The 72,089-nt window shown below is 37.7% G+C and overlaps 1 long non-coding RNA gene across 3 annotated transcripts; it reads left to right on the top strand.

Moving 5' to 3' along the window:
* Positions 1-61,549: 61,549 nt before the first annotated feature.
* LOC128099313 (uncharacterized) lies at positions 61,550-70,254 on the top strand. 3 transcript variants are annotated; one of them, XR_008214493.1, is made up of 5 exons: positions 61,550-61,561; positions 64,980-65,054; positions 65,880-66,084; positions 66,389-66,657; positions 66,752-70,254. It is a non-coding gene; the product is annotated as an uncharacterized LOC128099313 (long non-coding RNA). The 3 variants fall into 3 exon arrangements; XR_008214492.1 differs by lacking the exon at positions 66,389-66,657; XR_008214491.1 differs by lacking the exon at positions 66,752-70,254 and having other exon boundaries at positions 66,389-66,742.
* The last annotated feature ends 1,835 nt before the right edge of the window (positions 70,255-72,089 follow it).

Here is a 72,089-nt window from a genome sequence, read left to right as displayed (position 1 = left end):
TTACAAGGACTAAAAAATGCCATATCCTACTATGCACATCTATGCTTATTGCTAATCTATACATAATAGCTAAGAAATTAAACCTATTGTTTGATGTTGGTTGATAGGTGCCACAGTCGAGAGAGAAGCTCAACAAGATTCTAAGCCTTCATTTTTGAAGGAGTAGAGGGGTAAACCTTCTTGGAAAAGACTGACATCCTGCTAGCTCACTCCAGTTACTTTATTCAAGCATATACAAGGTTAATTGGGGCTGGGAAAGGGTATACCTACCAAAGTCATCTTGCTCTTGCTGCCCATAAGAGCAGACAACCTGCAAAAATCTCAGTCCCTTTTGATTATGGCAAGAAATAATTAAAAGTAAGAAACCATGTTCAAGGACATCTATGCTGCTTCCTGTAGTGATTCTCTTAAAGCCAGACATAAAAGCTTTACTTACATATCACTACAGGAAACGGCATAGATGATCATGAACATGATTGGTTAATGAAAATATGGTGAATACACATTAGGGAATTTTATTCACCTCTAAAGAAAAAATGAACTATTGGAAATTCTAAGAAAATGGAAAGATCTGGAAAATATAATATGAAATGATGTGACTCAAAATCAGACAAAATTGCATTTGTTCTCATATGTAGATGTTATCCTGTAATATATACATACAGGCATATGCACACACAGGCACACTAGCAAACACACTATATCTTTTTTTCTTTAAATATATCTTTAAAAATCAATAATCATAATATGCTGGACCCTTGAGAAAAGAGTGTTATTTATTTTCTTTTTTAACAAATGTTTTTCTGGTTTAATTAAAATATTTTTATTGTCTTTGAGAATTTCATACTTTGTATTTTGACCCTATTCACCCTTCTCTACTAACACTTCCCAGATCCACCCCCATCTCACACCCACCCTCAATGCCTGAAATAAAATTATTCATTTTTTCTTAGCTATGTTTTCAATTCTTGACTAAGCTTAGCTGTCTTTTTATATATAATATTTAATTCAGGGTATCGTACTAGGAGACATTTATTCTTCGGCTTGCAATTCTACCATGTTTGCACACTTTAAAGAATTGGATTTATTTATTTTTCCTTATTTCCACTACTAAAACTATCCCTGGAGATTGTAACATTTTTGCTCTCTCCACTGGCTATTTAGACATCTGTGTCCATTTTCCTTATAGACTGATTTATCAAATGAACTGCTGCAAATAAAGAGCCTGATGAATTGCTTCACATGATATGTTTGCATGCAGATCATGTTATATTTGGTTCTGAGTTGTTCCATGGAGAGCAGATGACTGTCAATCAAACCAGGAGAGGTACTACCATGTCTATAATTCTGGTGCTGAATTACAGTAAAGAGAGTTCACCTGCAGAGGAGCTTTTCAGGTTTCTTTACCCCAAATATCTTTATAGACCCATAGTAGGACTTTATTGTCAGACTTTCTTTGGGGAATGCCAGCTTGCTAATAATGACACAGATACATATTATTAATTATTAAAATTTGACCTTATTTTCAGATTGTTCCCAGCTACCTATTATAACCTGAAATAACCCATTTCTATTCATCTGCATTCGGCCACATGGCTTTTTATCTTTCCTCCACTCTTTATGGTCCAACTCTTTCTGTGTCATGCTGGCATCTCCTGTATGACTAGATTCTAATACCTGAGTTCCTCTCTCTTCCCAGAAGTCCCACCTAATGTGCCCTGCCTAGGTATTGGCTGTGAAGCTATTATTAAACCAATCACAATACATCTTCACACAGTGTACTAAGATCCCACAACATAAACTTAAGTTTGACTCTGAGAAATGCTCTCAATTAGATGGAGGCACCAGAAGGGGTATCAGTGGCACTTTAACTTCCCACTTTTGTGTCCCAGCTTGTCTGTATTAATGTGAGAGTTAAGCTTTTTTTTCATTGACAGTAGTAAGTTACAACATCTTAGCTGTAGGCTAAGGATAGTGAATGTGAAATCTGTCAGCCCCTGGTCCTATGCCACTGCCTAGAGGGTACTCAGAAATGGTCTGGGAATCAAAATTGTTTGGGAGCCTTGGAACCTGGTTAGTTTTTTTTTTCTGGTACCAATATCAGCTTGTGCCAGGGCATTCACTGACTGGCTCTGCAGTTGATGATCATGATTTCCCCTGGAGTCACAAAAAGACTACTTGAGCCTAGTTCAGCATGAGTGGGAAGAAACTAAGAGAGAGACATTGTAAAATATTATACATGTGTGCAATTGTCATTAGAGCGACAGAGTGACAGAGACAGAGAGACGAGAGAAAAAGAAAGATAGAGACAGAGATAGATAGAAGGTATATAAAAGATACATAAGTAGGTAGATGATGATGATGATGATGAAGATTAGATAGATAGATAGATAGATAGATAGATAGATAGATAGATAGATAGATAGATTTCTTGATTCAGGGTAACAGAGAGAACATCTACAGCGGTTGCTGGAGATCTCCAGTGTCCAGTGAGGCCTATTTCAGTCCCCACATCTGCCACAGAAGTCTTTGTTGGTGGTGAATCTTCCCTCACAGACACTGTAGGAAGCTACTCAAAGTTCTCACTCTCACTTATTCATAGAAGGCACCATATTGTACTTTCATTCCTCAAAGTGTCATTTCCACATGTGATTCCTTGCACAGCTTAAGACAAAAGAATGTGGATCATCCACAGACTGAGAAAAAGTGAAGTAATCTGCTCAGGCCATAGGCACTCTGATGTCCCACCCTAAAACTGCCTTTCACAGGAATGCAGGTTACACACCATACTGAGAAAACCCATATCCAAGTAGGTAGACAAACTACCAAATGTTGAAGTTTAGACCACTGGGACACTTGCAGGATTTCATGATGTTTATTACAATTGAAGAATGACACTGGCTGCAGCATTATACATACTGTGAACAAAGTACAACTTACAGTAGCCAGGCCATGGCCGAGGCATGTTTCCAGGAAAAAGTCTCTCACTACAAAAAACATCAATGAAAAGTGTAGAACCAACAATTATGTCAGATGAAGAAATATCAATATAAGAAGCATTTAAAGGGCAATAAAATTAAATCTAAATGAATAAACCGACTTGGTTACATGTCCATAGAAAATAAAATACACATAATTCTTTTAAAAGATATTCACAATAATGTTCTCAAGGCTACTTAGAAAAATAAAAGAAAATATGGATAGAAATCTAAGTATTTAAAAGTTCAATTGGAATTTAATAAATACATATACATCACTAAAAGGAAGCAATAAAATGAAATGAAAAACATTGTTATTAGTATCTTCAATAATAAACTAGAATAATGAGATGACATTCTACTGAAGAAGGGGTAATATCATGGCTATTACAGCTAGAAGGACAAGAAATTGGTGACATTTGAGGTTTAGTCAAACCACTCACCCAGTCAGTTGAGTCTAGGCAGAGCTTTCAGCTACAAAAAATTACACAAGTTCCCCAGGCCATACCTCTCACACAGATGCACAGTGCTCGCCTTTTCAGTTAATAAGCACACTAGCAGCTGGGCTGCCTCAAGCAAGGAGATTTTTGTTAGGGTGTGTATCACTGTGGGAGGAATATATAAACCTTGCATGCAGTAATAAACTCCCAAATCCTCAGCTTCCACTCTGCTGATTTTGAGTGTGAATTCTGTCCCTGACCCACTGCCACTGAACCTGTCAGGAACTCCAGTGTCAAGATTGGACACTTGATAAATTAGGCACTGTGGAGACTGGCCTGGTTTCTGTAGGAACCAATTCAAATAGTTTTTTTCCATCACTGTATAAGATGCTCTGACTTGACCAGCAAGAGATGGAGGCTGATTGTCCAATAGTAACAGACAAAGAGAGTGGAGTCTGGGTCATCACAATGTCACCATTGGTTCCTGAAATTAGAATGGTACAAAGTTATGTGCAGTTTTCCTGAGAAATCTTTGTGAATTATTTCATGTAATTCATTTCAAAAAATATCCTTGTATTTTGTGATTTAAAAATATTTAAAATGCTTTTTCACAAATCAAGTGAGTTGAAGGTTGTTAAGGTCATAGTCTATACAACCCTATCCAATCAACATCAGAATCTTCATTCTGATGAAGCACATTTCCTGTCTCATCTAGAATTTCTCATTATCATGTAACTAATACTCATATGCCCATCCTGGAGAACATGTCTTCCCTCATCATACATGTACAGCACACATGAAGAGCCAGAGCTCACCCTCCATCCCCATTCTCTTGCATCTCATTCTATCCTTACCTAGAATCCAGAACATTAGCAGAAACAGGGACTGGACAGGGCACATCATTTTGAAGAACGAACTAAGGAGAGTGATCAGTGAAGGCAGGAGAACAGTTGAGCTTTTATCTCAGGACAGCAAAGCAAGGACCTCTCCAGAGAGCAATATGCAAATACCCTGGTCAGCATAGCAGTGTATATAGAAGACAGTTCTGTGGATTTCATTTGAAAAATAACCCCTAAAGTCTTCTATATCAGGAGTGAAAGTAATAAGACAAATTGTGGTGACTGATGTGAGACTGGTAGAATGCTGAAAGACTTATAATGTAGTTCAAAGCAGTTGTAAATATGCATTAACAATGCAGTCCTGATGTCTAATTTGAAATTTGATTAAATTTTATCTGTAAACACCCAAATAAACTGTAGAGAACTGGTGTAATGTAATTAAGATGCACAACTAATTATCTTCAGGGATGAAATGAGCTCCCAGAACTTTGTGCTCACACTCTCTAGTGCACTTGAAGATTACAAGATCGAAGCAAATCATTCAACACTCTCTACAAATTATTTACTGTACTCCTATTCCGTAGTAGAAAATAGACTTTTACTTATAATAAAGAGGACTCATTTAAACGTTCAATGTGTTTCAAAAAAGAAATGTATACTATAAGCATTCCATAGATACAATACATTCTTAAAGAAATGCTTAATATAAGCATTGACATACATAACATACTGAAACATACACATTATTTTTATAACATGGAAGAGTTATCTTTCATAAATTTCTTTTAAGATTACATATCAGACAAACTGAACTTCTTGCTGTCAATGTAAATTATGTATTTTTCACTTCCTAAATCTCATTTCAATGAAATAATATCACACTTGACCTTCAGTGACTTAACATAATTTTACTGTTTTTTAAATGTTCACTCATATTCTGTGAATAATGTTTCTCTATTGCTTGATCTTCTATTAATGATATTTATTCTTCAATATGAACATTTATTTTTAACTTGAGAAGTTACTGATAAAGGTGCTTTGCAAGTTTTTGCATCAGATTATACATGAACATATGTCTCCATTTATCTTGAGCCACTATGAAGGAGTATATTTGCCAACCTTTATGTCAGAGATGAAAATGTGTTCATTAACTGTATATTGCTTTGTGTAGCAATTTCAATGTTATGTAATCCTTCTCCAAATCACTGTGATATATATTACCTTATAATCACAAGAGACATTTTATCAATTCATTCTTATTTTACTTTTTTTTGTTTCCTTGTATAAGAGACTGAATATGCCAAAGTAGAAATGTAGATGCATTGCTCATACTTTGTTCAAAGCTTCCCTTGCATTTTCACTGTTGATTTTTACTATTTCTCTAAGTCATTGACTGCTTAACCAGAACATCATTTTGTTGCTAGTGCATTCCAGCTTTTTGACAAAACATGGATGCTGTTATTAAATAAAATACAAGATATAAACTGTAGTTGCCCATAGAAAGGTTTTGGTTCCATATGGCAATTATCTCAATCATATTTTCTATGCTAGCAACTATTTTTATGATTATCTTCTTTCTGATATTTGTGGGCCCAAGTGACATTGAAACCATAAATGCTGCATCAATTAGCTATATGGAAAGACAATCAGCAAATCAGTTTTTTAAATAAATGACAGAAAATGTCCATATCCATAAAAAATATTTCATATAAGGACAAGTTATTCGGTCCTCATCTAAAGTAACTTAAAATTATCACAGAGTTGGATGTAAACGAAAACTAGGGCAATCTTTAAATATAATGTGGGGAACTTCTAGTGAGCTTGGGGTTTTGAGATGCCTTGCTACAATCCTAAAGTGATGATCTATGAAAGAAGGTGTGTATGTAACACAGACCTTAATAACATGGAAAATATTGGTGTGTGAAAAATGGTGTCAAGAGACTAGGATATTTTAAAAATCTCTATTTCTTAAAGGACTACTGTCTTTAATTATCAAGGAACTCTTCAGTTCATCAAAGAAGACAATCTTTTTATTTATTTTCACAGAATATATTTATTTTTTAAATCAAAATATAAATACATCATTTCATAAAATGGAACCATAATCTCATCATGCAATTCATCAGAAAGAATGTACACACAATAGTTCAGTATGAGAAAAATATGATATAGTATATATTACTGGGGCATTTAAATAAAGCAAGTTATAAACTTCTACTTATCTGGGAGAATGCTAAAAATACAATAAAATGACAATACAAAATGATAGAATGCAGGTAGCTATGTTAGAGGAGCAGCACATGGCAAATGAAGTTCAGGTGTCAGCCCACCAGGAAGCAGATTCCTGATGAATCTCAGATAGGCAAGTCCCCAACCACAGACTCCAAAATGTCTTTTTCCTCTGCTGTGCCTTTACATGTTTGCTGCTGTCATCTTTCCCTGGTGTCTGGCATGGTGTGAATAGATGTGGGGAGATCCCCACTGCCTGTAATGTAGTGTGCTTATCTCATGGATACATCCTGTTCTACTGGGCATTTTTACCTGTAGATTATTATGATGAATGATTTCTTCTTAAGTTGTACTGCCTAATTGATAATAATAATTTTAGTTTAGAGTTCTGATGATAAAAATAAAACAAGGAAGTGTCACATAGCTAGAACACATGAGTTTCTACTGAGGAGCCATGTAGACTATGGCTTAGGGTAATGATTAAGGAAAACAATTGAGTCCCAGTAGCCCAACTAGTTTAACTTATTCTAATCTTAATGTTGAGAGATGTGTTCATAGGTTTTGGAGTATGTCATAGCTAAAACAAAGCTTTGAAAATAATTTCAAGTTAGACTAAGATGTTTTTATTCAGTCACTTTGAGGTAAAAAACTCAAGATGACAATCCAAAGTTTTAGAAATGCACATAGTTGAGTGAGGAACTCTTTACAGTCAGGGAACAAGAAGAATGAAGCCCAGTTATCCTTAGGTGATGTGTCTTTCTTGCTAGGATTGAGTGATGACCAAAGGTGATAATTAATTCCTTATACCCATTTCTGCCCTCCTGATGTAAAAACCTATAGATGAGTAATTATGCACTCAAAAGATTCAAAGTAGAGCTGACTGATTGATCATTTATTAAAATATAGGCTTGCCATTTCTTTAAGATTTCTAATAAGATTGCCTGAAAGATTTTGTTGGGGTATATAAGCTGATGAAAAAAATTAGGACAGAGAATAGGAAGAATAAAGATAGAGTTAGGAGGAAAACATCAAGAATAAAGATAGAAGTAAAAAGAAAACATCAAGAATAAAGATGGAGTGACAAGGAAGACATTAAGAAGGAGGGAAGGAGCTCACAGGAAAAATTAGGAGAGAATACATAAGAAGAATAAAGAAAAAGTCTAAAGGAAATCATCAAAAGAATGTATGAGTGTCTTTCCTCTCACCACCTCAGATAAAAATGTCATACATAGTACACCAACTTCATGGAATCCCTTTGAGCCCTGCACTGCTAGGGGCTGGTCCTCCATGGCAGCAAAAATGGAATGATCATGGGACAGGCTGAATTTCTATTTGCTGTTAATGGAAATGCAAATGGTGGTACCACTGAAAGACAATCACCTGATTTATTACAATGCATGACATGTTTTTACTCTGTTATTCTGAAACTGTTTTACTCACCTAAAGCAGTGGTTCTCACCATGTAGGTAGTGATCCCCTTTGGGAGTCAAAAGACCCCTTCTTAGGCACCACATAAGAACATTGGAAATATGAGATATTTTCATTATTATTCATAAAAGTAGCACAATTACAGTTATGGAGTATCTACAAAAATAACTTTGTGGTTGGGTGTCACCACAGCATGAAGAACTGTATTAAAGGGTCACAGCATTAGTAAGATTAGGAACCACTGAAAAAGATTTAAAACCTTATATCCATACAAAAATTTACATGGAGAGTTTATTGCAGCTTTATTTGTAACTGTCAAAGCCTGAAATTCTAGCATGATACCTTTGTATAGGTGAACAGATAATAAAGCTGCGGTATATTGATCCAAAGAAAATCACTGAGGGCAAAGAAAAAATGTGATACTGACAAGTGAAAATTCATGGAGGAAACATAATAGTATAACCCTGGAGAAGCTAGTCTTATTATTTCATTATCTTATTACTCAAATTAGATGATATTCAGGAAAAAACAAAACTATGGGTGAGAAAACTCACTAGCATTTTCCAGTTATTAAAAGGAAGGAGTGATGCATGAAGTTCATGGTATTTCAGGGAAATAGAAAAACTCAGTAAGTTCCCCAATGGAGGATACATCTCAGTGTATATTTTTCAGAGGCGAAGGCATTAGTTATATGATACCACAGCAATGGCCTGAGGAATCATGTTCTCTTGGTGATAAAACAATCACCTAGACAAGTGAGGGTTTACATTTCATAACAAATGCACCACTGGGGTGGGAGATATTCATAATGGGAGAGGTTACCCAAGTTTAAGGATATGAGGGACCCATAAAGCTTCATTAATTCACAATCAAACTTCTCTGCTTCCAAAAGGAATCTAAATGCTTTGGATCTTGACCGTCATCCATAACCAAATACTTGTAAAATTAAACTTTAATTTGCTACTAATTTAATCTCATAACAACAGAACTTATGTTTACAGGATGATGGACACTTTAGTTCCCACACATATCTTGTTTGTTTCCTCTTCTAGCCTTTTCCCATAAATGAATAACTGTAGTTTTGAAGTTTTTTTTCCCTGATCTGTATTGGTGGGTTCATGTAATTTTTAAAAACAAAAATGATTTTACTAATAAAAGGTTGTTCACTTAGCATAAAAATATGGGAGTCTTAGCATTGACCTTTGTGGGCCTAGAGCAGATTTCTTGATAAGGGTTAGGACACTGCTCCAATTGCACTCCGTAAATTCAAAAGAGCAGTGTACCAGCTAATCTCTTCAGCCAAGCTTAACTGCCTACTGCTCTGTGCTGTGGCTTAGTGGGATGAGTGAATGTTACTTATTATGTCAGGAAAGTCATTCTCAGAGATACGATTGTGTAGCTGAAGTGGAATGAAGTCAGTTCAACTTGAAAGGAGCCCCTTGGGTTTTCTATGCTAAATATGGCTATAAATCAAGCCTGGTTGCATCAGAGAAATGCTCTCAACCAATTAAATGTGCCATCACAGGCATCTGGGCAACTCAGATTCACACTTCTGCATTCCTGGTTGGTTTATGTTATGATCTGTATTACTGTGAGTGGGAAATCATAACTCTGTTGACAATAATAAGTTCCAGCATCTTCTGATTCCAGGTTGTTGATGGTGAGGGTAAAATCTGTCCCTGACCCACTACCACTGAATCTCGAGGGGACTCCAGAGATGGAGTCAGTGGCATACTTGATGAGGAGCCTTGGAGTCTGGTTCATTTTTAGTTGATACCAGTGTATATGTATGGCACTGTCCTCACTGAGATGGCAGTTGATGGTGACTTGCTCCCCTGGAGTCACAGACAGGACATCTGGAGACTGGGTCAGCACAATGTCACCTCTGGAGGCTGAAATCAGACATGGAACATTAATTATAGCATGGCTGTATAGGTAAAAATTATCTCTAACCCACTTGGAAAAGAGGAAAGAATATTTTTGTTTTACCAGTTTTGTGTCTAATCAGTAACAATCCCATGTGATGCAGAGTTCCCAATTGGAGAAAAAATAGATATTTAATTAATATCTCTATATTTCCAGTAGTCTTACCTGAAATCCAGAGGAGCAGAAGCCCAATGAGCTCTGGTAGTGACAGCATCACTCTGCTTTTTCTGTGTATATGTTTATTATGTGACAGCACAGAAACAGACTGTCTCATAATGTTCCAAGAATCAGGTAGACAAATTAAAAGAGGTACTGATGTAAATGATGGGAGTATTGTATTGTTTTAAATACTGAGGCTGTCTGAATAGCAGACTCCATGGTCCCTCCTCTCTATATATGTTATGTCTCCCTCTGTTGGTCACCAGTGAGGTGTTTAAATTTGATAAACATCTGTGGATGTTTTTCCAGATATAGGTTTGAGCATTGAGAACACTCTTTGTGTTTTTTTGTTTGTTTGTTTTCTTTTCTTTTTTCTTTTTTTTCTGAGATGGGTTTCTCTGTGTGGCTTTGTGCCTTTCCTGGAACTCACTCTGTAGTCCAGGCTGGCCTTGAACTCACAGAGATCTGCCTGCCTCTGCCTCCCGAGTGCTTGGATTAAAGGCGTGTGCCACCACTGCCAAGTTGTTTGTTTGTTTTGGTTTTTATTTATTAATTACATTTATTCATTTAGTTTACATACTGATCACGGTTTCCTTGCCTCTTTCCTCCCATTGCCTTCCCATACTTCCCTTCTGTGCCCCCAATATACTTCTCTGTTTCTGTTCAGAAAGGGGGCAGGCCTCTATCAACCAAGCATGGCATATCAAGTTGAGGTAGGACTAAACTCCTCCCTTTGTGTTAAGGCTAGGCAAAGTAAGCCAGTATGAGGAATAGGTTCCCAAGAACCACCTAAAGCATTGGGGACAGTTCCTGCCGCCTCTGCTAGGAGACCCCCAAGTAGACTGAACTACTACACAACTTTCACTCATATGTAGAGGGCCTAGGTTGGTCTCATGAAGGCTGTCAGTCCAGAGTCTGTGAGCTCTTGTGAAACTAAGTTAGTTTTTCTATGAGTTCCTCCTTGAGGTCCTTGACACCCGCCCACCCCGGCTCATACAATCCTTCATCCCTCTTTTCAGCAGGACTCACTGAGCTTGGCCCAATACTTGAATGTGGATTTCTGCATCGGATGAGTGCTCTCTGATATTAATTGGGGTAGGCACCAATCTATGAGTACAGCAGAATATTATTAGGCATTATTACATTGGCTTTTTTCCAATTGTGTTTGGTTCTATCCTAGGTCTCTGGGACATCCAGCTTCTGGGTCCTTGCACTCCAGGCAGTGTCAAGGGTGGGCTTTCTCTTGTGGGATGGGTCTGAATTGGGACCAGTCATTGGTTGGCAACACTCACAATATTCTAGACACGCTTACTTCCCTCCCCATACTTGCTGCAGGCAGAACTGAAGGTAGATCACACATTCTGTGAGTAAATGAGACTCCTAAGCCCTGTGTAGGAAGTCCTGCCTAGTCACAGGAGATGGCCAGTTCAGGCTAAGTATCCACTATTGCTAGGAGTCTTAGCTGGGGTCATCCTGGTAGATTCCTGGATGTTTCCCTTACATTGGTTTCTACTTTGTCCCCAGATGATCCATGCATCCTTCCTTGGGCCCTTCTTGTTATCTAGCCTCTCTGGATCTGTGGATTGTAGCCTGGTTATTCTTCACTTTATAGCTGATATCCACTAATAAGTGAATACACTCCATGTTTGTCTTTCTGGGTCTGAGTTACTTCACTCAGGATATTTTTTTTTCTAGTTCCATTCATTTGCCTTCAAATTTTATGATGTCATTGTGTTTAACATCTGAGTATACTCCATTTTGTAAATGTACCACATTGTCTTCATTCATTATTCAGTTGAGGAGCATCTAAGTTGTTTCTAGGTTCTGGCTATTACAAATAAAGCTGCTATGAACATAGCTGTGAAATTGTCCTTGTGGTATGATTGAGTATCCTTTGGGTATATGCCCAGAAGGGATATAGCTGGGTCTTGAGTTAGGTCAATTCCTATGTAATTATTTTCATAGATAAATTCACATAGAAATAATAATACCTCATATCATTATTTTCAGTCCAGAGCTATATTGACTCCCTTACTGTGTCTCAGTATGATTTAAAGAGTCTCTTATTGTCTAACATTCCATAAAGCATCACTCCTCATAACACTACAGAGATATCATATTAATCAGACACATTAAACCAGAAGTTGCAATGATAAGGCCAGGCGGTGGTAGTGCACACCTTTAATCCCAGCACTCGGGAGGCAGAGGCCGGGGGAATCTTTGTGAGTTCGAGGCCAGCCTGGTCTCCAAAGCGAGTTCCAGGAAAGGCACAAAGCTACACAGAGAAATCCTGTCTCCAAAAAACAAAAAAAACAAGAAAACAAAAGTTGCAATGATATGTATGGCTGATATTTGCATTCTCCACATAATGGAATAGAAACTTCATAACCACTCACGTGTCTGCCCACTAAGACAAATATTTTTAGAGGAGTATATATCAAAATGCTTCTTTGTCTCCTTTCATATTAAAAGACAAATTTTGCATCCTGCATGTCTTACTATAAAGATTGAAGCAAAGGATAGCTTTGAAGTAAGCATTTCTGAATGTACTTTGGAATAAAAGGTAACATTATACTAATTGAAATAATATTGTAATAATCAATTATAAATACTTTACTTTTACATATATATATATGTAATATATTTGATTTTCCTCCCATGAGCACACCCTACACTCCCAACACTCTTGCTGATAGTAATTTTATTAATATTATATATATTAATATGATATATATATATTAATATGATATATATATATATATTTGAAAACAGTCAAGTGATTATAGGGTGATAAAAACAAATGATGATTGACCATCCTGAACCGGACATCAATAAGTGGCTAATCCCGGGGAGAAGTTGATTCTTCCATCTCTCATCAGTCAATAAATGACTCTAGATCTTTGTTAGGGTAGGAAACGCTACAAAAGCATTTCCCCTTCTTCAATAATATGTTCATTCATATTTCTGTTTTCTAGTCTTGTTTTGCAACCATTTCTAGGAGAGACTGTTGCACAACAGACTTTATAGTTTTTTGGACTTACAGTCTTTCTGTCTCCACTTTCATAATGTTCTCTGAGCTATAGATGTGGAGGCTGTGATGCAAATATATCCACTGGGGCACAGTGACCACCCCAGAAACAATATATACACATACAAGAGAAATGGACTTAGCAAGATGTATTTGTATATATTTGCGCAAATACCACAATATACATATGAAAATAATATTAATAAAATTACTATCAGCAAGAGTGTTGGGAGTGTAGGGTGTATTCATGGGAGGAAAGGGAGGAAAGAAATATAATTCTATTTCAGTAAAAACTTCAGTGACAGTAGTAAAATGAAATGTGGTGCTTGATGAGAAAAGAACATGTTAAAAACTGTCAATCTTGATGACACCAGATGCTGAATAAGTGCTGTATTACAGATACACTGGAGGGAGTGGAAATAAATACATGTGTATTTAATCACTCTCTATGAGTTGAATAACTATTCCTTTACATCATTTTCAGCAGTTTTACAGAAAAATAGCTTTCATTATAAGAAAGTTAAATGTAGAAGTTAGGAGCTTCCTTTCCTGTGGTCTATTGAATTTGTGTCTGTGGGAGCACAAAACTAAATATAGGATTATCTTTAGTGTTTGTTATGAAAATGTAAGAGTGATGGATTATAAAAATAATTATCATAGGAAATATGCAGGAGGAAACTTTAGGAGTTAGAGATGGGTCTCTGGTGTTTGTGGCTAAGGATATTTCAGAGGTTAATTTCAACTAACTGGTAAGATATATATATATATATATCTTGGAAATTCTGTTTTGGTCTAATATCCTTGGAACATTAGAATTGTGTCCCAAGGATATAATTCACAATTATGAAACAGTGGTCATAAGAGGAAAGAATAGTCAGTCTTTCTATCTCATAATTGTTTTTTCATTTTGATGAAGGGATGAAAATGATATGCATCTATTCTTTCATATATATATGTATGTATATATTCATACAGTAATCATACCTCAATGAAATATTTTACCCTTGTTTATTTTTATGTGTTGGTATATACATATGTGTATGGTGCTTTTATTGCATGACACTTTTGTTGAGGGCAGACAACAACTTTTAGGTGTCAGCCCTCTCCTACCATGTTGGTCCAGGGAAAACCATTGGTTTTCTGGCTTGGTGGCAGTCACTTTTATTTGTTGAGATATATCACCAGCTCACTCAGTAAAATAATTTTGATAACCTATTTGACAGTAAAGTTCCCTCAGGGTCTTGATAGATGGCACAGCAGTTTAGAGTGCTTGCTGTTCTTCCAGGGGACCTGAGTTTAGTGACTAGCAACTATGCTGAGCTGTTCACTAGTACCTATAAATCCAGCTCCAGTTACTCTGTACCTCATTCTGTCTTCTGTGGGGCACCTGAGGGTACCTGCATGCATGTGCTTTCACACACAGAGATACCAATACATACACATCAATTTAAGAAAATAAGTCTCTTTCCCAGAGAAAGAAAGCAAATGACTGCAAACACTAGAGAAAGAGGAAAAGTCTTACGCCCCAGAAATAGTATATGGCATTCAAGGTAACTAGTTATCATAATCTGATGAAAGCACTTGTCCTCCTTGTTTGTTTGTTTGCTTGTTTGTTTGTTTTGGAAACTTGATACAAGATAAGGACATGTGGTAAAAGAGATCTTCAGTTGATAAAGTGCTTTCATCTGGTTGACATCTAGGAAAGACTGTGGGGGTATTTTGTCCTGATTAATGATGGATGTGGGAAAGACTGGCCCAGTGTGGACTGTGACACACTGGGCAGGTGGTTCTACATAGAATAAGAAAACAGGCTGACGAAATCATAGTGAGTAAGCCAGTAAGGAGCACTCCTCCATGGGCTCTGCCTACATTCCTCACTTGTGGTACCTTCCCTGCTTGCCTGAGTTCTCTTCATGATGGACTGTGATGTGGAACCCTGGGATAACCTAAACCCTTTCCTCCCCAAATTGCTCTTGGTCTGGATGTTTATCAGAATATGATGCAATCTAGGAAAATCCTCTAGAGTTATCAAATAGTTCCTATATCCACTTAGTCAGTTAGGCTTCTTAAGAGAACGGCTCTCTTAGAAGCAAAAGAAAGAATGAACAGAAAATTTCTTTGCTGTGGGATGGTCTATATGTGAAATGTGTTGCTGATTGGTCAATGAATAAATCACTGATTGGCCCGTGGCCAGGCAGGAAGTATAGGCGGGACAAGGAGGAGAATAGAGCTGGAAAGTGGAAGGCTGAGTCAGGGAGACACTGCCAGCCGCCATCAGGATAAGGAAGATGTAAAGTACCGGTAAGCCACAAGCCACGTGGCAAGGTATAGATTTATAGAAGTGGATTAATTTAAGCTGTAAGAACAGTTAGCAAGAAGCCTGCCACGGCCATACAGTTTGTAACCAATATAAGTCTCTGTGTTTACTTGATCGGGTTTGAGTGGCTTGGGAGTGGCAGGTGAGAGAGATTTGTCCTGACTGTGGGCCAGGCAGGAAAACTCTAGCAACATTTCTTATTTTCTCCTTATTGATTTTCAGAAAAAACTCTCTCATTCAGAGATTTCCTCAATAAGAAAAACTGAATTCTCTTAGATTTTTATTAGCTTTGGATGAGAATCTGTCCCCCACATAGGTCTCTGTGTTCTGTAGCCACAACAAAGAAATCCAGGTTCACAGAGTACAACATCTAGATGAATAACAACTAGACACACTCTTAATGATTCAGTGTAATCTGTGCATGTGACCCCAATCTCCTATTTTCATAGTCTAGGGACAGTGGTGGTGGCTCAGACTTACTCAGTAGAGTCAGTCTGCCATTGTACCATCAATAAAAGCAGAGAAAATATTAATTCCTTGTTATTCAAACCCATGCTAGTCATTTTGAACTGAACAATACATGACAATTGTGTCAACTTCACTTAGCATAGGATAGTTACTGTATCATAGCCATAATACCAAACAATGCAAAGAATAGTATGTAACTCTGTTAAATATTGAATCATTTAATCTGAAAGTTAAATTTAATTGAAACAAAAGGGAGCTAGCATATATAATTTTGAATGTGGAAATAAAAAGTATTGTTTACAAATATGTATGTTTAATAACTTGATTTATACTGTAAGCCATCAGATTTGTACTTAAGATTCAAATAAGATGGTAAAAATTATTTTAAAGTTAGAAAAAAATGCATAATGTTTTTCTTTTTTAAGTGTTTTGTATGTTGTTGTTTTTTTCTTAAGACAATGAAACATGGGTTGTCATAAAACTGATGATCTTCCTGCTTCCAGTTCCTAGTGGTAGCAATACAGTCAGCTGAGAGTCCCCAGTTTTTTAAGGAATGATTTCTCTACTTAAATATTTTTCCAATTTTAAGTAAAATAGCTTTTCTTATTTTGGATATTTAGTTGAAATTGATAATGCATGTGGATTAACAAATTGCCTTTTTGAGCTAGTCTGAGATTTAACTATATTCTTTCTATAGATGCACAGATAAAGTGTAGAAAACCTAAGGTATTTGCTGAATAAGGTATTTGCTGAATGAAACACATTTATGATTATCCAGGATGAGGTAAGAACCCAGAAGCTCTTGCTCATAGAGTTACTACTGCACTGACTGCAACAATAGAAGATATGAAGCAATAGCATTCAACTCATACTTGAAATTATATTCCACTCTTACTTTACTAAATGCAATTTTAAACATAATAAAGCATACTGATTTAAATGTCTGAAGAATTTTCTCAAATTAGTCCATAGAAATGATGTTTAGGTGAATATGGAGGTTTATGTTCAATGCACATTGTGTGGCTCTCATGTATAATAAATATATACACTGAAATTTCAAACATCAGATTAAATAAATAAAAGTCTCACACACTGGATATGAAAAACATTCATGATGTATCTACTATCATCATGAAGATCTACAATACACCTGTAACTTTGAAAAGTTCTTTCTGATCATTTTTCTTTACTGTACTTACCAGACAAACCCTGAACACCTTGTTTTCACTGTACATTAGTTTTTTCAATGCTAGCATCTCACATGACATGAATTTGTTGTGGCTGACTATGTTTTTGAAGAAAATTTCAGAAAAAAATATGTAAAATAACATCATTTGTGGTGGCATGATTGCAACAGAGGTCTGTCTTTATTGCCCATACCCAATTCCTAATAGATTTCTGATGACTATATGGGTAGAAAAGTATAAATGGATTTTATTGTTCTTAATGTTGAACAAATATCAATTATGAAACAATGGTCATAAGTGTAAAGAATAGACTTTCAATCTCATAAATTGTTTTTCATTTTGATGAAGAGATGAAAATGATATGCATCTATTCTTTCAGTTCTCGGTCAAGTTACAAAATTAATTTTTTGTATCAGATATTGGCCCTCTGCTACATATTCCTTTCTAAGGACATGGCCAGGCAGTCATTATGTTCATCAACCAAAGTGAATGAGACAATGTTATGCATCTCCAAGCCTGGCTTTTACTTGGGCCAGAATTGAAAACAACTAATATTCCTGGTGGTCCTACATGAGATAGTGAGCCAGTGTCCTGGTGTATAAGGAAAGCCACAGGGGAGGGTGACCACACCACAACACTTACTCGAGTCCAGATGATGATTCCACAAATATGCTAAGGAATCCAAAATAACAAAACATAATTTTCTTAGTGTTTAGGAGATTTGAAAGTCCAAGAACAATTGCCAATAGGCATTCATTGTACCTCGTATTTTAGAATTCTTAGTAAGCTACTTCAGTGTCTGGTCCTTTCCTGACACCTGTAGTCAGTGACACAGAACATTTTATGGTCTCTTTTTCTGAGGACATGAGTATTATAGGGTTAACATCCAATATAAAATTTATTCCTTCTTAAACTGATTTTCAAAATATACCCACATTGAAGACAAAGATTTGTCAAATAAATCAGGAAGCAAAATTTAGTCCTTATGATATATAATTGGGAATTTGAGAAGCTAGACTGTTGAAAATCAAGGCAAAGACACCAACTGTGAGGCAGAAAATGTAGAATGCTTTTTCTGATAACTTAGCAACCTAAATAAACTTTCACATAGCTCTGGTCAGACTGCAGACCCTGTTCAATCTTACAAGGCTAATTGGTGGCCACTTGACACTGTCACTTTAAATTTCATAGTATCCTAACATGACTAGTCTGATTATTGTGGGGTTTGTTTACCATCTGCAGGTCTCTCTCTGGCATCCTGAGATTATATTTACATTATTTCCCTCTTTCCGTATTTCCCTCCAAACTTCCCCATATAACTCTTGTTTCTTTTCAAATTCATGTCCCCTTATTTTATTAATTGTTGTTAAATACATGTATGTGTGTGTAAATGTGTATATATTATACATATGTGTATATAGGTACATGTATTCTTAAATACATAAGTACAATCTGCGCAATCTCTACAATGTCCTTTATGTATGTTTTTAGAGCTGTACATTCAGTGTTAGATAAGCAATTGGTATGTTCTTACCCAGGAAAACTATTTCTCCCACACTAAGCATTCCTTAGATGGCTGTAGCTCTTAACCTGCATCAAGGAAACTTGTCTTTGTAATATAGGAAGAACATAATGGACAGTCACAATCAATCAAGTAGAGAGTTGTAGAGTACAGACCCAAAAGATGCATCTACAATACAATTCCTGCACCCAAGCCTCGAGGATCATTGTAAAAGAGAGGGTAAAATGATTGATTGTAAGAGTTAGAGGATAGGGTAGTTTACTCTGTGATTCTGTCTCCTAGGAATATCAGAAGCTGCACCCAAAAAGTCTTACCAATATGACTACTTAAACATGGACCCAAAAGCTATAGGTAATATCTATAGTTAACACACTTTGCATTAGTTACACAGAGCCTTTTCCTCCTGTTGAAGTGTAATTGAGTAGCTTTTGATAAATTTTCATCCATTCTTCCCACATCAGGCACCTACTTTGATGACCACCATTCCACTCTCAAGACACTCAGATCCACACTCTGTATTATATGTCTAGATTGTAGGAAACAGTAGCAGTAAGAATCCTGTTGTGTTGTCTTCTTTGTAGAAGCAACCTTATTGCTGGGGTGACAGCTCAGGGCTTAAAAACTTGCTGCTTCTGTTCCCACACGGGGAGTCTCACAACTGTCTCAAACTTCAGTTCCTGGGAATCTAATATCTTCTTCTGGCCCTTGTGGGGCATGGTGTGTATATACAGAAAAGAACACATACACATAAATTTTATAAAATAATTAAAAAATAAAAATATAAAACTGAATCAGTTCTACAAAGTATTAATTAAAATAATATTCAAAAACAGCAACTCAGCTTTTAACTGTAGCTCAAATCGTAATTGGTCTTAACAATAAAAACCTGAAGTCAGATATCAGGGTAAATGCTGAAAGATCAGAGAAGTAAAGTAGCCAGTCACTAGAGAGACTTCTTACCTCTACCAAATCCTTAGACCAAAAGGGCAAAGTTCCTGTCTCCACCCCTGTCTCTGCAGCCAGGGTCCCAAGTCAGAGAGGATTTTCCTCTCCCATGAGTTTTTAAACTGTTAAGAAGACCTACACTTGTACCATGTAATACATTAGTCTTACTCACACACATATCCCTGTGGAGTTTGAAATGTTACTAGTGTTAAGTGAGGAACTAAATACTTAATTTTACCTTCTATTTCTCTAGTATCATACCATTAATGTTTAACATGTGACAGTATTTTTACACAGTGATGATTATTCCAGTTGGCCTTATCACTCTGCCAACCGGAATGTGAAATATGAGTCTGAGTTCTGCCCCCACAGACAATATAACAAGCTATGGAGTGAGATAAGTCTGTTCTGTCCACAGCAGCTAGATCTCTGGACACTTCCCTAGGAAATGGTGCTTCCATGATTTTTCACTTTGGCAAGATAATGCACATTAACAAAAATGCGGATAAGAAATACAAACCAACCAAAAAATTGATGCTATGCTTTAAATCAAAAAGTAAAAAGTAAATATTAAGAAAATGTCATTAGGCTGACTTGTCTGTAGTTTAGATGTTGAAAAGAGCTTCCTCCAACCGAAAAGTTCAAATATTACTTTGGACTTTTACCAAAGCATCTTCATTCTTGCTTTAGCTGCCTCTCTGAGGTATCCATCAATGTATTTTAAATTTGCCTTGATTTGCAGCTTTCTTGGTTCTCTAAAACTAGGAAACTCCTTCAACATTGGAATATGGAATTTGGATTAATGTAAGTCTGTGTTTCTGGGCAGTTGCTATTAATTGGTTGGTTGGTTGATATGTATTTCCTGGCATGAATGTGATGCCACCACAACCAGAATTAGTGCTGCTCTCTTGCAACAGTGAGGAAACCAGGATGTTTAGTCTCCCCTCACATTTCTGACCATTCCCTTCCCCACTCTCTAGTCTGATAATCTTCTGGCATTGGAGATCTTTCTTGTTGTGTTTACTTTTATTCATTAAAGTTTTGTCAAGTAAACCATACATCCCATGTTCTCTCACTATCCCTGGATTGTGATTATTTTGTAACCTCAATCTATGGAATTCTGAAGATGTCCATTTATCATGCCCATGCCATTACTGATATTGTGAGAGTCCTTTGACAGATGGCTTTTGTTTCTGGTGTACATTTACCAAGTTCTACCCTGAAACAAAAAGAAAAATTAGTAGTACCCTAGGTCATATCCTTGGGGGTGACAGTGTCTCTGGCTATTCCTTTCCTACACTGTAGAAATACCTGTATTATTTCCTGTGTATTATGTTCATGACTTTCATTGATATTCTAAGACAGTTCAAAATAAAACACCTATGTTGAAAGAGCATAAAGACTCTCTAGAATCACCTGGACCACCTGCTTTGGCACTTGTCAGAGTTGGCACAAGGGCACAGGTTCTCCTCCCTTCACCCTCTAAACCTCACAGGCACATTCCTCGAGTACAAATCTGGCAGTCTCACAGGTGGACAGAACATGCATCTGCATCAGCAAGACCCCAGAAATCCCCATCCCCTCACATTCTCCTTCTTTATCTTTGTTTCTCTCTTTACAAGTGATACAAAGGGCACGCAGCCCCAGACCCTGAGCATGGGGCCTCATTCTGAGAACGTGATATGAAAATTCCTGAGTAGTCAAGGCAGAAAGAGTGGCTAGCTTTTGTCCTGGACTTGAAACAAGAGGTCCTCCTGAGGCAGCAATATGCGAATCCCATGCTTTGTACAGCTGTGTGAAAAGTACCACTTTCAAGAGTATAATGGCATAAAGAGTCTCCTGAGTTTGTAGAAAACAAATATGATCCCTGCTACCTATAGCAAAGGGCAGATGAGAAAGGCTGGATATTTATGTATTGAGACTCAAACAATCTACAAGGCCCAGCCTGGCCAAGGTAACAGCAGGGGCTGAAGTTTCATTCAAGTGTGTGTGTTCTGGTCAGAATTTGAGAGTAGAATGGGCAGACTCCCTTCTTTCAAGGTGTTCTAAAGATGAACTTAAGTTCTGTCCCAATAGTACTATTTCTGAAGGGTTTTACTTACCAACACCAGGAATTTAACCTAGTTGCAGTGATTCTTTGAGAGCGAATTAAGAAATCAAATCCTATAAGGACAAGCAAGATAGAAAACCAACCAAACAAAAATAGTTAAATCTAATGGCTTTTTTTTTTTTTTTTGATTTTTCAAGACAGGGCTTCTCTGTATAACAGCCCTGGCTGTTCTTGAACTAGCTCCGTAGATCAGGCTGGCCTCAAACTCACAGACATCCTCCTGTCTCTGCCTAACGAGTGCTGGGATTAAATGTGTGTACCACCACTACCCGGCCTTAATGGCCTTATTAAGGAAAGGGGAGAGGGGGAGAAAATTTTTCCATAAGAATATAAATAATAAAATTCCCTGTAACAATTTAGACAATCGACTACTAATAAATATCCAATTGTCCATCCTCATTTATGTGTATATCATATAAGTCAAAATATTCAGAATTTCCTAAGATGGAGTCATTGAGTTGGCTCAAGTGGCAAAGGCACTTACCTCCAAGCCTTACCTCCTGAGTTTGATCCCCAGAACTCACAAGATCAACTACCCAATATGTCCTCTGAGTACACTTGCACCATGCATAGAATGCATGTGCACATATACATAGACACACACAACAAAGAACTAAATATTTTTTTAAAGATTGGCCTATGGAGAATGAGATTCATTATACTAGAAACAATTCTACTTTGTTTCTCTGTAGTGTTTTGACAACTCTATTTAAGTCTACTTTTTCTTATAAACAATCTATTTCTCTCAGAATTATTAGCCTTAATATCTGTTTGTTGCTACTTCAGATGCTTACTTGAACTGTATGTGAAGCAACTGCAACAAATAATCACAGTTTAACAATATTTCTTTATATTAAAAATATAAGAATGCAATCCATTTTTTAATGTGTCACTGTGGTTTTTGCAAGTGATTTGTATTTTCTGATTCTTGATTAAAAATAGGTAATAAAGGCAGAGAAAATGTGTCAGAGCTTTGCTGAGTGGCTAATTTCAGACTTGTATTGGTTTGAAGCTGGAGTTCATGGTACTACCTTCTGAGAAATACAAGAATCTCACACACTTAATATGCTCCATGGAAGCTGGGCGGTGGTGGCGCACGCCTTTAATCCCAGCACTCGGGAGGCAGAGCCAGGCGGATCTCTGTGAGTTCAAGGCCAGCCTGGTCTCCAAAACGAGTTCCAAGAAAGGCGCAAAGCTACACAGAGAAACCCTGTCTCGAAAAACCAAGAAAAAAAAAAAAAAACATGCTCCATGGAGACTTGGATTGTAAAAAAAATTAGCACTGTGATGCTGATTATTTTCCATAGTGCCTTTATTTTGGAAAATATTATTTTCTCAAAACATTATTTGAAATACTTGAACAGCAGACATTATCATTTTGTAATGATAAAATGAGAATGTCTAATAATCTTTATGTGACATAAAAATACCACCTTTAAGTGTCTAACTTCAGCCTGACTCATGATTTTTTTAGTGATCTTTTCCCCTAAAATACATAAGAAAATCTACAATGAATGCATCAAAAATTATTTTTTCATCAAAAAATAATTGTTTTGATTTTCTTGTATTCTATTTATACAGAAAGCGCCATAGTCCTTATTCTGAAAAATTCTCCTTTGCTTATTGTGTACAAATATACTGTGGGTAGGAAAGTAAACTTGATATGTAATCATATGAACCTGATATGTTCATAGCACATTGCACACTAAAAGTTTCACAAAGGAGTATACGAATAAAAACTGCCATTCTCAGAAAGACAAACATGGTATGTACTCATACTCATTCATAAGTGGATACTAGATGTAAAACAAAGGATAAGCAGACTGCAACTCACAACTCCAGGGGGGCTACCTAGTAAAGAGGACCCTAAGAATGACACAGGGATTGCCCAACGACAGAGAAATGGATGAGATCTACATGAGCAAACTGGACATGAAGGGGGGGTAATGGAGGGCAAGGGTCAGGGGAAAGAGAGCTTAGGGGAGCAGGAGGTCCCAGTTGGATCAGGAACAGAGTGGGAGAACAAGGAAAGAGACACCATAAATAAATGAAGACCCCAATGATAAATGAAGACCCCACAGGGATAGGAAGAAGCAGAGTGCTAGAGAGGTCCCTGGAAATCCACAAAGATACTTCCACAATAGACTACTGGCAATGGTTGAGAGAAAGCCCGAGCTGACCTGCTCTGGTGATTAGGATGGCTGAACACCCTAACTGTCATGCTAGAACTCTCATCCAGTGACGGATGGAAGCAGATGCAGAGATCCACAGCGAAGCCCGTGGAGCTTTAGGAGTTTAATGAGCCCGAGAGAAGTGGGATTATATGAGCAAGAAATATTGAGACCATGATTGGAGAAAGCACAGGGACAAATAGGCAAACTAGTGGAAACACATGAACTATGAACCAAAAGCTGAGAAGCCCCCATGGAACTGGATCAGGCCCCTGGATAAGTGAGACAGTTGATTAGCTTGAACTATTTAGGAGGCCCCCAGGCACTAGGACCAGGACAGGTCCTTAGTGCATGAGCTGGCTTTTTGGAACCTAGGGCTTATGCCGAGACACTTTGCTCAGCCTTGGTGTAGGGAGGAGGGGACTGGGCCTGCCTCAACTGAATCTACCAGGCTGAGCTGACTCCCTAGGGGAGACCTTGCCTTGGAGGATGTGGGAATGGGGGGTGGATTGGGGGGAGATACTGGGGGGTAGGAGGAGGGAGTACAGGGGAATCCATGACTGATATGTAAAATTAAATTAATTATAAAATAAAATAATAATAAAAGTAAAAAAAAAAAAAGAATAAACACTGTCTGTCTCAAGGTAGGAAACAGAGAAGTCCCCATGATGTGTCTCTATATTTGACCATGGTCAATAGTGAACACGGAGTCATGCAGGTGAGCTGTACTACAACTGCTCTGAGTTTCAGGTGTGTTTATTTAGGGAATATCAGAGTGGTAGACTGATGTAATGCATATGACTTGCACATCAGGCTTGTATATGTACATCATCACAGAAAGCTTAGTGAAAGTGAATTCAGGAGCATTATAGGACCTCACATTCTGTTGACTGTCCTGTAGGTCTGTCAACTCACACTTCCCAAATTAGAACTGCACAGACTGAGAATCAAGTCACTTCAAAGATTGTTCATGCACAAGTTTAAAATGGATGCTGTTCCTTAAGGGAATTGGTTTTCTTGAATAAGAGTTGAACTCAAAGTGCCCTTTCTCTAGATATTCTCCATCTTCAGGCTGGTGGGACACAATTCCTAAACTAAAGGCCATGTAGAGCAGAAGCTGACTACTTTTATCACAACCAATAATCTGGAGTAGAAGCTCTTTTCACCCAGACTATGCACAGTTTATTTTTAAAACTGCTCTGAATATCTATATCTAAATTGCATATACTTTTCCTCTTATAGTTATAAAACGTCATATATACTTCATGAATAGGGAAGAGAAATTTGCATTCACTTCCTCTATGTTTAAATTTATCTCTTTTTGCTGAGGCAAGCATCTGGTAAGGCATATCTGACTTCTGCATGTTTCACATACCAATGTAATAGCACTAGTAAGATAATATTAAGACTATTATAATATTGCTTTTTTTTCTACAAAGAGACTAAGAGTGAGCCAAAATTATCTAAATAAAGGGCAGAAGCTTTAGTTTGTAACATTTGAACAGGTGTTTATTCATCAATAAAAGGACCCTGAATGACACAACTGAGCACTAACAATATCTTCTTAAGTACTCTTTCCAGAGAGAAATGAGCAAAAATGCACACACATCCACAAACTCCTAACATCTTCAATAAACGGGTCAATTACAAAAAACATAAATAAAACATTTTGAGTAGAAATTGTGTCAGGATAAATGTCTGTCAATGGGATTTTAATACTGTTGATACAAAGTTGGAATGATATTAAAAGACAATAAACATCAAGAAGTTACAATGAAGAGTGAGATGGCTACAAATGTCAGTGTACTAACCATAAGCATTGTGAGGGACACTGCATTGTTGCTATACTTTTGAAACACCTTAAAACTTCAAAGCAGACGAGATCTGGCACTTTCAGGATGGTATGGCCGTAGAATTGCTCAACATCCCTAATTATCAGGGAAATGCAAATCAAAATGACTCTGAGATACCACCTTATGCCTGTCAGAATGGCTAAGATCAAAAACACTGAAGACAGCTTATCCTGGAGAGGATGTGGAGCTAGGGGAACTCTTCTCCACTGCTGGTGGGAATGCAAGCTTGTACAATCACTTTGGAAATCATTATGGCACTTTCTTAGAAAACTGGGAATCAATCTCCCCCAAGATCCAGCTATACCACTCTTGGGCATATACCCAAGGAATGCTCAATCATACCTCAAGGGTACTTGCTCAGCAATGTTCATATCAGCATTGTTTGTAATAGCCAGAACCTGGAAACAACCTAGATGCGCTTCAACTGAAGAATGGATAAATAAAATGTGGTACATATATACAATGGAATACTACTCAGCAGAGAAAAAACAATGACACCATGAGTTTTACAGGCAAATGAATGGATCTAGAAAAAAATCATCCTGAGTGAGGTAACCCAGACTCAGAAAGACAAACATGGTATGTACTCACTCATAGGAGGATGCTAGATGTAAAACAAAGATGACTAGACTGCTACTCACATCACCAGGGAGGCTACATAGAAAACAGGACCCCAAGAAAGAAACAGGGATCACCCAGTGACAGAGAAATGGATGAGATCTACATGAACAACATGGACGTGAGTGGGGGTAATGAAGAGTGAGGGTCGAGGGAAAGAGAGCTTGGGGGAGTGGGAGATCCCAGCTAGATCAATAACGGAGATGGAGAACAAAGAATAAGACACCATGATAAGTGAAGATCACATGAAAATAGGAAGAAGCAAAGTGCTAGAGAGGTACACAGAAATCCACAAGATACCCCCACAATAGACTACTGGCAATGGTTGAGAGACAGCCCCAAATGACCTACTCTGGTGATAGGATGGCCAAACACCCTAATTGTCGTGCTAGAAACCCCATCCAATGACTGAGGGAACCGGATGCAGAGATCCATGGCTGTGGGGCGTTTACCCACCAACCCCACAGTTCCCCAGAGTTTTCTTGAGTGTGAGCAGAAGGAAATATTAGATAGAAGGATTTATTGCAAAGAAGCTTGTGGAGATAAACAGATAGAAAATAAAGGATAGCCTTGACAGGCCTGGAACCTATTCCAACTTCCAACGGGCCCAACTGTCTCTGCCCCAGGGTCTTTATAGAAATGCCAAGGGGTGGAGCAAAAGACCTCCTCCCCCAGCACAGCCAAGTGCAGACCATCTCAGACACCTGCACTCAGGCCCGTGGTCCTAATCATCCTCTATGTGGACCTGCTGGTTAAAGCCACAAGGTACCCGAGAACAGGCTCCCACACATGGCCAGGCCCCAGGTGGAGCTCCAGGAGTCCAACTGGCAAGAAATTGTTTGTATGAGCGAGAATTTTTGAGACCAAGGTTGGATAAAGCACAGGGACAAATAGCCAAAAGAATGAAAACACATGAAGTATGAAACAATAGCTGAGGAGCCCCCAACTGGATCAGGCCCTCTGGATAAGTGAGACAGTTGATTAGCCTGATCTGTTTAGGAGGCATCCAGGCAGTGGGACCGGTTCCTGTACTCAGTGCATGAGTTGGCTGTTTGGAACCTGGGGCTTACACAGGGACATTTGGCTCAGCCTGGGAGAGGGCACTGGACCTGCCTGGACTGAATCTACCAGGTTGAATTCAATCCTCAGGGGAGTCTTGGCCCTGGAGGAGATGGGAATGGGGGATGGGCTGGGGGGAAGGTGGGGGTGGGGAGCAGGAGGGGGGAAAACAAGGGAATCTGTGGCTGATATGCAAAATTAAATTAAATTATAAAATTAAAAAAATTATAAGCTGGAAAAAAATTCAAAGCAAACTTCCAACCAACCAATCTAGAAGTGGCACAGTTCATGTAAGGAACCTTGTGTCAGGTGACTCATTGGCTGGTTCCAACAGAGAAGAGAGCTGTTTCTACCACTTGTGTTCTATAAAAGAAAGAATTGTACTTCTAGTACCAGAAACCTGCCCTCTAGGCCAGCAGCTCTCCCTCATGTTACACACACACACACACACACACACACACACACACACACACACACACACACAAACACCAATTTCAGTCTCTTGAGGATGTGTTTGTTTCATGGATGCAGTGGCTTTTGAACATGCTAGCCTAAAGATCAGCATACCACCTATGGACTCCATTTTGGGATATGCCACTCACCTAATGTACTTGCCTTCCTGTGAACCTTTCCTGAATGAGCTACAGGCATATAACAGATACCAAAAATGCAACTAACAGTTTGTTAACAACTGCATGGACCTGACTGAATACCTGTTTCTAAATAGTGTGATACATTTCCCCTCTCCTTTAAGACCTCCAAACCTGGACAGACTCCATGTAGTCTTACTCTGAATAATGTCAATATGAAAATTGGGCCACTTGAATTGGTTTGTAATTCAAATATAATAAAAGAATCTGTGTCTAGGAATCAATAAATCTTTTAATTTTTCTCTCTGATGATTTGGCCACTGAGATACCTAAACAGTCAATACACCTGTGTTGGGAGAGATTTCCTGTCCTTTAATCAACAGTGGGGCAGAGCATGTGTTTATAAACTAAAGGAATTTATAAATATTTATTTAAACCTAAATAGGTTTAAATAATTGTAATATTTCAAATATGATAGTACTTCTACATTAGCTTGGATGAAGAGAAGAAAGCTGGAGGAAATCTTTCTCTAATGCAGTTCAAACAAATCAGCCATGCAGATGAAAAATGAATTAAAATATTAAATTGCCAACTGACAATCTTAGCTTCACTAATTATGGAGGTGTAATATGTATATATAGAGAACACTCAGAATTTTCATCCTGCAGCTTAGGGTTATAGCCATGGATTAAATAAAAATTCATATAATATGACAGTTTGGGTAAGAGGAATATATTTTACATAAATAGAAAACAAAAGTGAGGTAGATATATACGTGTATATTTGCCATCATGGGATTTAGAAACCTAGAAGGAGACAAAAAAGACTAATATGTAACAGTAAAGGAAGGAATTTAACAAATACATGATTCTCAGCTACTTGTCTGTGATGCTGAGTAGCTTTGTGCAAGGGAAACAAGTTGAATTGGGACTGACTTTGATTCACATTTATCTGAGCTGGTCCTATTTGCTGAGAGGCTTCCTGACATGTCATCATCCTGTTGTAGAAGCAATGCTTCTACAAGGGCTGTGGCAATTCACTTGCCTGAGCTCTCAGCTACAAATGCATTATCCTAAATTCTCCAGCATCTCACACAGATGAAGAATGTGTCATGCTCCTCATCCAACGAAGTCCAGTTGGGCCATTTCAAGAAAAAATATTTTTTGTTATTGTCTGTGTCTCTGTGGAAGGATCAAGTTTACCTTGAAAACAAAATAAACTCCAATATACTCAGGCACCATCCTGCTGATTTTCTATGTAAAATAAATTCTGATTGACTGCCACTACATGAATCTGGGACCCTGTGAGGCACACTTTGAAGTCTCTTATATGAGGAGCTGTGGCGATTGTCCTGGGCTCTGCAAGTGCCATGTCAGATAGGTGTCTCTATTACTGTTTAGGTGGCTCTGAATAGCCCTGCAGGAGATGGAGGCTGGCTCTCAGAGGGTGACATCAGGAAAATTGGAGTCTGTGTCATCACGTTGTCACCACTGGAAGTTGAAATTGAGATAAGTGCAAAGTCATATATCAATTATGAGAAATATATAATTTCCTTTACTTTTTGAGTGAGATCTTTATATTTTGGGTTTTTAATTTTTGTTCAGGCACCAAATATATTTTCACCAAAAAATGTAAATTGAAAACCTTAATAAGACTCTAAATACCACTGTATTACCTACAAAACCCTCTGCTATTATGCTAACTAAGTTATTGATCATTGGAATGATAGGATAATAGGTAAAGCCTAGACTGTTATACATCCAGGAGAAAACAATCAATGTTTTAAAAATGCTAAAATGTCTCTCTCAAATAAGAAGGGTAATATTGTAATATACGATGTTGTCAGGGAGAGAGAAAATTTTTTCAACCAAGATGGACTCATGGAAATCCTAAAATACATTTGGCAAATGTCAGTCATTAGTTGAGACACTAGTACAAATTCCAGTCCTCCAAGAGCTGGGGCAGAGGATCTATCTATACTATAATTACTGATTGATAATTTCCTTATTCACTTTTTATAAATTGGTTTTATAGTAGAGTGTTTAATCCATTAGAGAAGAATTAAAAAGCATGAAACTATCTAAACTAGACATGAAATGTGTAGCATATATTCCTACATGAAATATTTGCTAAAACTGAGAGTGGTATATTTTGTGTTGTGGGGATTATTCTGCCATGTATGAATCTTTCTCATTGTTCTAAGTATTTTGTTTTAATTAATAAATCCCCCAGACCTTTCAATCTTGAGCTTTCTCAAGTATTTTCATCTTTATGTTCTTTCATGTTTTGCCTTCAAAAAAGGAGATATAACATTGTTCCCCTGTCTTAAACACATTTCACTCAGTTTTTCATTCTACCCATTTCCATATTGTTTCCTCCATGGTTTGTATTACTGAAAAGTGACTATGCTCCATTTGGTGCATACAGAGAACAATTTTCTCAAACAATCCCCTTATCATTCTGTCATATATCAGAGTGAATGCAATTCTCTTGCACATTTCATAAAATAAAGCTTTTTCTAAACCACTGATATGATAAATTGAACTGGCCTTTGCTTTTAATCATCTCATAAGTGAGAAACATTTAAATATTTACCTTCCCTCAAAAGTCCTGTTAATCTCCTTAATGAATTTAAGGATTCATAACAGGATAATTAAGTAATTTAAAATTCAATAAGGTAACAACATATAGCAAAACAGAATAGAAAATCTTTAGCTCTTTTCCATGGATTAATGGTCTGCTCTGCTTTACAGATGCATAGTTGGATAAACAGACATAGTGTCTTAGTTAGAGTTCTATTGCTATGAAGAGACATCATAACCACTGAAAATCTTATAAAAGAAAAACATTTACTTGAGGTGACTTTCATTTTCAGAGGTCTAGTCTATAATCATCATGATGTGACATGGTGACATGAGGGCAGACATGGTGCTGGAGAAGTAGTCAAGTGTCCTACATCTTATCTCATAGGCAACAAGAACTGGTCTCAGTGGCATACTGAGGGAAACTTGAGCAAAAGAGACCTCAAAGCCTGCCTCTACAATAACACACTTCCTCCAACAAGGCCACACCCACTTAAAAATATCACCTAATAGTGCCAATTCCTTTAGGGGCCATTTACTTTCAAACCACCACAAATAGAGATTATCTATCTGTCTGTCTATCTATCTATCTATCTATCTATCTATCTATCTATCTATCTATCTATTTATCTATCTATAATCTGTCTGTCTGTCTATCTATATAGTCATGTGTTAGGTACTGGAAGTCCCAGAGTCTGAGGGTTACTAGCTTAAAAAATAGCTATGTTGTCTTGAGGTTCACACTTTTTTCTTTGCTAACATGATGTTTATCACATCTCTCTAGCTGTGAAAATAGCAGTTATTGAGATAGCAAATATTCACTGAGATGGAAACATTGGAAGAAGTAAAGTCTCATACAGTGATTCTCTTGCTGTTACAGTCATACAAGTGAAAATGAATATATCTATGTTGAGAATGTCAACCACTTTTTTAAAAAAAAATCTTTATTTGAATAAGTGTTCTATGACTACATGTTTGTAAGCACAATGTGCACATATCTGGTGTTCTTAGATGACAGAAGAGGTTGCATGATACCCTGGAATTGAAGTTAAAGGTAGCTGTGAGTCACCATTTGAATGCTGAGTATCAAATTTAGGTTCTCTTCAAGAACATCAGGTGCTCCTTTAAATTAGGTAATCTCCGCAAACCTCATGATGTCATTGTTTTTCTCTGCTGAGTAGTATTCCCTTGGGTATATGTACCACATTTTCTTTATCCATTCAAAGGTTCAGGGAGATCAAGGTTGTTTGTAGGTTCTGGCTATTACAAATAGTGCTGCTTTGAACATAGCTGAGCATGTGTCCTTGTGGTATGATAGAGCATTCCTTGGGTATATGCAAAAGAGTGTTATAGCTGGGTCATGTGCAAGACTTATTCCCAATTTTCTGAGAAACCACCATACTGATTTCCAAAGTGGCTCTAAAAGTTTGCATTCCCACCAACAGTGGAGGAGAGTTCCCCTTGCTCCACATCCTCTCCAGCATAAGCTGTCTTCATTATTTTTGATCTTAGCCATTCTGACAGGTATAAGATGGTATCTCAGAGTCGTTTTGATTTGCATTTCCCTGATGATTAATGATGTTGAGCAATTCCTTAAATGTCTTTCAGCCATTTGAGATTCTTCTGTTGAGAATTCTGTTCTCATAAAAATAGCTTATTTTTTAATTGGATTGTTAGGTATTTTGATGTCTAGTTTCTTGAGTTCTTCATATATTCTGGAGATCAGCCCTCTGTCAGATGTTGGGTTGGTGAAAATCTTTTCCCATTCTGTAGGCTGTTGTTTTGTCTTATTGACCGTGTCCTTTGCCCTACAAAAGCTTCTCAGTTTCAAGAGCTCCCATTTATTAATTGTAGCTTGCAGTGTCTGTGCTACTGGTGTTATATTTAGGAAGTGATCTCTAGTGCCAATGCATTCAAGACTATATCCTACTTTCTCTTCTATCAGGTTCAGAGTAGCTGGATTTATGTTGAGGTCTTTGATCCACTTGGACTTAACTTTTGTGCACGGTGACAGATATGAATCTATTTGCAGCCTTCTACATGTTGACATCCAGTTATGCCAGCACCATTTGTTAAAGATGCTTTCTTTTTTCCATTGTACAGCTTTGGCTTCTTTGTCAAAAATTAGGTGTTCATACGTGTGTGGATTAATGTCAGGGTCTTCAGTTTGATTCCATTGGTCCACATGTCAGTTTTTATGCCAGTGCCAAACTGCTTTTATTACTGTAGCTCTATAGTAGATCTTGAAGTCAGGGATCATGATGCCTCCAGAGGTTGCTTTATTGTACAGGATTTTTTTTTTTTAGCTATCCTGGGTTTTTTGTTTTTCCATATGAAGCTGAGTATTGTTCTTTCCAGGTCTGTGAAGAATTGTGTTGGTATTTTGATGGGGATTGCATTGAATATGTAGATTACTTTTGGTAAGACTGCCATTTTTACTATGTTAGGTTTGCAGGCAAATGGATGGAACTAGAAAATTTCATCCTAAGTGAGGTAACTCAGACTCAGAAAGAAAAATATGGTATGTACTCACTCATAAGTTGATACTAGATATAAAGCAAAGGATAACAGGACTGCAACCCACAGCTCCAGGGAGATAGCTAGTAAGGAGGACCCTAGGAAAAATACAGGGATCGCCCGGTGATAGAGAAATGGATGAGATCTACATGAGCAAAATGAAAGTGTGTGTGGGGGGGGAGTAATGGAGGGCAACAGACAGGGGCATGAGAGCTTAGGGGAGCAGGGGAGCGGGAGGTTTGAGCTGGAACAGGAACACAGTGGAAGAACATGGAAAGAGATACCATGAAAAATGGAGGCACCATGGGAATAGGGAGAAGCAGAGAGCTAGGGAGCTCCCCAGGATTCCAGAAAGTTGACTCCACCATAGACTACTGGCAAAGGTGGAGAGGGTGCCTGAGCTGACCTACTCAGGTGATCGGACAGCTGAATACCCTAACTGACATCACAGAACCATCATCCAGTGACTGATGGAAGCAGATGCAGAGATCCATGGCAGGGTCCCAGGCAGAGCTCTAGGAGTCCAACTGATGAGAGAGAGGAGGGATTCTATGAGCAAGAGATATGGAGACCATGATTGGAAAAAGCAGCGACAACTAGCCAAACTAGTAGAAACACATGAACTGTGGACCAATAGTTGAGGAGCTCCCATGGTACTAGACTAGGCCCTCTGGATAAGTGAGACTATTGTTTAGCTTGAACTGTTTAGGGGGCCCCCAGGTATAAGGACCTATCCTCAGTGCATGAACTGGCTTTTTGGAACCTAGTGCCTATGGTGAGATACTTTGTGTAGCCTTGGTGCAGAGAGGAGGGGCTTGAACCTGCCTCAACTGAATGTACCTGACTCTGCTGACTCCCCATGGGAGATCTTACTTTGGAGGAGGTGGGAATGGGGGATGGTCTGTGGGGGAAGCCTGGCGGGGGAAGGGAAGACAGGGGAATCTGTAGTTGATACGTAAAATGAATAGAAAATCTCTTAATCAAACAAACAAACAACAAAAACTAACCAGTTAACAATGTTAAACAAACACACAAACAAACAAACAAAAAAAAAAACAAAACTGGGAATTCTCTCCAACTCCCAACTCCACGAACTACTTTCAAATGTATATTTCCACAATTTGCACATGATGTCAAAGTAATGAAGCTAATGTTCCTAAAAGAGACTGTAACCTTGATTAACTCATCAATAATTTATGTAGAAATTTAAGCAACGTCATAACTAAGAAAATCAGAAGCCAGATAAGTGGTAGCGCACACCTTTAATCACATTAATCACAGCACTAGAGAGACAGAGGCAGGCAGATCTGTGTGACTTTGAGGCCAACCTAGTCTACAGAATGAATTTCAGGACAGCCAGAGCAACAGAGAGAAAACCTGTCTTGAAAAACAAACAAACAAACAAACAAATCATTAGCCTAGAAAAGTGGTATTATACATTGTGTTCCCCAATATATTGTGAACACTAATAAACTTATCTGGGGTCAGAGAACAGAACAGCCAGTAGATATAGAGGCCAGAAAACAGTGGCACATGCACCTTCTGAAGGTAGAGATTCCTCCGGATCTCTGTGAGTTCAAAGACACAATGGAAACAGTCAGGCATGGTACCACATGCCTTTAATCCTAGGAAGTAATGGCAGGAAGTAGAAAGGTATATAAGGCATGAAAACCAGGAACTAAAGCCTGGTTATGTTTTTAGGCTTTTAGCAGCAGTTTAGCTGAGATTCTTTCTGGATGAGGACTCAGTGGCTCCTAGTCTGAGGAAACAGGCTCAGCTGAGAAATTGGCAAGGTGAAGTTAGCTGTGGTTTGTTCTGCTTCTCTGATCTGAATGAATCTAGCATTCATTCCAAAACCTGGCACTGGGTTTGTTTTTATTAATAAGACCTTTTAAGATTCATGCTACGCCAGGCAGTGGTGGCGTACGCCTTTAATAGCAGCACTCAGGAGGCAGAGCCAGGTGGATCTCTCTGAGTTTGAGGCCAGCCTGGTCTACAGAGTGAGATCCAGGACAGGCACCAAAACTACACAGAGAAACCTTGTCTTGAAAAAAAGAAACAGACAAAAAAAAAAAGATTCTTGCTACAATTAAATGTTCTGCCTTGATTTTTCTCTTTAGTATTAACCTACAGGAATTGAATCTGTGTGTAATATAGAGGCACAGGTAGACAGATACATGAATGGGGCATCATAAGGAGACAGGAAATAGTACTTACTCAAACACAAAATCTTTTTTTAAAGATTTATTTATTTTATGAATAAGTGCTTTATCTGTAGGTACTTTATGCCAGAAGATGGCATCAGATCCCGTTATAGATGGTTGGGTGCCACCATGTGATTGCTAGTAATTGAACTCAGCACCTCTGGAAGAAAGGCAGTGCTCTTATCCACTGAGCTAACTCCCCACACAAACACTCCCAAACATATACACACACAATTTTTAAGCAAACAACAAAATGGAGTATAGATTTCTTTTGTTTTAGTGTTTTCTCCTGTTTCTAAAACTGTGCTATGGAATATCAATTCTTCATTAATACCACATTCAGTAGCATGTTTAAGATAACCATTTACTCTATATGATTTCAAATAAACAAATCTATATTCTACTTCATACAGTGGCATTAAAAGTCATGAGTGTTATTCAATATTGTTGATAGTTGTAAGCAGACCAGTGGGCACAGGAACTACTAGAAATCTACTGGAGTGCTGCAGAAGGCTGAGACCATCAATACCCCACTACTAGGATTTCAAGACACAAGAGAGGATCAGGGTTAGACAGTCTTCACTTTCTCTGACACATGTGCTCTCACTTCTGTGAGAAAGCCTGGAATCTTCTCTACTGTCAACTTCTCTTAGTAATGTTTCTCTCCTCCTTTAATACTGAAGAGTAGAAGCTTATTATCTGTTTTAAAAGAACCAGTGTTGGAATGGTCAAAGTAGTTTCCACCATTATGTATGAATCCCACCTGGTGATACAACTCAAACCCCTCACAGGGAATAACTGTGTCCTCTCTTAAGACAGAAAATGCATAGATACTCTTAAGTGCTGGAGATGAAAAGGAGAAAGACAAAGATGGTACAGAGAGGACCATTTAGTTTCTCTTTAGTTCAACAAAACTACAAAACTTTAGTTGTACAAAAACAAATGACTCTCCAATGGCTTTGAAAAATCCTGTGACATCTGAGAAACAGTTTCAGTGAGTGACTCATGAGGAGGAGCAGATGGGACAGTTCAGGCTCTCACTTCTGCTTCCATGAGGTTTATGTTATGACTTGTATCACTGTGGGAGGGGTACTATAACCTTGCAGACAATAATAAGTTGCAAAGTCTTCAGACTCCACGCTGCTGACGGTGAGAGAAAAATCTGTCTCAAACCCACTGCCACTGAACCTCGATGGGACCCCATCTTCCAAGCTATCTGAACCATAAATCAGAAGCTTAGGAGCTTTCCCTGGTTTCTGCTGGAACCAGTTTAAAGCATAGCTAATATCCTGACTAGCCCGGCAAGTGATAGTGACTCTGTCTCCTAGAGAGGCAGACAGGGAGTTTGGAGACTGGGCCATCTGGATGTCACATCTGGCACCTAGGAGTGGAGACATAATAAATTTCCACATAGTTAAGCATGATAAGAGAGGACCTCCCCCAAATGCTAGTCAACAATAATAACTGTAACAGTGAAATTCCCACTTTAGTCTTTTTTTATCTGGTAACCAGAGCAGCAGGAGCCCAAGGAGCTGAGCAGGGGCCCTCATGTCCATGCTGAGTCCTGACTGCAATGACAACTGTACGGGATATGACTGGTATATGAAGAAGTCCTGAAGGTTGTGCAGTGAGTGCATGCAAATCACTGGGAACCAGTTAGGGTGGGGCACAGCTGCTGCAAGACATGTTCATCTCAGTAACTGACCACAAGCACAGTGTCCCCAGATGCCCAAGGTCAGACCACACATATGCCTCCAGAGAATGCTTTTCTTCTTAAAAATTATAAATAATATTTTGGAGGTTATTTGAAAATTTCTACTATACATAAGATCTATTTTGAATTATATATTTCAAAGATATATTGTGGGTAGTATAGAATAATATCCTGCTGTTAAGAAATATACAACAGAGAAAGGACTATTAAATCTTTAACTCACTGAAATAATTCCTATTGGTTAAAAAATAGTATATACCTTTCTTCAGAAGGTTGTGTTCAATTGCTGTAGTCATTACATAAATTAAAAGATAATTTTTTTGTCTGGATCTTATTTTAGGAATTAAAAAAAATTAAGAGCCTTAACTATGTTTACTAAAGTACAAAATATGGAATACACATGGGTACACATAAAACCTTGATCATAACTACATGTGTCACTTGGATTTCTGACTCCATCTGAAGATCGAGGTACTTTCGTACCCACAGACTGCATGAGCAGTACTTTTTTCTTAGTTTGGGGTTCTCCATATTTGGCCTGTTTTCTACCTTTTCTTATTATGTCCCACAATTCCTCAGCATAAAGGATTTAGCAGTAATGACAGATATGAACACTGTAACAGAAAACACTGCTACTCAATACATGGCTCTGCTGTGTATTACAAATGATATTTACACATTCTACTCTTGAACAGAAACTGGAGATATCATCCTGATTGAGGTATCAGTCTCACTGTCTACATGTGTGTCTCAGTCTACAAGCAACCTAGGATGCAGAAATCTTTGTGCATCTTCACACACCAACATTTGAACATCAAACATCTCACACTCAAACTTTGTCTTGGCCATTCATTCTTAATTATCAGCAGGAGAAGTAGAATCAGTTCAGTATTCAGTTCTCCTGTCCTGAGGCTTGGAACATTGGGGTTTCTTAGAAACATTACTGTGAAAGGCCAGACAGTGTGGCAGCCTATGCCTGACCTTGCTGACTTTCCAGGAATCTGGACTTGAATGATGGTTGTGAAAAAACGCCTAGTTATAAAGCAGTTTCTTCAAGATACAGGACACATTCCCCATCAGAGGTATCACACAGCCACTTTTGGCTGGATTAATAGGAATGCTGGTTTTTCTGCCTCTTCATTTCCCTCTCTTTCTGCTGATATCTACCAGCTGCATCTCTGCCTCTGTTTGGTCATTGACACTTGGAAGATAATTCTGCATTGTCATATAATAGCCCACATAGCCCTAGGGAAGCTTTATTCAGGACACTTTCAGTGGATAATAAAAGGAGGTTGACAATTCCCCTCAACCCCAAACACAAATCATTATTTTGCAGAGCATTTAGAAACTGAATTCCTACCACATCTCCATTAATAATATATGCAAATATGAAGGGAAATCCAGAAACATTCAACTTCCCTTTACGAATGGCTCCTAGATTGGATTGAGTAATAAATAATTACTCAGCCTGGTTGGTATGTAAAATGAATAGAAAATCTCTTAATAATAATAATTTAAAAAGGGAAAAAAGAAAGAGAGGCTGGAAACTGGCGAACATCATGAATCTTCTTAGTAGTAAGCATATAATGATGAATGCAGAGTTGATGGTGCACAGCAAGATCACACATTGAGTAGGAGCCTTACCAGCCAAGAAGTAAGGATTTGCTTATCTGTGTAATGCATATGGCCTCCCTACTTCTCTGCTCTCCCACTAAGTCATGGTCAAGGTAAACTACACATGAAACTATAGAAATGGACACAGCATAAAGGAAAACTGAGATAAAATACAATGAGAAGATCTTATACATCTTTTTAGTTGGAAATAATTGATCATGGGAGTCCTAGTGTTAATCACAGGTTTATATTTAATTATTCCATGTTCTAGAGTTGGAGGGAGAATAATATTTTTATTTTATTTTATTTTATGACTATTGTTGTTTTGCTCACATTCATGTCTATGTAGCACATTAATTCAGTGCCCTGGGAGGCCATAAAAGAGTGCTGGATCTCCTTGCACTGGAGTTAAAAATCACTGTGAGTTGTCATGTGGGTGTTGGTCGCTGAACTCGTGACCTCTAGAAGAATGGCCAGGACTCTAACTGATGACCATCTCTCCAACCTTGAAGAAAACATTTTTATTGAAGTCACAAGGATCATTCCTCACCCTACATACTGAACAACTAGGGAAAATATTACTAAATATCAGAATTAAGAGATGATATTAGGGCTTGAGTGAAAACAAAAACTCCAAACCTTAAATGCAGTGAAGAATTTAAGTGGTTGGATAAAAATAGAAGTTATGAATTTTGCCATGATGGAACTACAAGAGGCATTCCCTTAAAGACACTTCAGGGAGATTTAAATGATTCAGTTGGTAAAGGCACTTGCTACCAGCCTTCAGAAGCTAGATTCAATACCTGTGACTTAATAGTAGAGGGCAAAAACTAACTCCTTAATGTTGTCTTCTGAACTGCACAAGCATGCTGAATTTAACAAACACACACACACACACACACACACACACACACACACACACACACACACACACACAGACACATACGCACGCACGCACGCGCACGCGCACATACACTTATAATAAAATGCTTTTAAAAGATTCATATTTTTATTCTGTGTATGGATTTTTTTTTCTGAAAATATATATGCATACCACAAATGTGGCCTGGTGTCTATGGAGGCCAAAAGAAGGTGATAGATCTACCTGAGCTAGAATTATGGATGATTATTATGCCATGTGCGTGCTACAAATCCTACCTTCATCCCATGCAAGATTACCAAGTTCTCTTACCTGTTGGGTCATGTCTCCAGCCTCATGTAATAAAATACTTTTTTGAAAAAGGCAGTGTTATTTATGTATATTGACAACAAAATATTTAGTAAATATGCAAACAGTGCTGATAGGTCATCATAAACTGACATTTATTTGTATTTCTGATGAGTGTTTTCTAATAATTATGTCAAATGGAACAATTCCTTATAGAAATGTTTTAAGTAAATAAACATTTGAGTATAACAAGAATTGAAGCCACACTCTAACACACTCTAACTTTTTTGAACAATGGCATTTTTCCTGAACCTAATACAATGTAGAAAAGGACTTTCCACCTGATCTTATACCAATTGAAATTTTGAGAATTGTATAAAAATATCGTTTGTAATAAAATCCTCCAATGACATAAGTAGTATACAGCAAAATGTGCAATATTCTGTTCTGGGTTTGGATATCTGAACAAAAGCCAGCTGAGTTACTAAGATAAACCAGGCTTGCAGCTGTGCTCAGCTCTGCCCAACCTCTGCTTATACACATGTGTCCATTGCACTAACTCAGAACTTCTTAATAGTCTGGTCACACCCTGTCCAGGAGTCAGTTCTTGTCAGGTCACAGCAGAGATATGAAGTCTCTTCTCTGCTTCTGGTGGTTCTGCCATTGTGGATGCAAGTAAGGAAGGATGACTATGGGCATTCATTTGGCCTTTTTTTTTTTTTTTTAATTTTGCAATACAATTCAGTTCTACATATCAGCCACGGATTCCCTTTTTCTCCTCCCTCCTGCCCCCCTCACCTTCCCCCCAGCCCCCCATTCCCACCTCCTCCAGGGCAAAGCCTCCCCAGCGAACTGAGATCAACCTTGTAGATACAGTCCATGCAGGTCCAGTCCCCTCCTCCCAGGCCCAGCCAAGTGACCCTGCCTAGGCCCCAGGTTTCAAATAGCCAACTCATGCAATGAGCACAGGACCCGGTCCCACTGCCTGGATGCCTCCCAAACAGAACAAGCCAATCAATTGTCTCACCGATTCAGAGGGCCTGATCCAGTTGGGGACCCCTCAGCCATTGGTTCATAGTTCATGTGTTTCCATTCGTTTGGCTATTTGTCCCTGTGCTTCATTCAACCTTGGTCTCAACAATTCTCGCTCATATAAACCCTCCTCTTTCTTGCTAATTGGACTCCCAGAGCTCCACCCGGGGCCTTGCCATGAATCTCTGCATCCAGATCCCTCAGTCATTGGATGAGGTTTCTAGCACGACAGTTAGGGTGTTTGGCCATCCCATCACCAGAGTAGGTCAGTTCCGGCTGTCAGTGCTACCTGAAACTTCAGAGAAGTCATTTCTGTTATGATTAACCATGTATATTGGTTGGATGTTTCCAATCACAGGCATGATATGTGATGCCCAGATGACCAAATCTCCATCCTCTTGTCTACATCTCTTGAAAACAGTCACCATTACATTCAGGGTGACTGAGAGCATTGGTAATTTTCTAGCTTAGTATCAGCAGAAAGCATGGAAATCTCCTACACTCCTAATATACTTTGCATCCAGTTTGAAGTATGGGGTTTGTGAAGGTTTAGTGGCAGTAGATCTGTTACAGATTTTACTCTCACTATTAGCAGCCTGCAGCGTGAAAAGGTTTTCACTTACTAGTGTCAACAGCACTGGAGCACCCCTCCCATAGTGATACAATGACAAACTGCTGAATCATGAAGCAGAGTCTCCAGATGTCACTCTTGTTGCTTCCACCCCCTGTTTTTTTCTCCAGTGCAACAAGGCTGTGAAATCAACAGCACAAATTTGAATGAAATTACCTTGATTTTTTTTCAGCATTTAAGTCATCTGAAATGTGACATTACTTGGGAGTCATATAGCAATAAAAACTCTATAGAGATTCATAATAGCTGTTTCCTTATACAGAATTGTAGTCAGAATTGGAGTCCCTGGTTTGTAAAATGCCTGGTTTGAAACTGAAATGTCCCTTATGAATTATCTGTTGCGTAAATGCTCCCCAACTGTTCACAGTTTTTTGGAGGTTTGGGAAACTTGTGCATGTGTACTAGGTAAATGGAGCAGTTCACTGCAGATGGATTCATGGGAGTGTATTGTCTACAGCCTCTTCTGCTCCTGTTTTCTGCTTTCATCGTACTGTCTATGTCACTGAGTAGACACAAAATGCCTTTTCATATTATCAACTGGAATCCTGAAAACTTGATACAAAGTAAAGATATCATTTTTCATCTTTCGTCAGGCATTTGTCACAGCCATGCACAAATACCTGGGGCTTCTTTTGACAGCGTCTACTCTCAGGCAGAGGCTGCAGTGCCTGCTCTCCTAGAGTACCTGGAAACATGTAATACAGAATCCAGTCAGGAGGACAAAACCATTACAAAGGAGGATACGCTGTGAACCAACTGGTAGGAAAACTTCAATGTTGAAATTTAAAATTATGATTGGATGAAACTGAGGTTTCTGATTTAGATCTCATGGAGGGATGAATTACTCCTAAGCCTAAGAAAGCCACCATAATGGATAGAGTTTTATCTGAGCATACTCCTTGTACAGAATCTTAGACAATATTAAAAAGGAGTCACCCATCTTGGGTTTTGCTCCATGGGTGATGTGTTGTATCGGCTTTCTTTTGCATGGCTGCCTCTCTCCTCAAGTATGAAAATGAACATAATTTTGACAGTACTCTTTAAGGATGATGATATACTGGCCACGAACTCAGAGAGATCTGCCTGCCTCAAAAAACAAAAAAACAAAAACAAAACAACAACAAAAAAAACTAAAGAAAATATTTTATTTAATAAATTAAAGTGAGTTTGCAAAAAAATTAATAAGTAAAAACAAGCCCACACAATTGACACATAGCTTTAAATAATAAGCATATGACACTGTTTATAAATTTTCCAAAGACTGATCTTGTCTTTCACATGTGTTACGATCAGGAAGTCTCCTAGGGAACCTCTGTGGTAACATGGAATCCATGCTATGCTGAACAAGAATTATGTAAGAACTATATATATCTTTATTTTATTTTATTTCAATGAATTTAAAGAAAAATTTAAATATACCTTTTAAAATTATCTCCTTCTCTATTTGTTATTCAGGAGTATGTCCATTATTTACATATTTCATTAACTTATATATTGCTTTAAATAATGTCTAATTAATTGTTTTGTGGTTATAAATGACACAAAATAGAATTATATTCTTAATTTTTAAAAATGTATCGATACTTTATATTTTGGACCATGTTTTGGGTTTTTTTTTTTTTGCTAAGAAGAATAAGTTATTATCTGAAACTAAATTGTGAAAATACTGCGCAAATATTTGTTAGAATTTTTTGGCCAGTAGTGTTTCCTCACTCTGATTTTGTTTCTTGATGACCATTGATGAAAGTGAAGCTTTATAGGACCCTCTTTTACTGTCTGGGAACCTTTGTCTGACTGTAGATCCTGAAATATTTTTTTTATTGTCTATTTTACCATTGGTAAAAGTGTGTACATATGCATATAAATAGTTTATGAGTGGCCTATAAACTTCTTGTATTGACTGCTTTGCTGTTATACAATAAATAAAAAGTTTCAGTTCTGTTTGCTCACTAGTCTGCAGAAAAATCTAAATATTTCCTTTTACACCCTGTCTCCATGTACTTTCAGTGATCTTTAGTTATGCATATGATCTGTTCTTGGTTATAATTCTCACTAGTCAGGAAAATTCATGACTTATGTTCCAGTCTTTTTCAGTTTGTCTTTCATGTTCATTATGTTTTAGGGATCTATTGCTCACTAATTAAAGAAAGCATTTGTTGAAAACATGCATATTCGACCTCTAGTAATTATCATTAATGCACAGAAACCCACATTTCAACATTAATCAGCAGAAATATTTAAGAGGGAAGAGAACTAATGTTTAAAAATTAATGATAAGGAGGAGTGACAGAGGGATAGAGATGGGGAGAGAGGGAAAGCAGCTTTTTTAAAGAAATGACTTCCAGGAGGAGAAAGACCAGCTTTGTATTAAGGTCATAATCATAGGTATCTACAACTCTCCACACAATAACTGAATAAAAGGAGAAAACATGAAAGTAGGAGGGAGACAAGTTTTGAAGGAGGAGGGGGTCTGCATTATTGGGAAGAGACTAAGATGGAAATTATAAACTGGCATTTCTATGTGTAATTGTTGAAAGAAAGACAGAGACAGAGAGACAGAGATGATAGACAATAAATAGGTAGGCAAATAGATGATATATATATAGATATAGATATAGATATAGATATAGATATAGATATAGATATAGATATAGATATAGATATAGATATAGATATAGATATAGATATAGATAGACAGACAGATAGATAGAGATTTATTGATTCTAGGTAGCAGAGAGACCATCTACAAAGTCTCCTGGAAATCTACATTACAATTGATGCCTTCTCTACTCTTGCTTATACTATAAGAACCAGGGCAAAGAATAAACATTGTCCAAATAGAGTACATTAGAAAACCACTGGAAGCCAGGCAGTGGTGGCAAATGCCTTTAATCCCAGCACTCGGGAGGCAGAGACAGGCGGTTCTCTATGAGTTTCAGGCCAGCCTGGTCTACAGAGCAAGATCCAGGACAGGCACAAAAACTACACAGAGAAACCCTGTCTTGAAACCCCTCCCCTGAAAGAAAGAAAACCATTGGAATGAAATGAGACATCATGAAGATACTAAGGTACTTAAATCAAATGGCCTTTTAAAAATATGAAGTACCCATTGTCTACTAACCTGTGTCACCATATAAGATCAACTTGAAAGCAAAAGCATCTTCTGTAGCTATAAAAATGTATATATAAATGAGGCTTCTGTCAGTCCCTACATCTGTTCCAGAAGTCTTTGTTGCTGGTGAATCTTCTCTCATGGGCACTCTAGGGTGGCTGCTGCAAAGTTCTCACTCTTTACTTCTTATTAGAAATCACCTAGTCCATATTGTGTTTTCATTCACCAAAGTGTCATTTCCATGTGTAATAATACCATGGCCATGTCAGGAGACAGAGGAATATGGAACCTCCACATATTGAGAAACAGTGAAGAAACCTGATAAGGCTGTGGCAACTCTGATGTCCTGCCCCCAAACTGCTTTTCACAGGAAATAGGTAACACACAAGACTGAGAAGAACCACATCCCAGTAGGTAGACAAGACCCTCAGATTTAAAGGTTAGAACATTGGGACACTTGCAGGCTTGATGATGTTGATTACATTTAAAGAAGAATAATACAGATTGCAACAATATACACACTATGAACTAAGCACAGCCTACAGTAGCTGGGTGAAGTCTTAGGCATATTTCAAGAGAAATTCATCCATTACAAAAACCATAAATAAAATTTCTAGAGCCAAAAATTATGGTAGATTAAAAATAACAATTTAAAGACTTAAAAAGCATTTGAAAGGCAGTCAAATTAAATATCTAAATGAATATAGCAACTTGTTGGTTACATATCCTTTAGAAAATAAAATATACACAATGCTTATAAAAGATAAACAAAATAATGCTCTCATCTACTTAGAAGGATAAAAGAGAATATGGATCAAATCTCAGCACTTAAAAAGTTGAATGATAATTTAACAAACATGAATACATCACTAAAGTAAGCATTAAAATGAAACTCAAGAAATTAATGATAAAATTTAAAAGGTTAACGTTCTCAACATTAAATAATTAATGAGATGAAATTTTTCTGATGCAGAGACAATGCTTTGGCTATTCCAGTTTGAAGGGCCAGAAATTTGTGTCACTTGAGGTCTAGCCAAACCACTCATCCAGCCAGATGAGTCTAGCCAGAGCTCTCAGCTGCAAACAATTGCCCAAGATCCCTTGTGCCTGCCTCTCACAGTGATGCAGAGTGAACTGCTCCCCTCCAGTCAAGCAACTCACTGCAGCTGGGCCTTCCCAAGCTAGGAGGTTTTTGTTAAGGTCTGCATCACTGTGGGAGGAACATATGAACCTTGCATGCAGTAATAAACTCCCAAATCCTCAGACTCCATTCTGCTGACTTTGAGTGTGAAATCTGTCCCTGACCCACTGCCACTGAACCTGTCAAGGACTCCAAGGTCAAGATTGGACACTTGATAAATTAGGCACTGTAGAGACTGGCCTGGTTTCTGTAGCAACCAATTCAAATATGTTTTTCCATCACTATATAAGAGGCTCTGACTTGACCAGCAAGACATGGAAGCTGACTGTCCAATGGTAACTGGCAAAGAGAGTGGAGTCTGGGTCAGCACACATCACCACTGCTTCCTGAAATTGGAATAGAGTAGTACAAAGTCATTTGCAAATTTCCTGAGCAATCTTTGTGAAATCCTTTGTTATTCATTTCAAGTGAGATCCTGGTATCTTTTATGGTTTTTCAAAATATGTATCAATGTTTGTTTTTGTTTTTCAAAAAAAACATGAGTTGGAGGTCTGTAAGCTCATAGAATACACCACCCCATTCCATCTTAGTCATAATCTTCATCATAGCACAGCTCCTGTCTCTAATTTCTCATTATCACATAACTAAACCTCACATGCCCATCCTGGAGTACAGGATCTACCTCATCACACATGGAGAGCACACACAGGCAGCCAGAGCTCACCCTCCATCCCCATTCTCCACTTTCATCACTCTCTATCCTTACCCAGAATCTAGAACACTAGCAGAAACAGGGACTGGACAGGACACATCATTTTGAGGAGATGAATTAAGGAGAGTTATTAGTGAAGGCAGGAGCACAACAGAGCTTTTATCTCAGGACAGCAAGCCAAGGACCTCCCCAGGGAGAAATATGTAAATACCCTGGTCTGCATAGCTGTGTACATAGAGAAGACAGTTATCTGGGCTTCTTATATTTGAAGAATGACTCAAAAAGTTCTTCTTCTATATCAGGAGTGAAAGTAATTAAACAAAATGTGGTGACCGATGACAAACTAGCAGAATGCTTAAAAAACTGATGATGTAGTCCAAATAAGTTGTCAGTATGGATTAACAAAGAAGTCTAGTCTAATTTGAAATTAGATTTTATCTAAAAACCCACAGGGAAATTGCAGAGAACTAGGAGATATAGTTAATACCCACAGCTAATTATCCTCAGGGATGAAATGAACTCCCAGAACTTTGTGCTCATAGTCTCCACAGCACTGTAAGTTTACAAGATAGAAGCAAATCATTCAATATTCTAGATCTTTAATTATAATCAAGGAGACTAAGTTAAGTGATCAAAGTGTTTAACAAAGAAGTGCATACAATAAGCACTACCATACACACTCAAACACACTCTTCTTTCACAAAGAAATGGACACATATAAGCATTACCATTCATTACATATATAAACACACACATCATTTTCATAGCATTGAAATGGTTTTAGATAAAATTATCTTAAGCTTACACGTGAGACAGACTGAAGTTTTTGCTGTCAGTGCAGATTATGTATTATTTTCATACCCCAATCTCATTTGAATGAAATCATACACCATACATTCCTCAGTGACTAAACTTCTTTTTCATAGTACAACTGTTTCCTTAAAGATTCATTCATGTTCTGTGAATAAATAAATAATGTGTATCTATTGCTGGATCTTCTAGTAATGAAAACATTTATTCTTTCATATACATTTTTACCTTGAGGAGTTATTAATAAACATACTATGAATGTCTTTGTATCTGATTACAAATGAACATATATCTATTTATCTTGAACAGATACGTTGGAGTATATTTGGCACCCTCCACGTCAGATATAAAAATGAAGCCAAATACAGTTCATTAGCTATAGATTTTTTTCATAGCCTTGTCAATGTTTTGTAATGTGCATCCTTCTCCCTGTTACTGTGACATTAACTTATATTTGCAAGAGACACTTGATCATTTCATTCTGATTTTAATGTTTTGTTTTGTTTCCTTGTACAAGGGACATATTATGCTCCAAAGTATAAAAGTAAATGTATTCCTTGTCCTTTGTACACAGTTCCCCCTGTATTTTTCACTGTTCTTTTTAATTTTTTCTTCTTGGTTATTGACTGCTAAGCGTGATTATCAGTTATTTATTCTTGCCCTCGAGATTTTTTGACAAAATGTGGCCACTGCTTAAGTAAATGACAAGATATAAAATGTAGTTTCCCATAGAATGGTATTGGTTACATAAGGCAACTGACAAAGTCACATTTCCTATGTTAGCAATTATTATCGTAATTATCTAATTTCCAATATGTAGAAACCAAAATGACAGCATAGGGAAGCCAAAAAACCCACCTCAATTAGGTAAATGAAAGACAATAAACAAATTACACTCCTCTGAACAAAAGACAAAACATGCGCATATCCATAAAAAAAAGAAAACCCTACATATAGGCACAGGTAATTCAGCCCTCATAGAAAATAACTGAAAATTATCACAGAGTTGAATGTAAACATGAAACTAGAACATCTTAAAGTATAATGAAGGGACATTCTAGTGAGCCTGTGGTTTTCAGATGACTTAGACAACACCAAACTGATGATCTATGAAAAAACATGTAAAAGACAGACTTTAATAACATGCCATATATTTATCTGTGAAAAACACTGGCAAGAAACAAGGATGTTTTCAAGAATCTCTTTCTTTTTTTTTTTTTGTTTTTTTTTTTGTTTTTTTTGAGACAGGGTTTCTCTGTGTAGCTTTGCGCCTTTCCTGGAACTCACTTGGTAGTCCAGGCTGGCCTCGAACTCACAGAGATCCACCTGGCTCTGCCTCCCGAGTGCTGGGATTAAAGGCATGCGCCACCACCGACCGGCCAAGAATCTCTTTCTTAAAGGAACTCCAGATCAACTATGAATCCAAACAATCATTTTATTCATTTTTACATAATATATTTATTTTTAAAATTATAACATAATTACACCATTTTAGAAGATAATGCAGTGTTCTCAAACTGCACCTCATAAAAGAGGATATGCACATTATATCCTCATTATGTCTCACACATTATTTACATATTACAATTTTCATATTGTTACATTATATACATATGTAACAATAATAATAATAATAAAGAGACTATCAATGTGAGAGTTGAGGTCTATAGGAAGGATTCATGTCAGGAAAAGGGTGAGAGAATGTGATATAGTATATATGTTACCTCCTTTGAAAAATTTGGTGGTGTTGGCTTGTGTTGCTTGGTGATGAACTGGGGGAAAAGCCAGTGGACCCATGATCCTGTCTCCTGATCCACCTCAAGAGCTAGACCACTGGCACTGACAGATATTTGTTGGTACTGCCTTTGAAGCCTATTGAGTCAGTCTCAATTACTCAGATCTTTCAGAGACCCTCCTACCTCACTCATATAGAATGTTTACCACATAGGCTTAGGAAAAGCAGTTATCCGCCATACTGGTTATGAGCTCCTTACTATATTCATTCATATATATGGGATAAGACCCACCCCAAACCATATTCATATAGCTTACTCTTATATTCTTGTCAATGGAAAACGATTAGAAAGAATTTTTCAACGTTGTAAATATATTGTAGATCTTCATGATGGCAGTAGATACATCACTGAGTACTTTCAATACTAGCTACTCATTTAATTTGATGTTTGAAATTTCACTGCATACATTCGTTACACCTGAAAGCCATATATTATACCCTGAAGATAAACTGTCATATTCATCTCAACACCCTTTCTATGGATTCAGTTGTGAAAATACTTTGGACATATTAATCAGTATGCTATATTGTAATTAAAATTGCATTTAGTAAAGGTGAAAAACAGTGAAAATTGGCAAGTTCAAATGTGAGTTGAATACTATTGTTTAATATCCCCTCTTGTTTTCTGTACTGTACTTAATAGACAAAATCTCAACTAGTTGTTTTCACTATGGATTAGATATTTTTAACTTCTAGAATCTCAAATGACATTAATTCTTCTCTGTATGACTATATTTTTGGAGCACTTTTCTAGGAAAATATGGAAGAATTCATCATGTATGATGGCATGATAGGTAAAGGGGTCTGTGTTTGTTGTATCTGGACTATGGGCAATAAATTAGTGATGAATCTAAGAGTAGGAAAATATAAATGTGTTTTGCTGTTCATTCTATTGAACAAATAGCAATCACAAGAGAGTAGTCAAGAGTGTGAAGAAGATTCTTTCTTTCTATGACTTTGTTTTCCAGTTTGATTATGGTATGAAAAAGATACACATCTATTCTTTCAGTTCTTGACCAAGTTACAAAATTGTGTTTTCTTATTAGTTATCTTCCCTCTACCAGATATTCCTTAGTGTCACGTCCGCCTTGACCAGCAAGGAAGATGCAACACCAGGCTCTTCTCCAAGCAGTTTATTCAGGAACCTTGAGACAATCTTCTGACCCCGGGGAAAGCCATCTTCTGATTCTCAGGAAAAGCCAGCCCACACCCTTTATAGCCACTGAGCAACCAACCCCATAGTGCCACGTGGACAATGCCGATAGAGTCAGACATACGCAAGCAAGCCAGATTCCACGCCCAAGCCAAATAAGGAGTTGTTTATTCCAGAGAACACCTGCCATCGGGAAGGCGGAAGCCGGACACCGGTGCCATCTTTGAGGCGAGGCCGTGCACGGCTCTCTACACCTTAGTAAGGACAACAAGAATTCTTTTTGTGGTGTTCTTTTTCCACTTCATTAACTATTTTATCCAACTTATTTCATTTACAATTTGTGTGACTAATTTTTTTCTTAATTTATTCATTTTCCTCTCTTGATTACAAACAACTAAATTTGCTAAATCAGTTCAAATAACAAAAATAACATATATAAACATAATAATAGTGTAGGTTGTTTCCTAGGGCCTATGACATTGCTAATCACAGGTTCTTGCCCCCTCCCCACTTGTGAAAACTATGGATTTCATATAATAGAATGGACCTTAAATCCAACCAGAAAGTAGTAGTTGTTTATACCCATAATTTGCATACCACTACTGTAACAATAGGCTTACTTTATAAGACAGGTAATAACCGTAGCTCCTCAGAGGCAAACCAGAATGTAAGATATTATTTTAGTTTTCCTTTATTGTCGAGACTTGCTTTGTGTGCTACTGTGTTCAATTTTGGAGAAAGCTTATTGGCTGCTGGGAAGGTGTATTCTTCAGTGTTTTGCTGGACTGTTCTGTAGATCTGTGTTACATCAATTTATGTTGAATAACATTTGGTTTATTTTGAAATTACTTTCTAGCAATGATAAGATTGTGTATTATAAAGCTGAGGTATGAAATTCTCTGTAATAATTGTTAGTTCTAGGTCATAGATATTGCTGATGTTCATTGTTCTTAAAAGGAATAATATAGACTACCACAATTTGCCCAATTTGAACCCAATTCAGAGATATATCACCCTTTACAATAGCCACAAATGATAAAAAAATACCTTGGGGTAACTCTAACTAAGCAAGTGAAGGACCTATATAACAAGAACTTTAAGTCCCTGAAAAAAGAAATTGAAGAAGATGTCAGAAAATAGAAAGATCTCACATGCTCATGGATAGACAGGATTAACATAGTAAAAATGGCAATCTTACCAAAAGCAATCTACAGATTCAATGCAATCCCCATCAAAATACCAACACAATTCTTCACAGACCTGGAAAAATAATACTCAACTCCATAGGGAAAAACAAAAAACCCAGAATATCCTAAAGAATCCTGTACAATAAAACAACCTCTGGAGGCATCATGATCCCTGACTTCAAGATCTACTATAGAGCTACAATAATAAAAATAGCTTGGTACTGGCATAAAAACTGATATGTGGACCAATGGAATCCAACTGAAGACTCTGACATTAATAAGCACACGTATGAACACCTAATTTTTGACAAAGAAGCCAAAGCTGTACAATGGAAAAAAGAAAGCATCTTCAATAAATGGTGCTGGCATAAATGGATGTCAACGTGTAGAAGGCTGCAAATGGATCCATATGAGTCTCGGTGCACAAAAGTTAAGTCCAAGTGGATCAAAGACCTCAACATAAATCCAGTTACTCTGAACCTGATAGAAGAGAAAGTAGGAAGCATTCTTGAACACATTGGCATAGGAGATCACTTCCTAAATATAACACCAGTAGCACAGACACTGAGAGAAACAATTCAATTTAGTGTATCTAGGCTATATTTTAAACATATTTGCAAAACAGGATTTTTCATTGTTTTAATTTTTTTTATTCATTTTACATACTAACCACAGTTTCCTGTCCCTTCCCTCCTCCCATTTGCTCCTCCACCCCCATCCCACCCCCATTCACTCCTCAGAAAGTATAAGGCCTACCATGGGGAGTCAACAAGGCCAGGTACCTTCAGTTGAGACAGGATTAAACCCCTTCCCCGGCATCAAGGCTGAGCAAGGCATCCCACCATATGGAATTGACTTCTAAAACCCAGCTCATGCACCAGGGATAGATCCTGGTCCCACTGCCAGGGGTCCTAAAAACAGATCAGGCTACATAACTATCTCCCCCATGCAGAGGTCCTAGTTTGGTCCCATGCAGGCTCCCCAGCTGTCAGTCTAGTGTGCATGAGTTCCCACAAGTTCAGGTCATCTGTCTCTGAAGGTTTTCCCATCATGATCTTTACTCCCCACCCCTTGCTCCTGTAATCCCTCTTGCCTCTCTTCAACTGAACTGCTATAGCTGTAATCAGATTGGTGACTACTTTAACTATCATCAAATAATCTTTATCTAGTAACTGATGGAAGCAGATGCAGAGACCCACATTCAAAGATTTTTCATTAAGAAAAGTAACCAATACAATTAACATAAGTGAAAGTTCTATTGTATTAAGAGTTATCAATCTATACAAAATGATTACTAAAAATGCTAGAGTAGAACCAAACATGACTGGAGGAAAGAAAAATATCAATGTAATTATGCCTAATGAAATTCTACTATACTCATAGATGGGTACCTAGCCCAATAGTCCTCAGACAGACTTTATGCAGCCATTGCTGGAAACAGATGTGGAGACCCACAGTAAAATGTTAGACTGAGCTTGGGGAATTCTGCCGAGGAGAGGGAGGAAGGATTGTAGTAGCCAGAGAGATCAAGGACATCACCAGAAAACCCACAGAATCAAATAACCTGAGCTAATAGGCGCTCATAGAGACTTAACAACCACAGAGTCTGCATGGAACTGACCTAGGCCCTGTGCATATACACATTATAGTTGTGTAACTTGGTCTTTGTGGAAGCCTACAGAGGCTTCCTAGTGAGAGATTACTCAGGATCAGAGAATCTGAGCTTGCTTTACCCAGCAGGGCTACATAAGGAAATGATTTGGTCAAGGGAGTGTTTACCAGGGCTTTAGAAGGGTACTTGGCTGTATTGTGTGCTTTGATTTTGCAAGAGGGAGGTCTTTTGCCTCTCCCCTTGGCATGGTATAAAAAGCCCTTTTCAATAAAGGACTCAGGCCCTCCTGAAGCTATCCTGTGTTTCTGTCTTTCTTCTCATCCTCTAGGTCTCTCTATCAATTACCAATTCTTCTTTCCTCCACCTAAAAAATCATTTCAAAATGTGGGAGCATATTAGAGCTGGACTCCCCCATATCTTTTTGTGATAGAAAATAAATGCAAACTAAAAGTATGTATCTCTGAAAGAACCTAATAATTCATAATCTGGAAAAGAATCCTTTACAAATAACTCAGTGAGTTTAAGCTAAAAATAAAACAAATTTAGGTAAGATAGCAAGTTACATAGACACAATGTACTGTGCTTCTCTTAGGGCAAGCAATACATTTGACAGCTGGGCTATTCCAGTAAAATTATTTTTTTGTTAGTGTCTGCATCACTATGGGTGTGACACAAGTATCCAGCATGTAGTAATAAGATCCAAGATCCTCAGTCTAAACTCTGGTGATTTTGAGTGTGAAATCTGTCTTTGACCTACTGCCACTGGATCTTTCAGGGATTTCAGATTCTGCTGTGAACCTACATTGGAAACCTCCTAGACAGGGTTGTGGTGATTATCCTGGCTTCTGCAGGTACCAATGCAAACTGATCTTTCCATCACTATCTAGGTGTCTCTGGCTAGACCTGCAGGTGATAGAAGCTGCCTCTTCATGGGTGATCAGCCGTGGATCAAAGTGGAGTCTTGGTCATCACAACATCATAATGGAAGCTAAAATGATGAGAATGAAGTAACAATCATGTAAAAATTTCATGTAAAAAATTCATGAGCAATATTATCTTCATGTTTTATATTTCAAGTAATATCTATGTCGTAGGTAAACTGCTCATTTGTTGACCAGTTTTTAACAAAACATGTGAGAATAGAACTCTAAAGAGGTTCTCAAGGTAGTGTAGACCAGTCAATCAAATTCTATTTGTGTCAAAATAGTACAAGTGTCATAGATATTGTACTATCTGATACTTTACTATAACAGATCTAAACTTCACATGTCTGTCCTGGAAGAAAAGACCTGCCATTTCACATGTGGACCAAAAAGACTTAGACTACTCCACAGCTCACCCTACATCTTCATTGTTCTTCTCGTTATATTTTAGTCCTTACCAGGAATCCAGGACATTAGCAGCTCCAGGAATTAAAGAGGTCACCTCACTGTGAGAAGACAAATTTAGGACACTGTACAGTCAAGGCTCAACTTTTTTCATAGACAAGCAAGTGATAGTCTTCCCTTAGGAGCAATATGCAAATGCAGAAGTATACATAGAAGGAACAATTATACAGAATTCTTAGGTTAGAAGTCACAGAAAACAGCTTCAACCCAAGGGGCAAAAATAAAAAAACAAACTGTGTTGGCTCATGAATGCTGTAAAATATTCATTATGGAAGCACAATACTCGAAACCCTGACACTCTTTGTAAGTACTGTATAGATTGGAGGGAATGGTGAGGAATGTTTTGAGCTCAGTCTGTGGGTGTTGAACAATCATGCTGCATACTCCTTCCTAGTTGATCTTACATGACAAGAGCTGACACCAATTCTGTTGCTGATTTGAGGATTCAGATGAGAATAAGATAATAGGTAGTTTTTCATGTCTATCTTTTTTCTTGTTAACCTTTAAATGTTTAAAGTAAGAGTTAGGGACTATCAGAACTCAAAATAAAATGTATTACTCACCTGTGACTATGAAAATAAACAAAAGTATTAGGAAGGTATTTCTTAATTGTTTAACAAAATGTAAAACTGAAAATTGAAACTAATGGATTTGAGAAAACTCTGGCAAGTTGTGGAACAGTCTCTGCTCCTGGTAACTGGTGATGTTTTTAGAAGATTGTCTCATGTACATTGTTTTACATGCATGAAATATACATTGCATTTATGTGGAAGTACTTCAGTGAAGTGATTATAATACTATATTTGAGAGAGAGTTATTTGGAACAGTTAAATCTTACTAAATCAGGTCTTTTATCAGGCATTAACTTCCTCTGCATTCTTTAGTTCCTTTCTTTTTAACAGGGTCTTAGCATCCCAGTTGACCTGAAATTTGCACTTCTCCAAAGAACTCTCTCCTGCTTCTTCCCAAGCCATTGTTGCCCCTACAATCTTCCCAGTTGACTACTCTTTAGACACCTGTCACAAGAGATTAGTTCTCCTTACAGTTAACAGCATGTAAGTTGTAGTAAACCTTGTTTTGAGTTCTGTCTGGTTTGTTGTCCCAATCATTTTCAAGTTGTTTGCTTTTTCCCAACATGAAATTTTAGGTCATGATTTCTCCTACTGCCTGGGATTCTGAAGGAATTACTCTTGTGTTTCTTGTGGGTATTGCCTCTGTGTTGCATTTAAAAAGGAAATTAATTTACTTCAACTTCAGTTTTTAATTTCTTTTCTCTCTTATCATTTGTGATCTCCACACATATGTGTTAGTATTATTTCACAAACTTAACCTTTCTGAGGCACTCTTCTTCTTACAGATTACATAATTTCTATTGATCTATTCTCAGTTCTCAGTGGTAAAAACATGTCAAAGATTCTCTCTTCTACATGTTAGGGACCAGCTATTGATAATAACTATCTGTAGCTAACACTGTGCAGTAGTTACACAGAGCCCTGTTCTCTTGCCTAAGCATAATTGAGTGGCTATTGATAAATCTTCATCCATTCTTCCCAGCTTAGGAAGCTGCTTTGATGACAACCATTCCAATGTCAACTTCTAGGAGATCACCTGCCTTAGATTCCATGTGAGAACCTATAGTATTTGTCTTTCTGGGACTCTTTGTTAACTTCCATTTTTGCCTATTGTGAAAAGTGGAAACTAAATTCACAAGGGAAGGTGTACACTAAGGGAAAGTAGATGTAGTAGGAGTGCATTAGAGTAGCAAGAACTATGCTTTAACGTGTGGCTGCACTCCATTGCAATCCATGACTGATGTTTTCTAGGACCTTCTTAAAGTAGCTGAGAAGCAAAAGGATATTGTACCTCACATACAAGGAGATATCAGTATCAGACTTCCAGCATCCAGAAGTATGAGAAATAATTTCCTTAAAGCAAAATTTCTGAGTTTGATCTATTTGATGACCTAAGTGCCAAAATGACAAGCAACAAAATCCTTGTTCACAACAAATTAGGCACTGGTGGAAAGACTTAACAAACGGCATGAGCAAAATGTCTCAAAATAGGCCCTAGGTCCCAAAAAGCAAGCTCATGCACCAAGGACAGGTCCTGATCTCACTGCCTGGGGACCTCCTAAATAGTTCAAGCTAATCAACTGTCTTGCTTATCCAGAGGGCCTAATCCAGTTCCATGGGGACTCCTCAGCTATTTGTTCACAGTTCATGTGTTTCCACTAGTTTGGCTCTTTGTCCCTGTGCTTTTTCCAATCATGGTCTCAATATCTTTTGCTCATATCTAGGGCCTATCTTGAGACATTTTGCTCAGCCTTGGTGTAGGGAGGAGGGGACTGGACCTGCCTTAGCTGAATCTACCAGGCTGGGCTGACTCCCCAGTGGAGACCTTGCCTTGGAGGAGGTGAGAATGTGAGTGGATTGGAGGGGTAGGGCTTGGGGGTGGGAGGAAGGAGTACAGGGGAATCCGTGGCTGATATGTAAAATTAAATTGATTATATATATTAAAAAACAAAAAAACGGCATGAGTGTGTCCAATATCCATCTCCATCTGGGCATCAGAAGAGCCTGAAGTTGTTTTGACAACTGTGAAAATCCTCAAGCAGGAGGAAGGTCTTACATCTGAGGGATACTGCAGGTTCTTCTCTGTTCCAGGATGTAAATCAATAAAAGGAACTCCACAGTCACCCTCTTCCATTAAAACAGGGTCCTAACCATATGAGTCCCTCTCCCACATGTATTTTAAATGTTAAAAAATGCCTATACTTATACCATTTGATACTTTAGTATTAGTTCTCTGGGGAGCAGCTGGTCTTCTTAACTACTGAGCCATCTCTCCACCTTTTATTGCTTTTAACATTGAATTTTGAGATATTCTTTTGCCACTTCAGCTATTTCATTATCTCTGATTTTAGTCATTGAACATTATGAACTTCAGAGGAGTGTGATTGCCTTTATTTTTCATGTTTCTCACAACTTTATTGTCATTTATGAATTTGTTGGGATGGAGATTCTTCCTATTTTATTGGATGCCTTCTTATCATCTCTTCCAGATAGAATCTGTTTACCATTCAGCAGAAAGGAAATAGATCACGAAAATGGTTACAAATGCAACCCAAATAATATGTAGAAATACAACTAAATTAGTGAAATCTAACTAATGACAATCAATAACCAGAAAACAATATGTTAGTTTGATCTGCTTAAGGGGCCTCCTGGCAGAAGGATCAGGATTCATGCCTAGTGCATGAGCTGGATTTTTGAAGCCCACTACCTATGGTGGGACACCTCCCACAGCCTTGATGTAGGGGGTGGGCCTTGGACCTGCTGCTACTTAATGTACCAGGCTCTACTGACTCCCCAGGGGAGGCATTACCTTGTTTGAGAAGGGGATGGGAGGTGAGGTTAGGGGGGAAGGTGGAGGGGCAGAAGGAGTGAAGAGAGGGGAATCTGTGGTTAGTATATAAGATGAAAAAATAGTTCCTTAATTAAAAAGAATAATGGAAAATAAGCTATACAAGTAACAATTAAAGTACAATAAAAAGGTGAGCCAAGCAATGGTGGCATACACTGCTAATCCCAGCATTCACGGGGCAGAAGCAGGCAGATCTCACTGAGTTTGAGGCAAGCCTGGTCTACAAAGTGAATTCTGGACATTTAGGTCTGTCACACAGAGAAATTCTGTCTCAAAAATCCAATCAATCAATCAATCAATCAATCAATCAATAAAGTGAGTGGAGATCAAATAAAAGAAAAGATAATAAGGAAAGAAGAAATGTGAACCTGAATGAGGGAAGAGAGCAAGGCATGACAATATTACTGCACACTGGAAGGAATGCACACAAAATTTTAAAAATGATAAAAAGGGAAAAATAAATTCAGAAATCTTTTTTATAAATGCTTTCTTAATTTTCGAGAGACTCATATGCAGACACAATGAAATATGGTCATGTTTTCTTCACAATTTCCCCCCTTCCAAATCCCTGCATATGACGCTCACAATGCCCTGTCTTAACTCTGTGTCACTCTTTTATTATTATTTTTGATAACTCACTAAGTCCACTTAGTACTTCCCATGGGTATGGAGCCATGCAGTAGAACATAGTGAACCTGGTATCAGCCACATCTTAAAAAAGAATCCCCTGCCACCTCCAGCAGGTATGCACTGCCAAAAGCTACTTGGTACCAAGTAGAGCCTAGAGACCTTCTAGGTTTGGCTGTCTTGATCTTGTGTAGGTTTTGTGTAGCTATTCAACTTCTGTGATGGCCATGTTATGTTCAAAAGACAGAATTTCACGGCACTCCTTCCCATCATCTGTATCCTAATGTTTTCTGCCTCTGGCTGATAATTCACAGAATTACTAGCTTCCTTCACTGAATAGACACATGGTAAGTTCTGAGAACCAGGCTTGATTTCCATTGAGATTTCTTTGTGGTCTTCTCTGAGAAATATTATTGTCTTTCTAGGTTACAGATACAAAGTCTCCAAGATTTATAAGATTTACCCCAACCCTCTCAGCGTGTTTTCCTTAGAGCCCTTTATATATACCTCTAATCCAAGGTTCTTGAGCTTACACTGAATCTTCAGAAGTTCAAATTTTCTTAAGTACATGCACTTTCTTGAATGAACATTGCCTCCTAAGTCATCCCAAACATCAAAGTATGTAATCCATAGGCTCAGTACTAAACAATGCCAGACTATGTGACTACCATAGTCTCACTTTCTAAAACCTTTTCAGTCTTCTGATTCATTATTTCCTATAAAGGAATTCACATTTTTTTTTCTATTTTCCACTATCATTTTGATGTGTAAGTCTGAAGACCATACCAAATTACAGACTTTATTTTTTCATTTTTAAACTCTTTCTTGGAAATTTAAGAAAATGTGACCTTTTATATTAACATATTGTGGTAGAGAATATTCAAAGTTGATTGATAATAGCCTTTTGCAACTTTGTATTTTATTAAACTATTAGTTACTCAGAATGGAAGACTTTTATTTTTTATTAAGAAATTTTTGTTCATTTTACATACCAATCACAGATCCCAGTTTTAAAAAAGTTGCAAAAGTTGGCTTCCTGAGATACAGAATCTGCCAGCTTTCATATCTTTTTAAAACTCCAATGTCAAAGAACACTTAGGATTTTGAAAACCCAATGATTTCATTGTACAGTTAGTTTTACCTAGTGACATGAGAGCCCCAATACTGGAGAATCATGTATGATATGAAAAAGTAGAAATAGGAATGGTAGTGTGTAGAGGATAAAATGAAGCAGGAAATTTGTGTTCCCTTCTCTGGATTCTAAGTCCTCTTAATGAATTAATTTAAAAACAGACTTGAAGGAAAGTGTTTTGGAACTGGAGTGTCAAACAGTATAGTAAGTAAAACTTAGGGCAGTGTGGGAAGGACAAAAGTACATTGTCCCATTAAGCACTTGTCCACCCCTGTGTGTTCTCCTTGTTCAACACTGCTGTTCTCATCCCAGAATATCAGCAGTCCCAGGATCAAGACTGGCTACCTCAATCTTAATACTTGAACGGAAGCACCATTGGTAGTCAAGGCAAGACTGCAGCTGAACTTCAATCTCAGACTCGCATGGATGGATCTCCCTAGAGAAAAATATGCAATTCACAGATCTGTGCAGCTGTTTGAGAAAAGCCAAGCATGGGAAAGGACCACTTTTGTGAAGAAAATGATATAAAATGTTTTCTTGTTTTGAACACCTGACAAAAAAGGCATAGGTATAAAATTCTGGATTAGTAAGGGGCACTGGGGGCACAGGCCATGAATTTCTGAGACAATGTCAGAGACCCATGCACTGGACAATCTTTGAAAGGCTATGAAATTATTTTTGGACCACTCCTTAATCTACAGAAGTAAAAAACTCACACCATCTCATGTTGATTAAAAAAAATTGTGGGATTTTATTCAGTAAAACTATAAAGCTTAAGAAGTTTTCTGATATTTTTTGCTCCCAAAATAACTCTCAGTGATATGATTAACAAATCTTAGAAAGTCAGTATATGAGACATTTAAAATCTAAGTCTGTAAGAACACTCCGTTCTAAAGATGACAAAATTGACAATAAGAGAGATCAAACAGTATTTAAATATATTTTGCTAAATTTTCATGCATTTTATCCTTGAGGTTATTATGTCCTATATGTTCCCCATATTCCCCTTTTTCCCCTTCCTGTTAGTCTCACCTAGCCAGTTTGCAACAGCTCTCCTGCTCTTGTGTGACATTTCCCTATAGGGACACTGAAGATGGAGCTCTCATCTGGGAAGGGAGATAACAAAAGGGTGCTGTTGTTAAGGTATGGGCACCAGGAACATCCTGGTACTCACTCTCTTTTTCAAATAGGAATCAGAGAGCTTGGCTCTAGGCTGCTGTTTTTTTACTCCCCGCCCCTGTCATTAGAAATAGATTGCACTTCTCTCAAGTAAGATCTGATTCCCTGCAGAGATTTTCCCCTCCATGCTGGCTATCTCTGGTGCTAGGAACTAAACTCTCCCTGTAGCTCCCACCATGGTATTTCCCTTGGTCTTTCTGTCTAGAGCATTAGTAACTGTTATAATACATACCTTGGTCCTCAGTTATCCATCTCAGTGTCTTCTAAAACCTTGACCCCACATACAAAACTTAAAAAATTTTCCTCTAGAAAGTTTCACTACTAAATTGTATCATATACACACATGTGATTATATGTATCTATATATAGTCTAATAAACACAAAGGAGAGTAATCATGTGATAGTTGTCATTCTCATTCTGATATCCACTTAACCCAAGAAATATGATGATCTTCACTTGCTTTCAGTTTCCTGAGATCACTATTACTTCATTTTCTTTATTGTTAAAAAATCATTTCTTTATTTGGATACAAAGAAAAAGGAAATTATAAAGTTCCCAGGTAAATGCATATAAATGGAAAAGTTTGTACTGTGTAAGGTTTAGAGTTGAGTACTTAATTTGGAGTAGTTGTTAAATCTACTAAAGCGTTGTGCTGGGGAAGGGTATGTAATTATGCCATGCTGGTTACACCACTTTACACCCAAAAAAGGAACTTATGAGGCAGCTTTGTACCTCACTCAGGGAGGTTTTTGTTCAGGGATGCATCACTGTGGGAGGATATTCTATACTATGTTGACAGTAATAAACACCCACATCCTTAGCCTCCACTCTACTGATTTTCAGTGTGAAATCGGTTCCTGACCCACTGCCACTGAACCTGTTTGGGACTCCTGAGACAAGGTTGGACATTCGATAGATCAGGAGCTGAGGAGACTGGCCTGGTCTCTAGCAGGTACCAATGTAAGTAAGTGATACCATTGCTATGTAGAAGACTCTTACTAGACCTGCAGGAGATGGAAGCTGCTTCTCCAAGAGTGACAGGACTGGAGAGTACAGGCTGGGTCATCACAATATCCCCACTGACTCCTGAAATAACAGAAATGAAAGGTTATGTTCAAACAAAATGACACAGTAAATAATATTTCCTTCCTTTATTTATTTCCTACTTATTATGTCAATGACTCATTCATAGTTTATAAATATTCAACATACAATACCTATGTAGAGAGAGCATAGAGACTCACTAGAAATCACCTGGACCAGCTGCTTTGATACTTGGCAGAGTTGCCACAAGAGCACAGGTTCTCTGCTCTTCACCCTCTAAATTTAACAAGTCCATTCATGGAGAATGACCCTGGCAATCTCCCATATGGACAGAACATTTATTTGTATCAGCAGGGCCCCAGAAATCCCCAACCCCTTCACAATATCCTTCTTCATCTTTGTTTCTACCTTACCAGGGAGCAAAAAACACAAGCAGCCCCAGGAGCTGACCAGGGAACTTCATTCTGAGAAGTTGATATGAAGAGTCCTGAGTAGACAAGGCAGAAAGAGGGCCTAGCTTTTGTCCTGTACTTGCAAGGAGAAGTCAACCCTAGGGAGCAATATGCAAATACTCTGGTTGATACAGCTGTGTGAAAAGAACCAAGGGAGTGAAAACCCACCCTTAAGAGCAAAGTAACATAAAGTGTCTCCTGTGATTGCAGAAAAGTGGGATTCATACCCCACTGCCTATACCAGGGGGCAGTTGGATGCCACTATGTAAGTTTGCATAAATAGAGACATATAGAATCTATAAGCACCAAGCATTCCAAGATAGCACCACAGAACTAAAACAGTCTCTTCAACACACTTTATATTTGCTAATGTTTTTTCAGCATAGCATCTTCCTGGTTACATGAACCTGACTTTATTTGTCTGTTTGTTTTAGTTTTGTCATATTGGCAACCCAATAAAGAAAACTAAAGGGACAAGTAATCCTCATTTTTACATGATAAATGACTCTCTAGTGGCCACTTACTACAAGAGTGTTGATACATTAAAGATGGAAAAGGAGGAATGAAGTTATGAAAAATGCCTACAATTCACAATAGACAGTTATTACAAGGACAAATATTTGTTTAGATGAATAGAATTTCTACCATTTAGTTATAGGACTCAAATAGACAGATACAACCCTCTAATTCAGAGTGGGAGGGCTTAAATACTATTTCTTCTATATTAGAACTCAAGCAATTGGTTTCTGAGACTCAAGCACTGAAGCCTTAGCTGAAGAATATGTGTTCAAATCAATAGAGCATATTCCTCTAGAAATCTGTATAATTATAACCTTCTGTTTATTGTTTAAATAAGTAATAGCATATGTGTCTAGTTTTCTATAGAAAATACGTTTTCACATGTTGGAGAATTTGGGACATGGAAAGAGAACATCACACATGAGTCAGTGAGGTTTTACTTGATATTTTCAGTCTGGTCCGGAAGGATTTTCCTCCTTTGATCATTTCATACATGTATACAATAAAACATAATCATATCTATCCCTCATTTTACCCTCCTTGTGCTGTTCCAATACCTCATTCTCCTAAAATTATGTCTTTTCTTTTTGTTTTGTGTTGTTTCTTGATAACTCATTTAGTCTAATTATTAAAACCCTTATGGTAATGGTATAGGCCCATACACTGTGTCATGGGAAACCTACCAGTGACCACATCCTAAAAAGCAATAATTCTTCCTCCCTTAGCAGCTATCAACTGCCAATATTTCTCTATAAGGGATGGGAGCTGAAGAGCACTTCATAAATTTTATGCCTAATGTTTGGTTTCCATGATCAAAGTGAATGTAAGAACAGCAGCTGTGACTTCAAGCTGTTGTTATATTGCTAAGTAGTTGTGCTGATAAACTGCTTTTGGAATACTGACACTTATATCCACTAACTAGGATTGCCTACAACCTTGGTCAGAGAAGTTTCTCTTTGCACCAGGCAGCAGTCCATGCAGAGATACATAAATGTTCAATAAGAGACTGAGTGGCGGGCTCTAATGTCACTGTGGTGATATATTGTGTCCCCCAATATATTGTGCATCTTAATAAACTTATCTGGTGTCAGAGGACAGAATAGCCACTAGATAGACATAGAGGCCAGAAAAAAAGTGGCACACATGCCTATTATCCTATCATTTGGGAGGCAGAGATCCATCCCAATCTCTGTGAGTTCAAAGCCACACTAGAAACAGCCAGGCATGGTGAATCAGGCCTTTAATCCCAGGAAGTGATGGCAGAAAGCAGAAAGGTATTTAAGGAGTGAAAACCAGGAACTAGAGCAGGTTAAGCTTTTAGGCTTCTAGCAGCAGTTCAGCTGAGACTAGATGAGGACTCAGAGGCTTCCAGTCTGAGGAAACAGGATCAGCTGAGGAATTGGCCAGGTGAGGTTAGCTGTGACCTGTTCTGTTTCTCTGATCTTTCAGCATTCACCCAAATACCTGGCTCCAGGTTTGTTTTTATTAATAAGACCTTTTAAGATTCATGATACATCTGGCACCCAAAATTCGTGGTAGGAATTCTCAAAAAAGCTACTTGCCTGTGGCTTTGAGGGCCCCAGCTCAGGCCTGGCCGGTTGTGAAGGCACACACCAGTAGAATTTGCTGAAAGAGGCAGAGGCAGGAGGATACTGAGTTTGAGGCCAGCCTGAGAGGTTTTCTAAGGAGAAGTTGCAGGCAGGGCTGATACACAAACGGTGGCGGTGGGACCATGGAGGCAGTGGCTGCTGCTCCAAGTTGCTGGCTGCTTCTCATGTTGGTGACTACAGTGATGCTGTTACTTGGGATGAAGGGTTTATTGCTGCTTGTTCAGTGAAGAATTGCCAGGACCATCGTGTTACAAGAAAGCATCGGCAAAGGTCAGTTTGGAAAAGTTTGGCAAGACAAATGGTGGGGAGAAATTGCTGGGAAGATTTTCTCTTCTAGGATAGAATGTTCATGGTTCCAAGAGAGAGACATTTATCAGACTGTGATTGCGCCAAACGACAGAAGAGGCACAAAAAAAAAAAAAAAAAAAAAAAAAAAAAAAAAAAAAAGCCTTCAGGGAACCATGACCACACCTAACAGTGACTTTGAAATCTTCAAAAAGGTGACGGGATCCCACAATGATGATTCCACATGGACTATATGGCAAAGCCATTAACACCATTTTAAAGATTGACTACAAAATGCTCAGGACAATTTCGAGATGGCTAGCTGAGATGGTCCAAATATACGACTAATGGAGCAACCGAGCAAGGGCTTGAGACAGCTCTGTACTTTCCCATTATGCAGAGACCGGACAAATGATACAGCTAACTCTCTCAGGACTTGACAATTAATCCAAAAAATTTTCTTTTCAGGATTCCCTAAAGATGCCTTTGCCCATATCCAGCAGGAAACAATTTTAAGAACACAATGCCCACATACCCAAAGAGGTAGTTTGGGGTGGGTGGTTTTTGGTCTTTAATGGGTTTTGGGTCTGGGATAATTTTCATTGTTTAGGAGGGTTGGTTACAAGTTGTTGTTAAGGGTTAGGAAAAGGATAAGCAAAGGAGATTAGATTTAAGGTTCTTGTTTAAAAAAAAAAGATACATAGAAATGATAAAATAGAGGGTAGATTATTGAGTCTACTTGTAAAAGTAAAGAGAAGATACGTATATGATATAGATAAAAAGATTATTGAATCTATTTTTAAAAAACTATTAGTAGTTTTAAATACTTTGCATTGGATTGGATTTTTGCATATTGTATACAAATTATATATATTGAAATTGATATTGTTAGAAAATGCTATACATATATTTTGAATCTTGTTCAAGATAATTGTACTTATACCATTCATTTAACAATGTAATGCAATTTGCTAATCCTTGAATGTTATTATTACCAACTATTAGGATATGAAAAAATGAAAGTTAGTAGTTAGACATTACACTCAAACTGGTAGTCATTTTAGGTATGTTTATAAGGTCAAGCAGATATATTTTAGATAGACAGATCATCTTTAAGCCCATCTGAGATCTACAGAATATGGCATTTAAAATGTTTTAATAACTTTGAAATTTTTTTTTTTTTTTGGTTTTTCGAGACAGGGTTTCTCTGTGTAGCTTTGCGCCTTTTCCTGGAACTCACTTGGTAGCCCAGGCTGGCCTCGAACTCACAGAGATCCACCTGGCTCTGCCTCCTGAGTGCTGGGATTAAAGGCGTGCGCCACCACCGCCCGGCTAACTTTGAAATTTTTTATTTTTTATGACTATGAGACATGTTGGCTCCTGGCAGCACCAATCTATTTCAGAGAAGATATGGGCATTGAAGAAACTGCATATGGAGTTAACTTACTTTGTGGCAAATGTTAGTCACTGGACAACAAAGTATCAACGAATCAACTAATGACAAACAGGACAAAATGGAAAGACAGGACACAGGAAGAAAGTCTCTTTCTCAGGGGAAGGACAGCAGCAAGTGGTAAGATAAAGTGGTCTTAGCTCTTGGCTACTGCTCTGATCTCTGGCCTTTTAACTCTTTATTTGGCTCTGTTTCTTATTTAATAAGACCGTTTAGAATTACATCTACACGTCATATCTTATCACCACCACTCCTCCATGCACATACATATTACCAAGGCTAGAAAACATACACTTTTTTCATTTAAAAGAGATTCTTCTCTCATAAATGCATCCCAACCACAGTTACCCCTACCTCAACTCTGTCTAGACTCCCCCAACTTCTCTTATCTGTAAGACCCACTCCTTCTCTGTTTCCTTTTCAGAAAAGAGCAGACCTCCAAGACATGACATCCAAACAAGAGGAAGAAGATACAATAAGACAAGGCAAAAGCCCTCATAGTGAGGCTGGACAAGGCAATACAGTAGGAGGAAAAGAGTCTCAAGAGCAGGCAAAAGGGTCAGAGATACACTGCTTCCCACTGTTAAGAGTCCCACAAAAACACCAAGCTAACAGCCATAACACAAATGCAGAGGACGTGGTGCAAACCCACTGAAGTTCCAATGCTTGCTGCTTCAGCCTCTGTGAACCAATGTTAGTCCTGCCTAGTTAATTCAGTGGGCCATATTCTCTCCTGTCCTCCATCCCCTCTGACTCCTACTGTCTTTCTTTCCACAGGGAACCACAGGGTTCCCAATCTCTGAAGGGAGAGACCTGGTGGACACCTCCAATTTAGACTCTAACTGCATATCTTAATGCCAAAATTACTGCATTTTATTCAACTCATGTAATATCTACTTTTATAACTAGAAAATATGAAAAAATTTTTAAAATAAAGAGAATAGTTTTGAATAAGGTAAAGATTTTCCTATACAAAATATTAAATATTAATTTTTTTGTTTCATTTATTTATTTATTTATTTATTTATTTATTTATTTATTTATTGTTTTTCGAGACATGGTTTCTTTGTGTAGCTTTGGAGCCTGTCCTGGAACTCACTCTGTAGCCCAGGCTGGCCTTGAACTCATAGAGATCCCTCTGCCTCTGCCTCCTGAGTGCTGGGATTAAAGGCATATGCCACCACCGCCCAGCATAAATGTTTCTCATGCAACAAAGGAAGAAGGAAAATCCCAGTGGTGAGATTCATGTAGACTTTGGAGGGAGTAGTCAGTCTTTAAGAGGCCATGAGAGGATTGACCTTGGGCAGCCACCAAATATCAGGACAACTAATTACAACTGTTTACTTAATCTTATAAATAAAAAAGCGATTGAAAGAGTGTAAAGAATATGTTTTAAAGCAAATGGAGACAGATCAGGAAAATACTGAAGAGGTTGTAACTGTCATTCTGCCCCATCCTTCCTCACCATCTGATTGAACAATCAAGATACTCAACTTCAGTGTCTTCAAATTTATTCTTTCCACTTGAAACAATCTTATGTTGTGAAAAATCAATGAGTTTCTTCCTGTGTCCAATAGTCATTTCCTAAACACATTTATTTACTTTTATACAAAATGCACTATAAAGAAAAAAGAACAAAATTATTTGAGTACTGATTTTAACTTTTCATGAATAAATATGGTGACATCAGTAGGAGATGCCATCAACTCAGATGCAGCATGAGAATTATCATTGTATAAGTACTCAAAAAAATGAAGGAAAGCCATTCTCTTAAAACTTTTAAAAGGATAGTGATCCCAATATGGAAATTCTGAGATAAAAGTGAAGATTTCAAAATTGAGTTTTACATCTCAGAGTGATGGGGGAGGAAACATTCATTATAAGACCTTGGTGAGCAATAAAAGATGCTCTGTCTTAGGGGTAGTTTGTTCTACCACACTTTGAATGAAAGTCAATAAATAGGAGTGGATCTTTCCAATTGTTAACTTCATTTCATCGCTTAAATCCATGGTCACTGATTAATGATCTGTTTCCTCAGTCTTTGACCAAGAGTCTCTTATTGGGCAATTGAAGGTTTTTTTGTTTTTTTTTGTTTTTTTGTTTTTTTGAGACAAGATTTCTCTGTGTAGCCCTGGCCATCCTGTAACTTACTCTGTAGACCAGGCTCCCATCAAACCCAATGATTCACCTGCATTGACTACCCAAGTACTGGGATTAAGGCCATGTAACATCACCATCCAGGTGAATATTCTTATTTTCAGCTTCCTTAGTCCTAAACTCCTGCCTTACTCACTAGACTTTCTTCAGAGGATTCTGTTTTCTCACTCTTAGAACTTGCTAAGACCAGAATACTTGGATTCACTATGAAACCAAAACCAACAACCAAAATGCTTCATGCATCTATGATAACTATATGATTTCTCTATGATATATTCTAACACACAGATCATTTATACTCCTTCTAGCTAATGGATTCCAAAAGGACACAGTATATAAAGCCTCATAAGGAAGAAATAGCTCTATCTCTAAAATGTATCTATTTTCTTTGAAAAATCACCATGGGTAAAGTTGCAACTAAGGTATGAAACAGTAACTTGTGTTACATTCTACCTGTGTGTGTCAGGGGTGATCCAGACTCACCCATATAGCTTGGGTAATGACCACTCAGGCATATACAAGAATTAAAATTACATGGCATTTTCTGGTTTGTCTTTGTAGTGGATAGAGTTAGCATTTCAAAGTGTTATTGCATGTTATGAGAAATACTGAGGATTCCATGACAGTAGTAAAGTACACTGTGTTTAGAATGCAGGATGCTTATGGTGAGTATGAAATGTAATGAGGTTTCTTTACCACTGACCATGAGAGGATTTCAGAGAAAGACAGTACAGAAATTTGTGTGTGGATCATTTGAGCCTGATCCAGATTCTGCTAGTACCAATGTCAGCAGTGTCAGCTTGTGCCTTGACTGGCCTGAAGACAATGGCAGCAATGTTCCCAGGAGCCATAGACAGAGAGTAGAGCCTGGATCTACACAATTGCATTACTGAAAACTGAAAACAAATGTGAAACATGAGCAGAACATGATTGTGTTGGAGGCCACTCCTGTCAACCTGTAAGACAGGTTGAGAAAAAATGCTTCATTTTCATTCTAATATGTTATCAGATTTATACTCAATATATAAGAAATAAAAAATAAATATAAAAAATAAAAAATCAATACCATAATGAAATATTACTTCACAGTAATTATTAAGTTGATAACAGAATAAATGACAAATAATTTATCTGTGGAGAGATCATAAATTATTGTATTATTACTTGGCATGGAAATGAGGAACAGCCCCTAGACAACATGGGACCTGATGAAGAACCCAGGGATATGCCTTCCATTTCACTGACCAATTTCACTGCAAGGTACTCCAAGTTCAGGAGAACTGAAACCTGAAAGCAGTATGAATGTTTGCACTCTCCCCTGTTCACACCAGCATTATTCAGAATAGGCAAAGGGAATATAAAGAAATTTTGAAATAAACCATACAATGAATTATAGCAATATCCATATACAGTCATATCTTGATTGATAATAACAATGAATTCTGTGTAATGTATCACAAGATAATTTTACAATTGTGTAAATATCACAAAGTAAATGAATATAAGCCTAGATTATAAATCATTCTACCTACTAAGGATTTTGATATATACCATTGTTCCTAAGTAAGGCACCTATAGAGAAAATGAGCATATTGACAATTGGACTCAGTAATAACACAATGGTAGGTAATTATAGATTTAAGCATGTCTAAGCAATTAATAGATATAGTGAAATTACATTATAAAAGATAAAGTATAATACACTTATAGAGGAGAGGGTACATGTTGTAAGCAGAGACTGCAGGCTGAAAGTTCCTCTGAGGAGGAGTGACAGAAGACTGAAAGTGAAGGGTACTGCCACCACAGTCACGTCAGAGTTAAAAGTCCTGTATGATGCATCAGCCATCCCCAAGCTTGTAGTTGCAACAGGAAATAACCTGCAACTCTGAGATTCTCCACTGGAAATAAGCTTCATCTTACAACTTGTTCACCATGCATCACTGACTCACCTGCTCCAGCAACAAATGTGAGTCATAGACTGAGTGTGTGAACAACTGACCCCCAAGTGGGCACTTCATGTTCTCTTTACCACCTTCAACCAAAGTCTTCAAACTCTTTTATTTCCTTGATTTTGATCCATTTTTTCCTTTGTTTACTCAAATTATGTTGAATAAAACGTATATTTCTATGCTGTCCGAATGTGGCATTCTGTTCCAACATTGGAATTCACATAATAGCCATTCTATTTCAACATGCTGTGACTGATACAGTACTAAACTTTTGACTCTATGCTTTTGCTTTTGAGAAAATTTACTAAAGTTTATCCTGTAATATGAAAAACAAGATGGACATAAGTTTCCTCTTTTGGTGGCTTGAGGACAGGAGAATCCATTGTTGTGCCTCTTCTGAACTGAAGAACAGAGGAAGTTAAGGGAATATGCAAGTGAGAAGGGTGGATTTGAAAGTGACTTTTTTATTTTTGAGAAAACTTTATGAAGGTAACATAGGGAAGTCTTAGAACTAATTAATATGTTGTATACAATGAATGATTTTTTTTTTTACAATATACAATTGTGATATCACATTGGAGACTGTGACACTACATTAGAGAGAACTGTCTTTCCCTTTGCCACCAGTAATCAATTGCTAAGAGCTTCTTGGTTAAGGTTGGGACTTTGTGTCCACTTCCCCTTATTTCTTCTAGGATTTTGTCTAGTTTAAAGTTGTACAGGTTGTGTGTGCTATCACCATCCTTGTGAGTTCATATGTGTATCAGCCCTGTTGTGACTGGATGAAACTATTTCTTTGGTGTCACCTACCACCCCTGGCCCTGCTAATCTTTCTGCCTCAAGAAGGAGGGAAGTTTTATCAAAAAAGTTTTCATGCTGCATGTGTACAAATTACTGAACAGAATACTCAATCTTCAAGAACACAATGTTAGTATAATAAAAAAAACTTATAAATGTGATATATGTGTTTGATATGTGGCCAAAATATAAGCTTAATGAGTAAAGTCATCCATCTCTAAGTCTGATATCCTGAGTTTGAACTCTGGTATCCATGTGATAGAAGGAAAGAACTACTCTGCATTTGTTCTTTGACTTCCATGTGTACGTTTTGTGTGTGTGTGTGTGTGTGTGTGTGTGTGTGTGTGTGTGTGTGTGTGTGTGTGTTGTATGATGTGTTTTGGTTGCCATGAGTCATCCACACCCTCATTTAGTTGGCTATATTCATGGATGATTTTAATCTGTGCAAGTGCACACATTCAGGACAGTTAGGAAGACTAACCAGTCTACTATCCCTGCTTCATGTCTGGGTGTTCTGAACTACCCTTGGCACCGCTGTACTTTGCTGCTGCTTATGGCATGCCAACAGTGTATCTGTTGCAAGGCAACCTGGAAAATGCAGCAGCTGTGAAATGTCATCCTGCATGACTCAATATTTACTTCTTATAAGATCCTGGAGGAGCTGTTCAGGTGCTCTCCAGATAAACATGTGAGGATAGCTGACTCCTCCAAGCAAAAAAAAAAAAAACAAAAAGTTTTCATTCAAAGTGTACCACCAAGAGAGGAAGATGTGTACCTTGAAAGCAATAATAAAACGTCAAATCCTTAGGCTCTGCCCTGCTGATTTTGAGTGTGAAATTTGTCCCTGCTTTACTGCCATCATGTCTGTCTAGGACCTCAGAAAATTGGGTAGAAAACTTATAGATCAGGAACTGTGGAGACCTGCCTAGTCTCTTCAGGTACCAACTCAAATAGGTGTTTGCATTAATAAGTAACAGGATCTGACCAATGCTGCAGGAGATGGAGGCTGGCTCTCCAAGGATGATAACCAGCAACAATGGAGACTTGGTTAGCACAACATCCACATAGAGAGCTACAGCCCTTTTCAAGGCAAGAGGAACAGCAGATATTATTTCATCACACAGAAACTGAATATAGATTTAATGTAAAAACTTGAATAGTATAACACTCTGTCGTACATTTTCATTGCGCTTACATGTAATGAATACATCAAAGTACTTC

The sequence above is a fragment of the Peromyscus californicus genome, unplaced genomic scaffold (assembly GCF_007827085.1).
Source record: "Peromyscus californicus insignis strain IS unplaced genomic scaffold, ASM782708v3 Scaffold_6__1_contigs__length_162567912, whole genome shotgun sequence".
Classification (NCBI taxonomy): Eukaryota; Metazoa; Chordata; class Mammalia; order Rodentia; family Cricetidae; genus Peromyscus; species Peromyscus californicus.
Note: the sequence above shows the minus strand (reverse complement) of the source record. Positions and strands in the feature narration are given on the sequence as shown.